Source organism: Schistocerca nitens, chromosome 2, assembly GCF_023898315.1.
Source record: "Schistocerca nitens isolate TAMUIC-IGC-003100 chromosome 2, iqSchNite1.1, whole genome shotgun sequence".
NCBI lineage: Eukaryota > Metazoa > Arthropoda > Insecta > Orthoptera > Acrididae > Schistocerca > Schistocerca nitens.
In genome coordinates, this window is record NC_064615.1 from 1070337689 (window position 1) to 1070409777 (window position 72089).

The following is a 72089-nucleotide window of genomic DNA, read 5'->3' on the forward strand; positions in this document are numbered from 1 at the left end:
CCCCGAAAACGGCAGAGGAGGCTAGGCCACCTAACTTCCGCTCCTCGAATCGTGAAAGTTATAATGCCCCATTCACCATGCGGGAACTCGAAAACGCACTTGCCCGGTCACGGTCCTCCGCTCCAGGGCCTGACTCTATTCATATTCAGATGCTGAAGAACCTTCCCCCTGCGGGTAAAGGTTTTCTTCTTCGTACTTACAATCGCATCTGGACTGAGGCACATGTTCCCGCATGCTGGCGCGAGTCTATTGTTGTCCCGATTCCTAAACCAGGGAAGGACGAGCACTTGCTTACAGTTATCGACCCATCTCGCTTACCAGCTGTGTCTGCAAGGTGATGGAGTGAATGGTTAACTTTCGTTTGGTTTGGCTGCTCGAATCTCGACGCCTTCTTACCAATGTACAATGTGGATTTCGTAGGCGCCGCTCTGCTGTTGACCATCTGGTTACCTTGTCGACCTTCATTATGAATAACTTCTTGCGGAAGCGCCCGACCGCGGCTGTGTTCTTTGATTTCGAGAAGGCTTACGGCACCTGTTGGAGGGCGGGCATTCTCCGCACCATGCATACATGGGGTCTTCGCGGTCGCCTCCCTCTTTTTATTCGTTCCTTTTTAATGGATCGACAGTTCAGGGTACGTGTGGGTTCTGTCCTGTCAGACACCTTTCGCCAGGAGAATGGGGTGCCACAGGGCTCAGTTTTGAGCGTCGCTCTCTTCGCCATAGCGATCAATCCAATAATGGATTGCCTCCCAGCTGATGTATCAGGGTCCCTTTTCGTGGACGATTTTACCATCTATTGCAGCGCGCAGCGTACACGTGTCCTGAAGCGCTGTCTTCAGCGTTCTCTTGATCGTCTTTACTCCTGGAGTGTCGCCAATGGCTTCCGTTTTTCTGCCGAGAAGACGGTCTGTATTAACTTCTGGCGCTACAAAGAGTTTCTACCACCGTCCTTAAGACTCGGTCCCGTTGCTCTCCCATTCGTGGAGACAACAAAATTTTTAGGTCTTACATTTGACAGGAAACTTAGTTGGTCTCCACATGTGTCTTATTTGGCTGCCCATTGTACCCGTTCTCTAGATGTCCTCCGTGTTCTCAGTGGTATGTCGTGGGGAGCGGATCGAACGGTCCTGCTTCGCCTATGTCGGTCGATCGTCCGCTCTAAGCTGGATTATGGGAGCTTCGTATACTCCTATGCACGGCCATCCATCTTACGCCGCCTCAACTCCATACAACATCGGGGTTTACGACTTGCGATCGGAGCGTTTTATACTAGTCCCGTCGAGAGTCTTCATGCTGACGCTGGTGAGTTGCCACTCACCTACCGGCGCGATATACTGCTTTGTCGGTATGCCTGTCGGCTACTGGCAATGCCCGACCACCCGTCTTATCGTTCCTTTTTTGACGACTCTCTGGACCGTCAATACGGGTTGTATGTCTCTGCCCTGCTACCTCCTGGAGTTCGCTTTCGTCGCCTCCTTCAACACCTTAATTTTTCACTCCCTGCAACCTTTCAAGTGGGCGAGAGCCACACGCCACCTTGGCTCCAGGCTCAGGTTCGCGTTCACCTTGACCTCAGCTCGCTCCCAAAAGAGGTTACCCCCGGTTCGGTATACCACTCCCGTTTTGTCGAACTTCGTTCGAAGTTCCTTAATATGACCTTCATTTATACAGATGGCTCAAAGACCAATGGCAGGGTCGGGTGTTCTTTTATTGTCGGGAACAAAGTTTCAAATATCGGCTCCATGGCCATTGTTCGGTCTTCACAGCTGAGCTCTTTGCCGTCTACCAGGCTGTTCTTTACATCTGCCGCCACCGACATTCTGCTTATGTCATCTGCTCCGATTCCCTGAGCGCCATCCAGAGCCTCAGTGATCAGTATCCGGTTCACCCTTTCGTGCACCGGATCCAACGCTCTCTTCAGCAGCTGGTGGACGTCGGTTCTCCGGTTAGCTTTATGTGGGTTCCTGGCCATGTCGGTATCCCTGGGAACGAAGCTCCAGATGCCGCGGCCAAGGCTGCGGTCATCCAGCCTCGGACAGCTTGTTGTTGTGTCCCTTCGTCGGATTGTAGCAGGGTAATTTGTCGGCGCATTTTATCGCTGTGGCATGCCGATTGGGCTGCACTTACGGACAACAAGCTTCGGGCCTTGAAACCTCTTCCCGCGGCTTGGACGTCCTCCTCACGCCATTCTCGGCGGGAGTAGGTCGTTTTGGCCCGGTTACGAATTGGACACTGCCGGTTCAGCCATCGCCATCTGTTGACGGCTGCGCCGGCGCCGTTCTGCCCGTGTGGGCAATTGCTGACGGTCCGCCATATTTTAACGTCCTGTCCGGATTTTAACACACTGCGTCTTGATCTTGGCTTGCCATGTACTCTAGATGCCATTTTAGCGGATGACCCACGAGCAGCTGCTCGCGTTCTTCGTTTTATCAATTTGACCAACCTCTCAAAGGACCTTTGATTATGCTGTTTTTTTAATCCTATGCCTGTCAATCTCTCTTTTATCGTGTTTTCCCTTTTAGTTGTTGTTTTAAACTTGTGCCTCGCGGTGCATTCTTAACGTAGGATGGGCGCTAATGACCATTGAAGTTGTGCGCCCTAAAACCACAAAAAAAAAAAAAAAATTCCCCTGTGCGTTTTGCTTTTCTTTTTAGATATTCTGTGCAGTTTCATTCCTACTGTAAGTCACAAAACACACACACACACACACACACCTCTTTGTTGTGTAAGGCCATTTTAATGTGAACAGTTATGACCCCCCGAATCGTTCGCTTCTCTTACTGTGTGGGGAGTTTTAAGTGTCTCTTTGATAGATCGGGGGGTGCACTACACAAAGGAACCGACTAGATCGCTAGCAGAGGACTTCAGGAGTCCACATAAGGGTTTTGTAGGCTAGGCAGAAGTATGACGTGCTGTGATGAATACTCCCCAGTTGGTATGCAGCAATGGAAGTCCAAAAGTTTTCACAATAGACACTTACACAGATTGCCGATAAAATTGTGACGGCCGGAGAGTTCGTAATGGTTCCAGAATTTGTTGCCCTCCAGGGAAGAACTCGAGCTTACAGTTCTAATTATTCTTGGTGCCGACGGCTGGCCGGAACACGAACTGAGAATCTCTGAACAGCTAGTCGTGGAAGGTATATTGGAAACACAGAACAAGATTTTAAACATGGCTGAAAAAGCAACTGTTGAAATTCTTCACGGTAAATGATATCAACGAACAGTTGCAGGATAAAGATTTTTAAAATTCTTTACCACCGTTTCGGTATATCTAAATATAATTTCATCAGAAGTAAAATTGTTTCATGTACCTCCAGTGCAGAACGTGATTTTAGTGTATTTTACTTCCGATGAAGGTACAGGGTGTTTCAAAAATGACCGGTATATTTGAAACGGCAATAAAAACTAAACGAGCAGCGATAGAAATACACCGTTTGTTGCAATATGCTTGGGATAACAGTACATTTTCAGGCAGACAAACTTTCGAAATTACAGTAGTTACAATTTTCAACAACAGATGGCGCTGCGGTCTGGGAAACTCTATAGTACGATATTTTCCACATATCCACCATGCGTAGCAATAATATGGCGTAGTCTCTGAATGAAATTACCCGAAACCTTTGACAACGTGTCTGGCGGAATGGCTTCACATGCAGATGAGATGTACTGCTTCAGCTGTTCAATTGTTTCTGGATTCTGGAGGTACACCTGGTCTTTCAAGTGTCCCCACAGAAAGAAGTCACAGGGGTTCATGTCTGGCGAATAGGGAGGCCAATCCACGCCGCCTCCTGTATGTTTCGGATAGCCCAAAGCAATCACACGATCATCGAAATATTCATTCAGGAAATTAAAGACGTCGGCCGTGCGATGTGGCCGGGCACCATCTTGCATAAACCACGAGGTGTTCGCAGTATCGTCTAAGGCAGTTTGTACCGCCACAAATTCACGAAGAATGTCCAGACAGCGTGATGCAGTAATCGTTTCGGATCTGAAAAATGTGCCAATGATTCCTTTGGAAGGAATGGTGGCCCAGACCAGTACTTTTTGAGGATGCAGGGACGATGGGACTGCAACATGGGGCTTTTCGGTTCCCCATATGCGCCAGTTCTGTTTATTGACGAAGCCGTCCAGGTAAAAATAAGCTTCGTCAGTAAACCAAATGCTGCCCACATGCATATCGCCGTCATCAATCCTGTGCACTATATCGTTAGCGAATGTCTCTCGTGCAGCAATGGTAGCGGCGCTGAGGGGTTGCCGCGTTTGAATTTTGTATGGATAGAGGTTTAAACTCTGGCGCATGAGACGATACGTGGACGTTGGCGTCATTTGGACCGCAGCTGCAACACGGCGAACGGAAACCCGAGGCCGCTGTTGGATCACCTGCTGCACTAGCTGCGCGTTGCCCTCTGTGGTTGGCGTACGCGGTCGCCCTACCTTTCCAGCACGTTCATCCGTCACGTTCCCAGTCCGTTGAAATTTTTCAAACAGATCCTTTATTGTATCGCTTTTCGGTCCTTTGGTTACATTAAACCTCCGTTGAAAACTTCGTCTTGTTGCAACAACACTGTGTTCTAGGCGGTGGAATTCCAACACCAGAAAAATCCTCTGTTCTAAGGAATAAACCATGTTGTCCACAGCACACTTGCACGTTGTGAACAGCACACGCTTACAGCAGAAAGACGACGTATAGAATGGCGCACCCACAGACTGCGTTGTCGTCTATATCTTTCACATCACTTGCAGCGCCATCTGTTGTTGAAAATTGTAACTACTGTTATTTCGAAAGTTTGTCCGCCTGAAAATGTACTGTTATCCCAAGCATATTGCAACAAACGGTGTATTTCTATCGCTGCTCGTTTAGTTTTTATTGCCGTTTCAAATATACCGGTCATTTTTGAAACACCCTGTATATTTAGATATACCGAAACCGGGGTCAAGAATTTTAATAAATCTTTATCCTGCAACTGTTCGGCTGATATCATTTACCGCGAGGAAACACAGAACAGAGGCCATACGAGGGAGAGTGTTGCTAACAGTTGACACTTGCCGCCCTGATTTTACGACCCATCACCTAATTGCTTGAGGTGGGTAATATGTTCCAATTGCATCGCGCGGCATATTACTGCAAACAATCCCTTTGGAGGAACATCCGCAACTGAGCATTTTAACAGAGGTTGAAAATACCTCTACAGTTGTAAAGTTCTTTTGATTATCACAAGTCTGGTTTCGGGCTCTTATACGCCCATCTTCAGGAGTCGTAATGAAATAGAAAGAGATGGGATATGCTTCTTACACGCAGAAATACACACAACATATCATAAAAATCTTTAAAAAACATTTCAAAACCGCCGGTCGGGCTAGGTGCTGCGAAACCTACGTCAAAGCGAATGTGACACCAGACAGTACCACAGACGACTGCCTGGATAGAGAGATACGCAGAGAATTTCAGAATACTTAACACTTGGTGCTGTGGCCCCCGAGCACCGCGGTGAATGTGTACGAGGGGCGGTGTGCTACCTAAGAGCACAGAGCAGGGAGCAGCGGATGTGAAGGAAGAAGCAAACTGGTAAACCTGAGTGGCAAAAGTGCTGCCATCTCTTGATGGGTACAAGAACGCAAGGCCACTTGCACGGCGGTTTCATGTCAGTTCTGACAAGGGAACCTCCCCATCGCACCCCTCTCAGATTTAGTTATGAGTTGGCACAGTGGATAGGCCTTGATAAACTGAACACAGATCAACTGAGAAAACTGGAAGAAGTTGTGTGGAACTGTGAAAAAATAAGCAAAATATACAATCTGAGTAGTCCATGGGTCACATAAGCAACATATTGGACAAAGTAAGCGTAGGAGCGCCGTGGTCCCGTGGTAGCGTGAGCAGCTGCTGAATGAGGGGTCCTTGGTTCAAGTCTTCCTTTGACTGAAAATTTTACTTTCTTTATTTTTGCATAGTTATTACCTGTCAGTTCGTTCATTGACATCTCTGTTCACTGTAATAAGTTTTGTGTCTGTGTTTTGCGACCGCATCACAAAACCGTGCGATTAGTAGACGTAAGGACGTGCCTCTCCAGTGGGAACAGAAAACATTTGATCGCAATGTCATAGGTCAACCGATTCCTCCACAGGAAAACACATCTGATATATTCTATAAGACACTGGTGACGGCATGTGCGTCACATGCCAGGAATATGTTGTCGACCCACCTAACATGTACACTTGGCGAATGGGTAAAAAGATTCTTCTACCTTGCCCGATTTAGGTTTTCTTGTGGATGTGATAATCACTCCCAAAAAAGTGATGAAAACATAAGAGTTTGTCACATAAACTGAAAATAAAAAATTAAACTTTTCACTGGATGGAAGATTTGAACCAAGGACCTTTTTTTTTTAATCTCATTTTGTTCGTTTTCCTTCGTTGTATCTGCTCTGGGCGGACGTCGAAAGACACCCGTTTCAGTTCTTTGTTGATCCATTAACTCAGTTTTTTTTTTATTACAGAGGGCAGCTAGCCCTCTGACCGAACACGCTGAGCTACCGTGCCGGCTTTCGTCGCGCAGCTGCTCACGTTACCACGAGACCACGGCGCTCCTGCGTTCCCATTGTCATTAATGTTGCCTATCTTCCCTTGAAGTACTCAGTTTGTATATTTTGCTTATTTTTTCACAGGTCCACACAACTTCTTCCATTTTTCTCAATTGATCTGTGTTCAGTTTTTCAAGGCCTATCCACTGTGCCAACTTATAACTAAATCTGAGGGGGGTGCGATGGGGAGGTTCCCTTGTGAGCAAGGGTAGCTGGGGTGCAAACTGATGTACTCTCGTGTAGCTCTATAAGACTCTGAAAAAATCCTGCACTGATTACGGGAGTCTAGCACATGGTTGGGCATCGCCCTCAGAATTACAGATTCTGGACCCAATACATCACTTCGGGGTTTGGCTTGTGCCAGGAGCTTTCTGAAATAGTCCTGTGAACAGCCTCCTTATTTATGGAGGCTATGATCCCTCCAGTGTGGATCAGGCGCCAACAACTGCTTGTTAATTATGCTGCCCATGTATGTAGTTCACCTTCGCATCCAAATTGGTGTTCAACAGACTTTTCTTGTTAATTGCTTTCATGGGGTCATTTAAGTGTTCCGTAAGTCACCGTTTAGTTCCAGGTAGTGGCAGTTGGACTGGATGAACACTGGCGGCACTTGCGGTGATGTAGCTCCCCTTATGGAGCTCAAAATGGTTGGTTCCATCCATAATGTTTAGTCATTACCAATACATCGTTTGTATTGCAGAGTAGCTACGACCTACGGAACTGACAGTTCAAATGGCTCTAAGCACTATGGGACTTATTTTTAACATACGAGGTCATCAGTCCCCTAGACTTAGAACTACTTAAACCTAACTAACCTAAGGACATCACACACATTCATGCCCGAGGCAGGATTCGAACCTGCCACCGTAGCAGCAGCGCGGTTCCGGACTTAAGCGCCTAGAACCGCTCGGCCACAGCGGCCGGCGAACTGCCAGTTTTGTTCAGTGTCGTCCTAGAAGTTTTTTCGATTTAACATTTGTAAGTAGGCTGTTTAGGTTTTTTTATTAGTAACGCCACCTCTGTATGAAAATCACCGGCTGTGCCGTGTGCAGTCTGTGGCTGCTTTGCATTGTTGTAATACTCAACCATTGTAGTGTTAGGCAGCTGGCTGTGAACAGCGCGTAGCGCTGGGCAGTTGGAGGTGAGCCGCCAGCAGTAGTGGATGTGGGGAGAGAGATGGCGCAGTTTTGTAATTTGTCATGATATCAAGGTAAATACATTGTTTGTTCTCTATTAATATCTTTCATTTGCTAACTATCCCTATCAGTAGTTAGTGCCTTCCATAGTTTGAATCTTTTATTTAGCTGGCAGTAGTGGCGCTTGCTGTATTGCAGTAGTGGGAGTAACCAAGATTTTTGTGAGGTAAGTGATTTCTGAAAAGTACAGGTTAATGTTAGTCAGGGCCATTCTCTTGTAGAGAATTTTGAAAGTCAGATTGCGTTGCGTTAACAAAATATTGTGTGTGGAAAGTCAGATTGCGTTACGCTATAAATATTGTATATCAGTCTAAGGACAGTCGTGTAAAATTGTTCAAAAGGGGACGTTACACATTTCTTCCTTCTCCATTTGTTTTGAAGGTTGCTTCATCGTCGAATTCTGTCATTAGTTCTATTGCGTGCCTGCAGTGTCTCAATCGCCTGTGCTGTTGCTCGGCAAGCCTGAATAGGGTCCACTTGAGCATGTGCCTTGTTCCAGGTTCCTACCTTCAGCTAAGTGCTATTCGATGATTTTGAATTACAAATCACTTGTGCTGCTGCTGCTGCTTCAAGGATGCTTTTTAATTTCTTTTGATGCATAATACATTTCGGGACTACCAGCAACATCATCACATGCTCGTTAAAACGAACATTAAATCGCTGATGAGACGTTACTATCTGTATGTGTAATGGAAACGCTTAGTATTTAATCTTTGTTGATCCATTATGGACTATGAGACAACGGCTGGCATATATTTCTTGATGCAATAATTTACCAACAGCCGCATGTATTCTAGAAATTTATTTTATGAACTATTTATGTTCTCTAGTTTCGGCATTACATTGATGCCATCTTCAGGCCCCACACGTCATAGTTGTAAAATCGCTATACATGAAAGTATCCATATAACTGGATCCGTGAATCAAATCGCTATGCAACAGCTCTCGGTGGCCAGGCGACACAGCTTTGTTTTTACGTTCCAATTTACCGGTCTAACATGGAACACGTGCTCATCATCAGCGGTGCTATAGAAGAGACACAAAAATAATATATTTTAAATGCTGTAGGCTTTAGGTTCTGGGAGTTTGAAATTTACCGACGAGGCTAGTCATGCTTAACACATTCCGAGACATGCTTCGGTAAACATACCACTTCTTGAATATATTACGTTGGTTCTGTTTATAGTACGACCATTGGCAAAAAACACAGTTAGCTTGAAAGTGAATGTGTAAATATCAATAGCGATAAGTCGGCTACGATTCGTTTAATATACTGGTTCATGTTAGAACAAAGATATTTTAAGATTGTCGGTGAAAAAATTGTTTTAAGGTCGGTTTCTACATGTGAGAAATTTGATTCTTCCAGAATATTAAGATATTTGCCTAGAGAAACAGTGTGCAGAATCGCCAAGGGCCGAGTAAAACATCACACAAAGTTACTGTACTTACGAATCTGATGGGCGCAGTATTGCACAAATGCTGAACAAGTCACTTAGTACTTCATTTGCGAATGAATGAATGAATGAATGAATGAATGCCTCGAACGAATATTACGCGTTTCAGGCGATTTTACGACTATGACGTGTGGGGCGAGAAGATGGCGTCAATGTATATATAACTGTCAGAGGCGGTGTGTACGACCTCTTGTCGCGTATGATTCCGAATACGGATGCTCATCGATACGGTCAGTCAAATAGAGTGGTTTACGGAAAACTCAGTTCATTGACACCGTATCTTCGTTCTGTTTGAGATAAGTGGTTGGCGGAAATTTGAAAAGAGTGACTGGGTCTTAAACCGCCACTATTTCTACATGTGTAGGAGTTGGCAACCACAAATTAGTAACTGCATTGCGCCCTGTCGAATTCAGTGCACTGACGATTGTGGGACGATGTGCCCGCATACTGTAGACTGCACTGCACATGATACATGTTCTCGGCTGCCCCTCATTTACAACTAAAGCACCAAATCATAAGAGATCTATATACGACGGGATATGTTTCCTCAGTTCTGTTCTTAAAGGGTGGACGCTGTTGCGTCCGTTAAATAATTAAAAATGGTGTCATTGAAAATTCAGATATGGTAATTCATGAACAAATCTTCGCAAATAAAGTCGAAAGGCACTGTTTTGGGAATTCAAAAGGGCTTTTGTGAATGCATACGAATCTCAAATGGAATTGCGTAAGTGATAACACAAGTTATTTCCCGAGTGTTAAGTCAGTCTTCAACCTTTCCATCCGACTAATTGTCAACACGATCACATACGTCGTCACTGATATTTCTAATATACAATGCATTGGAAACGGAAATGCCTCCACCTCATCACTCTCTCCATACCTAACATGTAGCGTGACATACGTCCGCGACTCGGAGGCGGTAGAATCGGTATGTAAACAGGATTTCAAAGGGGGTACCACGTGGCGCTCATCTCCAGATCGAATAACAGTAATAACAGTAATCATAGTAATTCTAGTGACAGCACCCTATGTGCCTAGTATTCCGCCGCAGGTTGCAGGTACAGCTCATGTGGACTCCAGATGCTGCAATCCATCTCGCACTGCAGCAGTGGGCAGCAAATTCCAACCATGGGCCCTGCATCTTGTAAAATTTACGTAATGTTCTGAATTGTGAGTAGCAACATAAAATCTGATACCGTTGTTACATTTCGAAACATCTGAAAACTACGCTGCTTTTCAAATGCGATGAGCTGTAAAACTCAAACGCAAATCACCCCAAGCTGGGTGCCAAGATGACCTTGAAAATAAACACACAGTCCCTGCCGATCTGACTTGGCGTAGACTCAGGTCAGAAATTGGGCATGTGGAGCAGGGTGTAGATATCTTCACATCACTTGACGGAATCTGTGATGCATGAATATATGCCTGGAGGGCTGGTGCCATGTCAGCGTAACGTGTCTACCTCCCTTCGACATGACGTCGCCTGGAAGTCTGTTGACAACCAGCAGCGTTGACCGCCATGTACCCAGTCGTTCTGTTGATATTTTCCTCCCTTTACACTCTATCGTCGGCAGTGATTTTTCTATCAGAGACTCTAGATGCTACATTTTTAAGGTGTAAGATGCGAGAAAAAGTCGGATGTTTAAAGATTAAAGTGTCTGACCATAAAATGACGAGACGCAGAAAGGAAAATGAGGATGTGACAGAATGACAACAGACGCAAAAAAAAGTGCACGGATGGGGCTTGCTGTAAAATGTGCTGTCAGTAGTTGTGACAACACACAGTCACTACAGTCGGAATGCTTCACACGAAAACACGCAGTCACTTAGAATGACTCACGGACGTAGCCTAAAACAGTCTGTGTTTTTATCTGAAACTGTCAGAAAGCATGAATCTGGAATAAAAAATTTAGCTAAGCTGACTGGTAGAGTCGCACAACTCAACGTCAAATGACTGATCCGTGTGACCGATACTCACGTCTCGCTGAGTAATTGCAAGCCAGTGTCTGCTCAGCGGCTCTATTAACTTTCCCCAGTTTGACCTGCAGGCCGCTAAATTTCCCGTCATGTGCCCTTCGTCACTGGTAAACTCGGCTTGCGATGGAACTCAATTGTTGGGTGGTGGGTTAATAATAAGAAATTTGAAATATTAGGAAATGTTGTTTGCTGTCTTTTACAAGTGTATCAAAACCTTACTTGCGATGGAGAATGTGTTCACACACACACACACACACACACACACATACACACACACACACACACACATACACACACACACACACACACACACACACACACACCACAATAATATTCTTGATGATGAGAGTAATGCTGCCTCTATCATAAAGAAAACTATTTGCAGTCCAGAGGCGACCTGTATGGTAATTTCCCAGTTAATGGTCTTTCTCCCTGACTTCTAATAATCTAAATTAGTTGCTCTCCACAAAAGTGGAAAAATATCACCATTTTCCACGCTGTTTTGTTAACATTACAGGGAGCACACGAACAGTTACTTCGAGATATAAACGATCGAGGACGGTGTACAGTCCCCTCGATTTCACTTCATATTTGTACCAAAAACCTGAGTTTTCTTGCAGTCTGGCTGCGACGCCACCAGAGGCAGCGCATACGCCGGCGTTTGACTGACGCGGACTGTACGGTAGCTAGGTGTGAAGTGCTGTGTTGTCTTTCAGGCCGTAATTTACATACGGGCGCAGTGGACGGCCAAGGGAACAACTGTGTGTCATCGGCTGTGTGGCCCCCAGCAGTAGCCTCTAAATGGCCCCTTTTTCGGACACACAATATTTTATAACACTGTCATGAATTAATTTAGAATCTTCGGAAGTTTTGTATGAATGCAGTTAAGTAGTATTTAATCACAGAAAAGGTTTTCGCTCGCCTGCGTTTAAACTTTGCCGTCCACAGTTTTTAGAACGGAACTGACACTACAACAGACCACTGAACTAAAACTTCAAGAGATCTTGTATTGATGGTTATTTTAATGAAACTCGTGAAACTTCTTATAGCTGTATTATTTAATGGGTTTAATCATGTGCTGTAATCATAACTTCGGAGCATTAAAATAATTGATAATTAATCTACTACAAATAAGGCCGTTATTATTGCAAATTTAGTTTTCAGCAAAAATTCTCCAAAACTAGTAAACGTAGCTTAATGAGATCACACACTTCAGGTTTTCATATCAAACTGAGGCTTCATGCCAATTTTTGGCTTTCTAACTTCATTATTTAGTGCAACTTAACTTTCGCAAAAACGTGGATTCTGACTAAACGTCGGTCCAAATCAAGCGGAAACTACTAACAATTGAGTCTGATATACATTTGCACATTATGACCCATTTTTCGCTTCATAGCTTCGTCATATAGCGCCACTTGCTTTTATTCAGTCCGATGTATTTAGGGAAAGATATTCATCTGATCACGCTGAGATCTGACAATTTAAACTTCAATATACTATAGCGTATGTTGACAAAGTTAGGAAAAGGAGCTTTAATTTTTAATTTCGTTCTTAAATTATGATGCAACACTTGCATGCTACGCACAGACGCGTTATGCTGACCTCACCCTAGTGGCAGTGAACTGGGGTAAGTCCCGGCACACTCGCTCTCCTCTGTATCTCTCGAATGATACAGCGCTTGCTTCACCACACAGTGAACAACCGTCTATGGGTAGCAGCCCATGCGAGTCTTGATGATAAGGAATCGAAATAGGTAGTCTTAATGTCTAAAAGTCACTCGATGGTGTCTGGCACGTTTGGTGATTACTCCCGTGCTGTTCCTACGCTACATACTTTTTTGTCGCTTTTCTACGTTGGCTGCTGGTTCCGTAGTGGCTTACATTCATGAATCTACATCTACATGGATACTCTGCAAATCACATTTAAGTGCCTGGCAGAGGGTTCATCGAACCACATTCATAATTCCCTATTATTCCAATCCGGTATAGCGCGCGGGAAGAACGAACACCCATATGTTTCCGTACAAGCTCTGATTACCTTATTTTATCTTGGTGATCGTTACTCCCTATGTAGGTCGAGGTCAAAAAAAAATATTTTTGCATTCGGAGGAGAAAGTTGGTGATCGGAATTTCGTGAGAAGATTCCGTCACAACGAAAAACGCCTTTCTTTTAATGATGTCCAGCGCAAATCCTGTATCATTTCAGTGACTCTCTCTCCCATATTTCGCGATAACACAAAACGTGCTGCCTTTCTTTGAACTTTTTCGATGTACTCAGTCAGTCCTATCTGGTAAGAATCCCACACCACGCAGCAGTATTCTAAAAGAGGACGGAAAGTGTAGCGTAGGCAGTCTCCTTAGTAGATCTGCTACATTTTGTAAGTGTTCTGCCAATGAAACGCAGTCTTTGGTTAGCCTTCCCTACAACATTTTCTATCTGCTCCTTCCAATTTAAATTGGTCGTAAATGTAATACCTAAGTATTTAGTTCAATTTACGGCCTTCTGATTAGACTGACTTATAGTGTAACCGAAGTTTAATGTATTTATTTTAGCGCCCATGTATATGACCTCACACTTCAGTTATTTAGGGTCAACTGCCAATTTTAGCACTATTCAAATATCCGTTCTAAATTGCTTTGCAATTTGTTTTGATGTTCTGATGACCTTATTAGTCATAAAAGACAGCGTTATGTGCAAACAACCTAAGACGGCTGCTCAGATGGTCTCCCGAATTGTTTATATAGATAAAGAACAGAAAATGGCCTATAACACTACCTTGGACAAAGCCACAAGTCACTTCCGTTTTACTCTATGCTTTTCCGTAAATTACTACGAACTGTGACCTCTCTGGATTTGTGATTTCCTGTCAGTCACATAACTGAGACGATATTCCACAAGCGCGGAATTTCACTGCAAGTAGCTTGGTGGTACAGTGTCAAAAGCCGTCTGGAAATCCAGAAGTACGGAATCGATCTGAAATCAATTGCCAATAACACTCAACGCTTCATGTGAATAAAGAACTAGTTCAGTTGCACAAGAACGATGTTTTCTAAACCCATGTTGACTGTGTGTCAATAGACAGCTTTGTTCGAGGTAATTCATAATGTTACAGCACGATACATGCTCCAACATCCTGCTGTATATCGACGTTAACGATATGGGCCTGTAATCAAGGGGATTACTCCTACTATATTGGTTTTCAGTCTTTGGGTACGGATCCTTCGTTGAGCGAACGGTTCTATATGACTGTCAAGTATGGACCTAATGCATAAGCATACTCCTCAAGGAACCTAATTGGTGTCCAGTCTGGACCAGAAGACTTGATTTTATTAAGTGATTTTTTGCTTCACTACTTCAGGATATTTACTTCTACGTTACTCATGTTGGCAGCTGTTCTCGATTCGAATACTGGAATATTTACTTCGTAGTCTTTAGTGATGGCGTTTCGGAAGGTTGTGTTTAGTAACTCTGCTTTGGCAGCACTGTCTTTGGTAGTATGTCCATTGCCATCACGAAGAGAAGGCATTGATTGTTTCTTGCCGCTAACATACTTCACATACGACCAGAATCTCTTCGGATTTTCTGCAAGGTTTCGATACAGTTTCGTTGTGGAAACCATTATAAGCTTCTTGCATTGCTGCCCATACTATTCCTTTGAATTTAAGCCATATCTGGTATACACTTATAGCCGGCCGAAGTGGCCGTGCGGTTAAAGGCGCTGCAGTCTGGAACCGCAAGACCGCTACGGTCGCAGGTTCGAATCCTGCCTCGGGCATGGATGTTTGTGATGTCCTTAGGTTAGTTAGGTTTAACTAGTTCTAAGTTCTAGGGGACTAATGACCTCAGCAGTTGAGTCCCATAGTGCTCAGAGCCATTTGAACCATTTTATACACTTATATCTTTAATTTGGAAGGCGTCAAATGGAATTTTATCTGCATTTTTGAATAGGTATGTTTTTAGTTTATTTTTGGAGGATTTGGGGATTACAATATTCACTCTCGCTACGGCAACCCTGTCTTCACTAATTCCTGTATCGGTTTTGATACTCGTTATTAACTCAGGATTATTTGTTGCTAAGAGGTAAAGTGTTTTTTTCACAACCGTTTACTATTCGCGTGGGGTCATGAACTAATTGCTCGAAATAATTTTCAGAGAATGCGTTTAGCACAATTTTGGATGATATTTTATGCATACCTCCGGAATTAAACATGTAATTTACCCTCGCTATGTTGGCGAAAATAAAGTCTCCACCAACTACAATCCTATGAGTCTGGTACGTGTGCGAAATCACTTAAGTGTTCTTTGAACCTTTCAGCAACTGTACCATCTGAATTGGAAGGTCGGAGAGAGGATCCAATTATTATTTTATTCCGGTTGCCAACAACGACTTCCGTCAATACTAACTCGAAGCAAGTATCTACTTCAGTTTCGCGAAAAGTTAAACTGCTTCTGACAGCAACAAACACTCCACCGCCAACCGTGATTAGCCTGTCCTTCCGGAACACCGTTATGTTCTTCGCAAAAAATTCGACTGAGCTTATATCCGGCTTTAGCCCGCTTTCAGTGCCTGTAGCGATTTGAGCAGCAGTGCTTTGTTTTAGCGCTTGGAGCTCTGGTACTTCCCCAACACAGTTAAAACAGTTGGCAACTGTTACACCAATGGATCCTGCAACTACGTTCTTCCTGTGTTCGGCCTGCACCGTTTATGACTGAAGCCATTCTTATGTTTTCCCGAGACCCTCTAACCTAAGAAACCGCCGACTCCACGCCACACAGTCCCTGCTACCCGTGTAGCCGCCTCCTGCGAATAGCGGACACCTGACCTACTTAGCGGAACCCGAAACCCAACCAGCCTTTGGCGCAAGTCGAGGAGTCTGCAGTCTACACGGTCGCAGAACCGCCTGAGCCTCTGATTCAGACCCTCAACTCGGCTCTGTACCAGTGGTCCGCAATCGGTCCTGTCTACTATGCTGCAAATGGTCAGCTCTGCTTTCATCTTGCAAGCAAGACTGGCAGCCCTTACCACTTCCGTTAGCAGCTCGAAACCAGAGAGAATCTCTCCTGATCCAAAGTGACACATATCATTTGTACCAACGTGAGCAACCACCTGCAGTTGGTTGCACTCAATGCTCTTCGTGGCATCTAGGAGGACCGTTTCCATATCTGGAATGACTCCACCCTGTATACACACTGAGTGCACATTTGTTTTCTTACCCTCCTGGCCAGTCAAGTCCCTAGGGGGCCCCAGAACGCGCCTAACGCTGGAGCTCCCAACTACCAATTGTCCCACCCACTGTGACTGCTCAGATCTTGGCTGTCCTGTTTCAGGGCAAACCACTCAGCCTGCGACAGCATCTGGCTCAGCGAGTGTCAACCACAGACAGGACTTGGAACCTGTTCGTCAGACAGACCAAGGAGGCCTTATGTGCGGCCTCCTGGGAAGTCTTTCGCCACGTGCTTCGCCCCTGCGCGACCTCCCACTCGACTACAGGTGAGGGGTCAACCTCAGTGCAGGCAGTAACTGGGCTTGACGCCTGTGACGACCGACCGGAGGGCTCAGACATGCTGGACGTCCATTGGATCCCCACAGCTGGCCCACAGCAGTGGTGCCCATCCACTGTAGCCTCAAGCTGTGTAATCGAAGCCATCACAGCTTGGAGCTGAGAGCAGAGTGTCACCAACTCGGCTCACATCCATACTCAACAATCGCAGTCGCTGTCGATACTAGAGACCGTGCAAAACTACTCAGATAAACGGATTACCGGCACGTGCTGCGCGACTCTACTGTAGACACTGACGAAAATGCACAAACTGTGTCCAAGCAGGTATTAAAACACCGGACTACCGAAGCACTCAGGTGAAACAAAATAATTCTCTGTTGATTACGAACTTGCAATATGTCACAATATCGGTTTACTTTCCGACTCAAACGAAAATGCGAGAACTGAGTTTCTGTGTGTAAATTTAATATCCAGTAACCTCAAAGAACTAAACTATTGAAGCACACAGATGATATTTACGAGTTCCTAACCAGGGGCGAATTTTATGTCAGAAAAGCGGTTACTTCCCTGTTGCTGCTTATGTCTCGGACGGCTGCTGCTACTGCCTGACTAGAAAATCCGTCAAGGGGGCTTTCTACACTCCTGAGCTGTCAGGAATGCTGTATCACAACACGTCCATTTTTTGTAACGGCAAATCCTTAAAGAGGTCAGATCAGTATGTCTGTTGAGATACTCCACCGGATTCAGAGCGCCTCTTCGCTATTTTTTAAACGGCAGATACTATCAAGGGCGAAGGCAGCACTACAATTTCACAGTACATGTAATTCACTGTGCTCCTCCAGTACGACTGACAATGTCGAGGAGAAACTTAGCTGGTGGTCTTATTTCCCAGAGTCAGGCTGCAAAGGCATTGACTGACAATGTGCAGACATGCGACTAGATCTCAGCCAAGATGGCAGTACCCTCATCTAGCTTACAACGTTACATCCAGATCGCCATGATGCTTCTCTGTAATCCTCCTTGTTTCTGATCCTTCTACAGATTCTAGAGCGTTAAACATTAATATTTTATTGCCTCAAATATGTTGGATCGGAGAGAGAGAGAGAGAGAGAGAGAGAGAGAGAGAGAGAGAGAGAGAGAGAGAGAGAGAGAATTTATTATTGCAGGGCAATGCATTTGGGTCCTTTGTCCAGCACCGTACGGCACTACACACCACACCTGCTCATCACTAGCGTCGTCCTGAGACGCCCTTCAACTGGCATGTGACCGTAAGCATGGCTGACTAAAAATTCTCCCTATAATGTGGCCACCAAGGTGAGAAGAGGTGCTATGGTAGAGGTAGGTGTACGTCTCCTAGTTAATTGGTATAATACTACGTGCAAAAATATTCTGATTACCGAGATAACGATCAGCTATTTAAATTTATTCATTCACATTTTTGTAGTTACTAAACCCTTTTTATAATGACAAACATTTCTCAGTTTAGTTATTACACATACCGCATATCCAATACAAGCTTCGTAGATATTTCATAGCAAGCCTTTAAATGGTCTTGAGCCACAAAACACCACGCAAAATACGAAGGAAAAACAGAGGAAATAATGCGATAGCTTGCAAGTAGACGTAATGTGCCGAAAGTATTTCGGATATTTTATCTCGTTAGTTTGCGTTGATTAGTATTCAGTCCACCGCTGACCACTTACGATGGCCTATTACGAAAATTACCTCAATTCCCCAATTGTACAGCTGTGTACGCTTACACAAATTGACAGCAATATTATACCCATCAGTCTGGTTGGTAAATTGCAGCGTATTAGAATGTAACTCCTACAGCTGCGTGATCAAGATTACGAAAATGTATGCAGTTAATGAATTAAAGCCATATTGTAGTGCCAATGCACACTGTTATGATAATGGGTAAATTTCTTCGTATCTCCTGGATGGAGTGTCTGTATGTGTTCCCGCAGCTTAGGAAACCAGATAGGAAGAGCTGTCTTTCGTAAAGTACGCTGTCTATCACTTGGTGGAGCACACACTTCAGTCACTATCGGCTTCAAAAGTAATGAAGTCCTGTTGGGGGCAATAGCTTTGAATCGTGGGTATACGTTACATGAAAGTGAAAGATATTAGTATCCGATTATCTGACTTAGTCGTATCTTGTCTCGATTAACTTCCACTAATTGTTTGTTCTCAGGGTACCAAAATTCAAGTTTTCACGATCCGACAGCTTTAGTAACAGCCGTTTTAACGTCACATACGCCAGTAGTATTGCAGAATGCTTACGCACTCACAAATATTCGTATTCCCATACCCTGTTTCAAAGCAATAAAGCCAGTTACCAAAGGAACGAAAGCACATACGGATACTTGAACCATTCCGTAATCAACGTAATAATAATAATAATAATAATAATAATAATAATAATAACAATACTAGCAAATACAGAATACCCCAGAAGACATGACAATGTCGCAAAAATAATACATCAACAACTTGCCTTACAACATAAATTTTTAAAACAACAAGTTCCTACATACAAGTATGCACCACAAAATGTACTGGAGAATGATGAATACAAATTATACTGGAACAGAACCATTATAACAGATAAAACAACGCCACATAACAAACCTGACATCATACTCACCAATAAAAAGAAGAAATTAACACAACTAATCGAAATATCCATACCCAATACAACAAATATACAAAAGAAAACAGGAGAAAAAATTGAAAATTACATCCAACTGGCTGAGGAAGTCAAAGACATGTGGCATCAGGATAAAGTTGACATCATACCAATTATACTATCAACTACAGGAGTCATACCACACAATATCCACCAGTACATCAATGCAATACAGCTACATCCAAACATATATATACAACTACAGAAATCCGTAATTATTGATACATGTTCAATAACCCGAAAGTTCCTCAATGCAATATAACACATACCGTACAGTTAATAGGAAGTGACGCTTGATCAAGGTCCGCGTCACTTTCCATTCTCAACCAGACTTAACGTCTGAGAAAGTAAAGAAATAATAATAATAAAAGGCGACGAAAAGAACAAACCACTAATAGGGCTAACCCCCCTTTTAGTGTGATTAGTTGGTTCAGGACAGAACTAAAGAAGCCTCGGACAAGCGCCGTCATGGTCGGGGACGACGCTTGAACCCTATGCCCGCCCACAATGGTAACGACACCGCTAGCCAACTGGAAAATGATTTAAATCCAAATAGAGGTGTTTTGCAGGATATGCTTCCTGCAACCATCCTAGAAGGAAAACAAAGACAGAAGATGAGATGGTCAGATGAAGTTAATCGACACCTCATGTTCTGTTATTACCAAGCAACAAACCTAGGAACCAACACAACTGGATACAGATCACAAGTATACACAACATTTATTACCAGATACCCAGAATTAAAATTTTTAACAGAACAACGACTAGCTGATCAGATCCGTGTAATAATCAAAAATAACAGGATACCCCAGTCAGAATTAGAAAACATCAAACAAAAAGTACAACAAATACTGGAACAAAATAATGTGCAATTAGAAGAAGAAGAAAATACAGTAATGGACTCAAACATCCCAGAGCAAACAAACAAAGAACAACACGCACCAATTAAAAAATCAGAGGAAAACGAAATCTTAAGACAGCCACCAGAACAAGCACAAATAGAACACGAAGTGACACAGATGTTAGATATAGAAGAAAAATTTCAGCTAACATATATAGAATACAAAGACACAAATACAGACATTAGACCATTCTTGCATAGACCACCAAATAACCCATAAGTCGAAACAACAATAAAAACTATCAACACAATCATACACAACAAAATAAACAACTATGGAAGAGTTACAACTACTGGTTTATATAGGAGCACTCACAACACTAAATATACACACTAGGCAGAGATCAGAACCAACCAACACACAGAAGAAACCCACGAAACCAGCATGGCAACACAGGCTACAGATCAGAATAGAAAAACTGAGAAAAGACATCGGACAGCTAACACAGTTTATAAGAAATGAAATCTCGGGAAAAAAACGAAACAGGTTAGGCAAAATCTCACAACAAGAAGCGACAGAGCAATTAGACGAAAAGAAGCAGAAATTACAAGCATTAGCCAAACGACTCAGAAGATACAAAAAAAGTGAAAATAGAAGGAAACAAAACCAAACATTCAACACAAACCAAAAGAAATTTTACCAGACAATAGATAACACACACATTAAAATAAACAATCCACCAAACATAACAGACATGGAACACTTCTGGAGCAACATATGGTCAAACCCGGTAATACATAACAGGCATGCACGGTGGATACAAGCAGAAACAGACACATACAAGATGATACCACAAATGCCTGAAGTGATAATTTTGCAACATGAAGTCACCCAAGCAATTAATTCTACTCACAATTGGAAAGCCCCTGGAAATGATAAAATAGCAAATTTCTGGTTGAAGTAGTTCACCTCAACACATTCACGTCTAACTAAATTATTTAACAGTTACATTGCAGACCCATACACATTCCCTGATACACTTACACATGGAATAACTTATCTGAAACCTAAAGATCAAGCAGACACAGCGAACCCAGCTAAATATCGCCCCATAACATGCCTACCAACAATATACAAAATATTAACTTCAGTCATTAAACAGAAATTAATGACACATAAAACACAGAACTAAATTATAAATGAAGAACAAAAAGGCTGTTGCAAAGGAGCACGAGGATGTAAAGAGCAGCTGATAATAGATGTAGAGGTGACATATCAAGCTAAAACTAAACAAAGGTCACTACACTACACATACATTGATTACCAAAAAGCTTTTGATAGTGTACCCCACTCATGGTTACTACAAATATTGGAAATACACAAAGTAGATCCTAAATTGATACAGTTCCTAAACATAGTAATGAAAAATTGGAAAACCACACTTAATATTCAAACAAATTCAGATAATATCACATCACAGCCAATACAGATTAAGCATGGAATATACCAAGGAGACTCATTAAGTCCTTTCTGGTTCTGCCTTTCTCTGAACCCACTATCCAACATGCTAAATAATACAAATTATGGATACAATATGACTGGAACATACCTACACAAAATCACACATTTGCTATACATGGATGATCTAAAACTACTGGCAGCAACAAATCAACAACTCAACCATTTACTAAAGATAACAGAAGTATTCAGCAATGATATAAGTATGGCTTTTGGAACAGACAAATGTAAGAAAAATAGCATAGTCAAGGGAAAACACACTAAACAAGAAGATTACATATTGGATAACCACAGCGACTGCATAGAAGCGATGGAAAAAACGGATGCCTATAAATATCTAGGATACAGACAAAAAATAGGAATAAATAATACAAATATTAAAGGAGAACTAAAAGAAAAATATAGACAAAGACTAACAAAAATACTGAAAACAGAATTGACAGCAAGAAATAAGATAAAAGCTATAAGTACTTACGCCATACCAATATTGACCTACTCATTTGGAGTAGTGAAATGGAGTAACACAGACCTAGAGGCACTCAATACACTTACACGATCACAATGCCACAAATATAGAATACATCACATACATTCAGCAACAGAAAGATTCACATTAAGCAGAAAGGAAGGAGGAAGGGGATTTATCGACATAAAAAACCTACATTATGGACAGGTAGACAATTTAAGAAAATTCTTTCTAGAATGAGCAGAAACTAGAAAAATACACAAGGCAATCACTCATATAAATACATCAGCTACACCACTGCAATTTCATAACCACTTCTACAACCCTTTAGATCACATAACATCAACAGATACGAAGAAAGTAAATTGGAAAAAGAAAACACTTCATGGCAAGCACCCGTATCATCTAACACAGCCACACATCGATCAAGACGCATCCAACACATGGCTAAGAAAAGGCAATATATACAGTGAGACAGAAGGATTCATGATTGCAATACAGTATCAAACAATAAACACCAGGTATTACAGCAAGCATATTATTAAAGATCCCAATACCACAACAGATAAATGCAGACTTTGTAAACAACAAATAGAAACAGTAGATTACATCACAAGCGGATGTACAATACTAGCAAATACAGAATACCCCAGAAGACATGACAATGTAGCAAAAATAATACATCAACAGCTTGCCTTACAACATAAACTTTTAAAACAACAAGTTCCTACATACAAGTATGCACCACAAAATGTACTGGAGAATGATGAATACAAATTATACTGGAACAGAACCATTATAATAGATAAAACAACGCCACATAACAAATCTGACATCATACTCACCAATAAAAAGAAGAAATTAACACAACTAATCGAAATATCCATACCCAATACAACAAATATACAAAAGAAAACACGAGAAAAAATTGAAAAATACATCCAACTGGCTGAGGAAGTCAAAGACATGTGGCATCAGGATAAAGTTGACATCATACCAATTATACTATCAACTGCAGGAGTCATACCACAAAATATCCACCAGTACATCAATGGAATACAGCTACATCCAAACATATATATACAACAACAGAAATCCGTAATTATTGATACATGTTCAATTACCCGAAAGTTCCTAAATGCAATATAACACATACCGTACAGTTAATAGGAAGTGACGCTTGATCAAGGTCCGCGTCACTTTCCATTCTTAACCAGACTTAACGTCTGAGAAAGTAAAGAAATAATAATAATAATAATAATAAGTCAAAACGTCAAAATTAAGCTTCACCTGTGACAAACAATGCAGTGACCTTTCGGTCTCATATTCGACAGGTTACTTGGTAACCGATTATCTGAGTGGGCAGCTCGTCCGAAGCCAGTCATTTGGAAATAAAGGAAAGTAATGTGGCAACTCAATTTGGGCAGTGATGAATAAGGAACGATAACGGACCTCCCAGACGAAAAATAGGTCTGCTTCTGACGAAACCAGTCCTGTTCTCCATTTTTATGATTTCTTTGTGCGTTATTCAGGGATAACACACTATTTCACCGCTAATAGGCATTAGTGTGACACTTCGATACTTCACGTAACGCCGAAAGCAAGCTACAAACGGAGATTTTGAAGTTCTCTGAAAATGGAGCTGTGATCTCATACGACGACGTAGGCGAAGTATCAGTGGCGATCTCGAAGTAGTACCCAGATGAGAAAACTAGTGAGTGCAGCAAGTAATGGTACTACGTGCAACTCCAGCGCAGCTAGGAACAGCAGGTGCACGTAGTAAATACGTTGCCTCCGATCACGAGGAGCAGAGATGCCGAACAAAGGTTATATGAAGTAGTTATAAGCGAGCACGCACCGCTGCCATATCTTGGACGCCACCGTTATTGTGAGAAAGATATTTGTTAAGACATACAATGTACATGGAGAGACAAAAATAACCACAGACTTAAATCATATACTGAAGGATGTACCACACATTTCATTACTGAAGTTTGCTATACATTTCTTCACCTGTTGTAGTTCATGGTATTCGTTTGCTACTTTGACTGCAGGGGTTTTATGTTAATGTTCTTCAAAGCTCTACGGGATAGTTTCAGGAATAGATTCCTCGTACAGCAAGATAACAAAAGGCCTAGGAAACATGAGGGATAAGACACACACCTTAACTACAGGCACTTCCTCAATAAAAAATCTTTCACAGCAGCAAAGATGAAAGAGTGCTCATAGCTATGAAAGTACGCAATTTAGACCGTGTGTTCACATGATTTACTTTCTGTTTTGAACCTTTCTATGCCCTCCCAAAATAAGAAACTCGTGTATACATAGATGAGATTTGAGATCATAAGGTTAAACACCTCAAAGATCATGTAAAGAATCCATTCCTGAAGTTTCGCATAAGAGATTTAAAACGCGTTGTCTGAATAACATGATATTTTCAAAAGTGTCAAGACTCCTCTCCATATCACCATACATACTGTCCAATAAGGAGCTAACTAGAAAGCTAAATACAAAGTTCAGTACTAAACCTTCAGTCAATTATTCTTTAATGTTCTCCTACAGAGACAGTAGTGACAATGTGTAGGTACTTAGAAGACAGTATAGCATTTTCAGTGGTATCCACATACATGCATACAACCTCTTCACTCACACATCTCATAGCCCGCTACCTCCTCTTATAAGCTCCCTATGCCCCCACTCGTCAATTAATATACCCTACTGTAACAAGCACGTCGGCTCGGATACCCCCCTCGTCGGCTCGGATACCCCCCTCGTCGGCTCGGATACCCCCCTCGTCGGCTCGGATACCCCCCTCGTCGGCTCGGATACCCCCCTCGTCGGCTCGGATACCCCCCTCGTCGGCTCGGATACCCCCCTCGTCGGCTCGGATACCCCCCTCGTCGGCTCGGATACCCCCCTCGTCGGCTCGGATACCCCCCTCGTCGGCTCGGATACCCCCCTCGTCGGCTCGGATACCCCCCTCGTCGGCTCGGATACCCCCCTCGTCGGCTCGGATACCCCCCTCGTCGGCTCGGATACCCCCCTCGTCGGCTCGGATACCCCCCTCGTCGGCTCGGATACCCCCCTCGTCGGCTCGGATACCCCCCTCGTCGGCTCGGATACCCCCCTCGTCGGCTCGGATACCCCCCTCGTCGGCTCGGATACCCCCCTCGTCGGCTCGGATACCCCCCTCGTCGGCTCGGATACCCCCCTCGTCGGCTCGGATACCCCCCTCGTCGGCTCGGATACCCCCCTCGTCGGCTCGGATACCCCCCCTCGTCGGCTCGGATACCCCCCCTCGTCGGCTCGGATACCCCCCCTCGTCGGCTCGGATACCCCCCCTCGTCGGCTCGGATACCCCCCCTCGTCGGCTCGGATACCCCCCCTCGTCGGCTCGGATACCCCCCCTCGTCGGCTCGGATACCCCCCCTCGTCGGCTCGGATACCCCCCCTCGTCGGCTCGGATACCCCCCCTCGTCGGCTCGGATACCCCCCCTCGTCGGCTCGGATACCCCCCCTCGTCGGCTCGGATACCCCCCCTCGTCGGCTCGGATACCCCCCCTCGTCGGCTCGGATACCCCCCCTCGTCGGCTCGGATACCCCCCCTCGTCGGCTCGGATACCCCCACTCGTCGGCTCGGATACCCCCACTCGTCGGCTCGGATACCCCCCCCCTCGTCGGCTCGGATACCCCCCCCCTCGTCGGCTCGGATACCCCCCCTCGTCGGCTCGGATACCCCCCCTCGTCGGCTCGGATACCCCCCCTCGTCGGCTCGGATACCCCCCCTCGTCGGCTCGGATACCCCCCCTCGTCGGCTCGGATACCCCCCCTCGTCGGCTCGGATACCCCCCCCTCGTCGGCTCGGATACCCCCCCCTCGTCGGCTCGGATACCCCCCCTCGTCGGCTCGGATACCCCCCCTCGTCGGCTCGGATACCCCCCCTCGTCGGCTCGGATACCCCCCCTCGTCGGCTCGGATACCCCCCCTCGTCGGCTCGGATACCCCCCCTCGTCGGCTCGGATACCCCCCCTCGTCGGCTCGGATACCCCCCCTCGTCGGCTCGGATACCCCCCCTCGTCGGCTCGGATACCCCCCCTCGTCGGCTCGGATACCCCCCCTCGTCGGCTCGGATACCCCCCCCTCGTCGGCTCGGATACCCCCCCCTCGTCGGCTCGGATACCCCCCCCTCGTCGGCTCGGATACCCCCCCTCGTCGGCTCGGATACCCCCCCTCGTCGGCTCGGATACCCCCCCCTCGTCGGCTCGGATACCCCCCCCTCGTCGGCTCGGATACCCCCCCCTCGTCGGCTCGGATACCCCCCCCCTCGTCGGCTCGGATACCCCCCCCTCGTCGGCTCGGATACCCCCCCCTCGTCGGCTCGGATACCCCCCCCTCGTCGGCTCGGATACCCCCCCCTCGTCGGCTCGGATACCCCCCCCTCGTCGGCTCGGATACCCCCCCCTCGTCGGCTCGGATACCCCCCTCGTCGGCTCGGATACCCCCCCTCGTCGGCTCGGATACCCCCCCTCGTCGGCTCGGATACCCCCCCTCGTCGGCTCGGATGCCCCCCCCCCCTCGTCGGCTCGGATGCCCCCACCCCTCGTCGGCTCGGATGCCCCCCCCCCTCGTCGGCTCGGATGCCCCCCCCCCCTCGTCGGCTCGGATGCCCCCCCCCCCTCGTCGGCTCGGATGCCCCCCCCCCTCGTCGGCTCGGATGCCCCCCCCCCTCGTCGGCTCGGATGCCCCCCCCCTCGTCGGCTCGGATGCCCCCCCCCTCGTCGGCTCGGATGCCCCCCCCCCTCGTCGGCTCGGATGCCCCCCCCCCTCGTCGGCTCGGATGCCCCCCCCCTCGTCGGCTCGGATGCCCCCCCCCCCTCGTCGGCTCGGATGCCCCCCCCCCCTCGTCGGCTCGGATGCCCCCCCCCCTCGTCGGCTCGGATGCCCCCCCCCCCCTCGTCGGCTCGGATGCCCCCCCCCCCTCGTCGGCTCGGATGCCCCCCCCCCCCTCGTCGTCTCGGACGCCCCGCCCACCTCGTCGTCTCGGACGCCCCACCCCCCTCGTCGGCTCGGACGCCCCACCCCCCTCGTCGGCTCGGACGCCCCCCCCGCCCGTCGGCCCGGATGCCGCCCCCGCCCGTCGGCCCGGATGCCGCCCCCGCCCGTCGGCCCGGATGCCGCCCCCGCCCGTCGGCCCGGATGCCGCCCCCGCCCGTCGGCCCGGATGCCGCCCCCGCCCGTCGGCCCGGATGCCGCCCCCGCCCGTCGGCCCGGATGCCGCCCCCGCCCGTCGGCCCGGATGCCGCCCCCGCCCGTCGGCCCGGATGCCCCCCCTCGTCAACCCCGCCCCTGTCGTCGGCTTGTGTAAGTCTGGAAGGTAGGAGACGAGGTACTGGCAGAAGTAAAGCTATGAGGACGGGGCGTGAGTCGTGCTTTGGTACCTCACTTGGTAGAGGACTTGCCCGCGAAAGGCAAAGGTCCCGAGTTCGAGTCTCGGTCTGGCACACAGTTTCCGACAGCGCCACGAAATATTTAAGTCCTCATTCAGACAGCATTCTCAGCCCTAGTCCTGGGTGTTGCTCACCTGCGTTTCCCCCCCCCTTCCCCCTGTCTCTCTCCATAAAAGCCTCAACATGGTCCAGGTGATTATTTTCCATCGCGACCTTCTCTTGCAGTCTGACGACAAACTGTGCTCCAATTTAGAATGATGCGGTGTTAACTTCATCAAGCACATCTATACAGGACCCAAAGACAATAGGGTTCTTTCCAACGCTCTTATCTTGGTCTCTGATGGTGATTAATTGCCCGAAAACGTAAAGGAGATGATATGCTGCTGTGACACAAAGTATCGCATAGAGGGTGGAATGTATGGTTTTACTCCCCTTGGTACAGATGTTGAGGACCTACTAACTCAAATGTCCCGTCTATCCACTGTAGAGCTCACGACGACTTTGGTGACAGTGACCACTTTCCATTCTTCCTGTCTCTCCCCCAACGTCACTCATTTAGGTACTTGCCCACATGGACTATTTCAAAGGCTGAATAGGACCTTTTTCACATCAGCTACGACCACTAAATCTCCATTGTATGGCAACATCGATGAGGTGATCCACACCATTACTGCTACCACTGTTGCTGCAGCTGAACCGGCAATACCTTGTCTTTCAGGTTACGTCCCCCCCTCCCCGCGGCGGAACATCATTAGTGCCGCCCATACTTGGAGCACCTAATTACGTTCAAACTGCGCCATACTGAGGTCCACCAACTCATCAAACGATGTAAGCAGGAACGTCTGGAATGATACGTTTCCTCACTTGGAACACGAACGTCTCCTTCCTGGGTTTGATAGAAGCTCTAACGACTTTACGGCTATCACACATCTGTGTGTGTCCCTGGAATTTCCATACATGGAGCTATATCAGCTGATCCAGATGTAATCACAGATTGTCTTGCCAAGCATTATGCTAGAGCCTCTGGATCAGATAATTACCACGTCAAACAGTGGGTGGAATGACAACACCTATCTTCTGCTCCATGCCACCCTGAGCCATATAATGCTTCTTTCAGCGAGTGGAAATTACTCAGTGCCCTTGCCGACTGTCCTGATATACCACTGGCCCAGACTGCATCCATTATCAAATGATTGAACTTGTGTCAAAAGATTACCACTGCCACCTCTTTGCCGACTTCAAATGCATCTGGAGCGACGGCGAATTCCTCGTCAAAATGCCGGAAAAATAACATCGTTACAGTGCTAAAGCCTGGTAACAAACCACTAGATGTGGATAGCTATCGCCCTATCAGCCTCACCAACATTCTGTGCAAGCTGCTCGAACGTATGGTGAACTGGCTGTTGTGTTAGTTCCTGATTCTTGGATCCTTCTGGCTCTGTCCCAGGGCCGTTTCCGCCACCGACAAGTTGGTCCACCTGAAGTATCCCCTTCGATCGGCCTCTTCCCAGCGCCAACATTCAGTTTCAGTCTTTTTTGACCTGACGAAACCCTACGATGCCACTTGGCACAAGTGGGGTCTCCAGGGATTGTTTCCGATTTTTATGCAGAACTACTTGTTTCTCCGCACTTTCCATGTCTGTGCTTCCTACAGTGCGCCAGATATAAAAGAGAATGGGATACTGCAGGGCTCTCTCCTGTGTGTGCCACTATTTTCATCTGTCGATAATAGCTTCGCACTAGCAATATGATCCTCAGATCTCCCCTCCATCTATTTTTGTATTTCCTTCTGCTCCTCATCTATTGGTGTGGCTGAAAGCTGGTTGCAGGGAGCTATACAGAAGGTGCAGTCCTGGGCCCTCTGTCACAATTTTCAGCTTTCAGCTGTCAAGACTTTACATGCACTTCTGCCGTTGTCACCCATAACTTTGACTCAATGATCAACTACTTCATGTAGTGGAGACTTACCACTTTCTTCGAAATTGTCTTTGACACCTGCTTAACTTGGGTCCCCATCTTCATCAGCTTCAGGGAAAGTACTGGTGGCATCCTAATTTTATTCAATGCCTGATCCACACTGGCTGGGATGCTGATGGCCGTACACGGATGCAGCTGTACAAAAGCCCTCATACAGTCCCATATTGACTTAAAGAGCCTGGTGTATGGTTCACCATTGCACTGCAGCTGCTGGCCCCTATCCACAACTTTGGAGTTCACTTTGCGACAGGAATCTTCTGAAAAAACCGTGAACAGGCTCCTCGTGGAATCAAGCGTTGCTCCATTGCATTTCTGGCGTCAACTACTGCTTAGAAATTATACCACCCACATACATAATTCGCCTCGCCTAGCACGGTGATCCATCCAGAACGGGGAATCCTCTTACCGACCACGTCTGGTCGCTTCTTACTGAACTTGACACTTTCTCTCTACCATCTTTCTGTGGGTCAACTTATGTACATCTCCATGTTACATGCATTCGTCACAGCTTTGTCTGGACCTATCACAAGGCTCAGAAGGCTCAGTTCTACCTGAGGCCCTCTGCCAGCAATTGTTATCTATTCTCGGCTAGTTCCAGGGCTCAGAAATAATCCAAACAGACTGATTAATGATTGAACGTCTTGTTGGCTTTACGTACGATCACGCTGGACATACTGAACAGTGCTCCTTGACAGTAGGGTGCGGTGTTAGGCTCAAGAGCATAATACCAGGTCTGCAGCACAATCTGTTAAGCTCCAGGGAGTCCTTCGTTTGTAGTGACTCCGTGAGCTCCTTCCAAGCTCTCGACCAGTGATAAGCTCGCCATCCTTTGATGAAGTTCATCCAAGAACCCATTTACGTCCTAGAACAATGGGGACTACCAGTTGTCTTCGTATGAACCTTGGGACACATCGGAATCCCAGAAATAGAACTTACCACAAGACTAGCCAAAAGAGGTACTAATAAACGGAGTCTGAAGATCGGTATCCTGGAATCGGGTCTTCCATCTATATTACATCGTAAGGTTTTTGAACTCAGGAATACAGAAATGTGCTCCATGACTTTGCTGAATGTTATGTAAGGTAAAAGAGATGGTTGTATGGAGGTCTCCAATGCAAGGACTCCTTTGTCCTTAGTGAGCTCTGCATTGGCCATACTTGGCTTACTCAAGACCACCTCCTGTGCCCCTAGGATCCACCTCAGTGTTGGTGTGGTTGACACTTCAAAGCGGTCCACAGCTTGTTGGACTGTCGAAATTCCGCCACCCTGAGGCGGACTTCCAACCTTCCTCATAAAGTGGGAATGCCTCAACAGCTGTTTTAGTTTTACGTATTGTACAAGAGGGGTTTTTTATCGCTAGATCTAAGAGTTGGCTCATGGCTTTACATGCACTCTATCTGCATTTTAACTTTTTGTTGTTACTTGACCAGACAGCCAAGCCACTATGAGAGGAGGCCGAAGGGCACGCGTTGAAGCTCACGCAGGCTGGCGTGAGGTCTGGAACAGTTAAAGGAATAGAGACTAGCAAAAAAGGTACGTAGCTTCTGGAATACGTAACTTTAATCCATAATTGGTGAACATCGGTCTGACGGTACATGCATCACAAGATAAATAGCAAATGATAATGGTGCCTTGCTAGGTCGTAGCAAATGACGTAGCTGAAGGCTATGCTAACTATCGTCTCGGCAAATGAGAGCGTAATTTGTCAGTGAACCATCGCTAGCAAAGTCGGCTGTACAACTCGGGCGAGTGCTAGGAAGTCTCTCTAGACCTGCCGTGTGGCGGCGCTCGGTCTGCAATCACTGATAGTGGCGACACGCGGGTCCGACGTATGCTAACGGACCGCGGCCGATTTAAAGGCAACCACCTAGCAAGTGTGGTGTCTGGCGGTGACACCATACTTTTCTTGCTTCTTCTTGTGCTGTCTCTTCGACTTCGGTGTTGATCTTTTCACAATCTGTGTTTCTGTTGCCTTGGGTGTTTAGGCTCGTGATTCTGGTGTGATTCAGAGTGGATGGCTCATCCTTTTTCAGACTTGATTGGCCAGCCCACGCCGTCTGTTATATTGTTGACATAGCTTCTACTGCTTTTTTCCTTGTAGTTAATGTTTTCAATTTGAGCTTGCTACTTTAGTTTTCTTTGCTTCAGTATGGTTGCACATGTAGTTCTAAGCGTTTCGTTTCTTCCCTGGATTTCGGATGAGGGGATCCTTTTGGGGTACAATTTGAATCTGAGACCAGTGTGACTATGGAAAAGGGACTGAACCTTTCAATTCAGTTCTTCAATCTACGAACAAACCAACTAACCCACTGACATTCCTCATTTGCATGTACAACCCCGTCGTCGTTCGCCCACTCGTACCTCATCATGCCCCTCGTCCACTCATATCCATTCATGACCCTCCCCCCCCCCCTCCACGCGAAATTCACAGCTGTTTTGACCTTAGTCGCCTAAACAGAGTTTAACAAAATGCACAACCCCACAACAAACGACTTACAGCGCACTGGGGACCACACATCACTGTATGCGGTGAACCAAACTGACTTCACTAATTTACTGAACTTCCTGAAAGAAAGGAAATGGAGTGTTTCACTAACACAAAAGTATTTGAAAAAACACAGCAATACATTAATAAGGTAGATGCAAAAACGCCAATCGATACAGTACTCCATGAACTAGCTGCCTTCAGCCGGGATTGAATGCGCATAAAACATTTGAGTTCAGCACAGTGAGATCTTTACATAACAACACGGCGAGTTGGCCGATAAGGCCAGATAACCAGACTAGTTGAATATGAAGTTATTTCTTCATATGGTCGTGAATGTGGAGATATACAACACACTATGTACCCCACAACAGTGACGCAACTGCCAGATTTTTGTGCGTTTGGGTATTCGACGCAGCCAGGCTCCATGCTGCCGGAAACGCGCTGGTGGTCATACAACACAACAGTGTAAACATCCCTAACTCCCCCAAACAGCACCCTGCAAATGCTCCATTTGTGGTGTGGCCCATCCAGCCAGCTGCAGGGTGTGCATTCCCTAGAAGCAGGCTCTCTTCAGAAAACGCAAAACCCATCGCTATTACAGCTCCAAGACCCTCGATCATTCCTCCTCCTCCCCCCCCCCCCCCCACACACACACACGAAGAACAAGAACAACAAATCTTCGTTGTATCAGCATCAATTTAAAACAAGGCACAGTGATGACGAGCTGACAGTTTCGTCCGTACGATACCCCAATGATCTCGGTGAAGAAGTCGTAGCATAACTGACTGCAAAGAACGTGGAACGAGAAAGAGCAAGATGACATAACGTTGGACAAAAAGTCGTTGTGTGCTCAAAAAACGACGAACCAACGTTTCGTAAATACGATTTTTGACAAAGGCCATTGCGTAGTGACACAATGCAAAGCAACACTTAAAACTGGGTCGTTAGCTGTTGCTGTGGCTATACGATGAAAGTCAGCAGGAAAACTTACCATATCACCATTTTGCACATCTATGAACATACAAACCTGTTCGGAAGAGTCCATGAGCGTGTCTCCAGCTACTGGCAATCGGGAAAACTCGTCGACGTTACCATGCTGGGCAGTAGGCCGATACAAACATAGCAGCCCTGCAGCCAGGCGACTAGCGAGAGGTTTGGTGTTCTCGTAAAGATATGTCATTTTAGATTATAAAAACATATAGTTTAGTACTGATTACGTGGTAAATAGGTGTATTAGTGTACTTGTCTGGCAGCTCCGTGGTGAACGTGGGAAATAGATTTGACATGTTGCTTCAGTTAGAAGCTGGTGAGCCTCAAGCAGTTGCAGGTGTGGAGAGGGCACAACAAACTTTCAGCTGCAAATTGAAAAGTAAGGATGTAGGGAAATCAGTATAGAGAAAGAAAGTGTTGTTGTTAGGTAGTTGCCATGGAAGAGGTGGTGTCCAACTTTGGCAGAATGTGACCTGGTATCCTTATCCTAGTTCAAATTTTTTTAAACATAATGCAGGTGACAGAGGATTTAGGATCACTTTGTCAATACTATTACCTGCCCCACCCACTATAACTACGATGTCTTCCTTAGTGAAATTTTTGCAGAGATCCTGGGTACAATACAGAGTGTGACCTGGCAAAGATTGCATCAGCATCGAAGCATACTAGTGTTAAGGTTGTATCTGTTCTTGGTCGCCATGACCGACCTCATTTGAACTCTTCTGTCAAGAGAGTTAATTTAGAGTTGGAACAGCTGCTTATGGCGGGTGCAGAGTCACACGTTGGTGTGGTTCTTGTTGATTCTCTCAATAGGTGGGGTTATACTAGGTATGGCCTTCACCTCAACAGGAAAGGGGAGGGTAAACTGTCTGGGAAAATAACAGGAAAGTTAGAGGGGGGGGGGGAGTCATTGTCATGGGTGAAAGAATGCCAGTGGTTATAGGGTTCAGGAAAGACCCTTTTTTAGGGTAGGGAGGACAAAAACAAACCAACTTTTTTAAGAGAGGTTAGGACTGAGACAAACCTTCAGTTTGAGAAAGAAACAAAAAAAATTAATTCTAGCTTATTACATCAGCATAAACAGCTATTGGTTAAGAATTTCAAACAGTCAGCAGATACTTCAACTCTGCCCAATTTTAACTCTGTCAATGTGACATGTCAGCTATCTTTATTGCATCAAAATATTCGAGGACTGAGAAATAAAATTAATTAATTAATAATTTGCTTAGATGAATTAGTCTTCAAACCCAGCTGACATAATCTCCCTCTCAGAAAACCATGTGACCACTGGTATAGAACTTTTAAGCGTCACGGGGTTTAGGTTAGCATCTCACTTTCGTAGAGCAGAAATGGAAAAAGGAGGAGTTGACACATTCATCAGCAACTGTCATAAATTTAAGAACATACACATTCATAAATATTGCCTAGAACATCATACGGTAGCATGTGCAACAGAAGTAGAATTTCACTTAAAGTCCTTCATAATATTAAGTGTACATCGAGCATCTGCAGACAACTTTAATCTGTTCATAAACCACCTTGAAGCTGTACTGGCCCATTTAACAACCAAAAACAAAGAAATAGTGGTTGCTCGTGATTTCAATGTAGATTTCCTTAGACTCTCCCAATAAGAACATATTTGAGTTAGTAACACTCTTATACAAATTAATTCCCATTGTAAAGTTCCCCACTAGGGTGGCCAATTGCTCACATTGATAATATTTTTATAGAAAAGTCCAATGAACAAAATTATATTACAAAACCAATAGCCTCTCAGACCATGACATGCAGTTCATTCTGTTACATGTTAATACTGAATAGGATATAAAAATCTGTTAAACCTGAGCTCAAGAGGGTAATCAATAAGCCAAAAATAGATTATTTTAGGACACTCCTCAGATATTCACTGGAATGATGTTTACAGTTCTCATGGCATGAATGAAAAATATAACACTTTTGCTAATAAAGTGCTTATATTATTTGAACACTGTTTTCCCCCAAAACTAACCAAGGTTAGAGTAAAGTCTACAAAGGAGCCACGGATTACCCAAGGAATAGGTGCATCTTGTAAAACAAAAAGAAAACTATATCTGTCAATCGGAAACAGTTCTGGTGTTGATGCTGTAGCACATTACAAGAAATACTGCAAAATATTAAAGACTGTAATACGGATATCAAAGTAAATACATTACAAGGAAAAGACAGTCATATGAGATAACAAAATAAAGACAATATGGGATATAGTGAAGGTGGAGACTGGTAGAACAAGACATGAAGAGGGACAAATGGCATTAAGAGTAAATGGTACATTGGTGACATATGTGTATAGTGTTGCAGAGCTTTTTAACAAACATTTTATAAATTTTACTGAAAAGATGTCAGGTTCTGTAGATCCTGCTATGGAATAGTTCAGACCAGAATTTCAAGTAACTTCCATAATATGAATTTGACCCTCACTACCCCAGCGGAAATAATTACCATCATAAAATCTTTAAAATCAAAAACATCTAGTGGGTATGATAAAATATCAACCAAATTAATTAAAGTATGTGATTCTGAATTAATTAACATATTAAGCTATCTGTGTAACCAGTAGTTAATAAGTGGAAAATTTCCTGAATGGTTGAAATATGATGAAGTTAAGCCTCTGTTTAAGAAGGGAGATAAAGAAATAGCATCAAATTACCGTCCAATTTCACTTTTGCCAGCATTCTCAAAAATTTTAGAAAATTTAACAATCGGCTGTATAACCATCTTATCAAATAACATACTGTCAAAGTCGCAATTCGGATTTCTATAAGGTTCTGAGATTGAGAGCGATATCTACACTTACAGTGAAAACGTGCTCAATTCTTTAGACAAAAAAATGCAGGGAACTGGTATATTTTGTGATCTGTCAATGGCATTTGACTGCGTAAATCACAATATCCTTTTAAGTAAATTAGAATATTAACGTGTAACAGGAAATGCTGCAAAATGGTTCAAATCTTATATCGCTGGCAGGAAACAAAGGGTGTTATTAGGAAAGAGACATGTATCAAGCTATCAGGCATCATCCAACTGGGAACTAATTACATGTGGGGTCCCACAAAGATCCATTTTAGGGCCCTTACATTTTCTGGTGTATATCAATGACCTTTTATCAGTACCATTATCAGATGACAAGTACGTTTTGTTTGCCGGTGATACAAACATTGTAATAACAAGCATATCAAGTGTAGTCTTAGAAATTAATCACTGGTTCCTAGCCAATTCTTTGTCACTAAAGTTTGAAAAACACACTACATGCAGTTCAGAACTTGTAAGAGGTGTCCCACGAGTATATGCCTAACATACGATGACAAGCAGATAGAAGAAGTCGACAGTGTTAAATTCTTGGGATTACAGCTTCATAATAATTTAACTGGGAGGAGCACATCACAGAACTCCTGAAGCGTCTTAACAAATCTCTATTTGCAAGGCGAATTGTCAGACACAGGGGATATAAAAATGAAAAAGCTGGCAAACTGCTTAAGTGCTAGTCGTTAACTCTGCCTTCTCTTCCATGGAGGAGACAGTCCTGTTGAGTCCTTGTGTATAGTGTCTGTCCCTGGTGAAGTGTCGATCTGAATTTCTCACACCTGGTTATGTGGTAACCAGCTCAAACAGTTTTTGGTTCTGTTCTTAGTACTTTCTGCCTGGAAGCTGCTAGCATGCATATTGTACAACGTGTGCTTTGCGTGCTGCCAGTATATCATGAGATGGCTGTTCATTGAGATAAGCCCCATGACTTCCTGGGGGAGTACCGTTGATTGTTGTGTATGAGAACTGGAATGGCATCAGTCACTGCATCCTCGATTGCAGTAGTAAGTGCATCGACAGCTGTGCTGTGTTTTCAACTGCAGTGTCGTTCTTCTGATACCCTTCATGAGGGCTTTGGCAATTACGTAAGGCCTATGTTAGTTACGGTTCTGCACAAGTGTGGGTACTTTGAAACCATAGTACGATTTAGTTTTGACCTAGTGGAACTTCGTACAGTTTTTGCTTTTCTACTTTCGTATTCGATAGTTCCATTTGGGGTGTTTGCGTTCAAATATCCAATAGCAATAACTCTATGCTGATACCACATTTTATCATGCTATGAGGAGGATTGCGTAGCACCATCCGTGAGGTTTGAACTCCTTCGACCTTGATCCCGAGAGCTGTGGCCTCGAACATTTTTGCTACAGGGAGCTCGATTATTGTTGTTCTATGCCTTTTACCCCACCTGTCCCACTTACAGCCCTATAGTTAGGTTCGCCTGATATGCGAAACTGTTTATGCAGTTTCAACGGTGTCTCATTCACGAGAGCGTTCTGGATGCCTTTCTGCTCCGTGAACAGAACTAATGCAATGCTTTCGAGGCAGATCTCATTCGTCTTCCATAAAAAGATCTGTGTGTGTGTTGTGTTGGTCACATGCGGAGACGGATTTGGTGTGTTAACCATTCACAGTTTGTATATGAGTTCTGAAAAGAGTGATTGTGGCAGCCTATTCCTTGCCTGGTTCGCTCATGAGCAGCTACATTTCGAAGGTAGCTATCCTGAGAAGTGCTCCCAACTTGAGATTGGAGAATAGTGTAGCCACTAATCTCCCGAAAGATAGAGATTTGTGTAAGCTTGCGATTTGTTGGACCATGGTGTCTTACGTGCACAGGCGTGTGTGTTTGGTGCAAGTGTTAAATCTGTTGGTGGCGGCGAGGTAACGTTTGTGTGATCGTGTTTCCTGGAAGTCTCGCTATGCGAACTGTGTCCGTAAGTTCTTTTTCCTAATGTGGTGCTCTAGATCGTCACTGTGGTGGTTGTAGTCCTGGCAGTAATTCATAATGTCCTACTGCATTACAAATTCACACCGACGTTACGTTGAAGGCACGTGATTCCGTCGGCTCACATATTTGTTTCTGTGTTCCTTTCTGCAAATATCCTGTTGGCAGGGTCATTGCAGTATGGTATATTTATGTGCCCAATGTGAAGGGGCTTGGATTATGATTCTCATTATACATATATGTATGCAGTGCAACTGTGTTGGCAGTGTCACTCTCGCCTAATTTGATCCTGTATCTGCAGGTGGGAGAGGTAACGTGGGAACAAGGTTTTTGGGTGGATCACCTGTTACTTCCAACTCTTGCAGCGCCTGCGTTTCGTTGTGCATGGAGTAGGCATTTCTGTTGGGTGATCAGACATCACTCCAGCACTCGGGGCCAGCATTTAGAAATGAAGATAATTTTTCCTTTGTTGAGAGCGAAGGTAAGTGCGTAAATTTACAGAACTTCGTTGGCGCTGGAATTAGCGGTGCCCGGGACCACAGACGGAAGATAGTGTCAGGGGTCTGTCTCGTCAGATAACCCCAGGCACTTACGTCCCCTAGAAAAGAATGGTAAAGCCCCCCTGGAGAGGTTGCAACCGAAGTTGAGAACTGATTTTCCAGTAAGTGCTAGATACTGTCCGCGGAATTTCACCTCTCCTTCCACTGCCCTGCCATTTACTGTTGGCTGCTGCCTGCTTCTTCTGCCACTTCACTTGGCTGCTGTCTGCTGTTCGATGAGTCAACACGTTCGTTCGGGTTGGATGCCTCACTGCATTAAAATTACAGTTCAGATTTTTCAAAAGTCGATAAACGCTTAAAATTATTTCTGATACCAGTTATGTTGTGTCGTTTAGTTCCGTGTACTTATTTCCACAACATAATTTTTTACGTAGTGTAGTGGTAATTATGTTCACGAATTGATGTAGAATGCGTATCTTCGCACATACTATTACCTACAGCAATTTTAAATTAACAGTTTTTGAACTTTGACAATGCAAACGATAACAATAGAAACACAGGGGCTTAATACAGTAATAGCAAATAAGTGTTTTAATGTCACTGCTCAGCTTAAATGATTAACATCTATACGTCAGTACTATATGAAGTATGATATTAATAACAAAAAGTATTGTATGTTACAATCATATTGTCAAATTTTCCGTCTTCAATAAATCATTCGTCTAAGACAACTTTGTAAAGTTGTTTTGCATCACTTGGAATTTCAAAATACTTTATCAACGCAGATGCATCTGTCTTTTGTTAGCAAACCATATTTTATTTTGGTAACATGGCGAATGATAGTTCTGTTCGATGGCGTGGTTTCTTTCGTCTCAGGGTGTCCATTTGTACTGTGTCTCCGGAGTATTTATTATTTACTGACACATTATGAATTTTCTATGCTTTCTTGTTTGAGATGACACGCTGGCCGTTCATTTTGAACGGTAGCTTGGGTTTTAGCACTTTCTTTGCATGACCTTTTAGAAATATAACAATCCAGTCTGTGTTCAGAACTTACAGTATCATGCTCTTCTAAAATACCATAATAGTCTTCAGAGGACAAGATGCTTCATTTTTTCTGTAAGATTTCTCCATTCTACCACCCACTCGGTCTGTAGGCATGTAGCTATGACCACGAACAGGGAAGAAGTGACGAAGATTGTTGAATTTCTTGCTCTTTCCAAAAATACTGTTACCATCGTCGTCATACAACTGTTTTGGCTACTCAAAGAACATGGGAATTGATGTATAGTACTGGTGCTGTCATTTGGATCTTTTTATCTAAATCAGACATAAAATCCAGCAAATCCAAAGCTACTTGATTGCACCTTCTTGAAGATCGTGTCTACAGGCAGGTATAGCAAACGATACACTGTATAACCATACACGTCCAGTATAGAAAACCCACTGACTGATAGATATGAGGAAATGAGATCAGCAATTGACGTCAGGAAAAGGGCTTTTAAACAATAAGGAAACTGGCAATTTGTCAAACATTAACAGATACCTGAAGTCAGACCAACTGCATATTGGAAATGAAAACATTACCATTTACAAAAATTTTCAGTTGTCTTTTAAATGTATCTTACATGATTGCAGCAAATTTGGTAACAATAGTAGTAACATAAGCAATGCGTCACGTCAGACCGTGACGTAATTACAGAACCAGGAGAAGTTACACAGATAAAATTCAGCCCCACGACAGACGGTATGAACTCGCCGCCCATGGGCGTGCTGGTGGATGGGGCAGGTCTCGTAAAACGTGAAATACAACAGACTAAGAACTAACCTTTGTAAAGCAGTGCACCGTTTCTAGTTTTCTAAGTGGGGCGCGTATTTCATTGTATTACCATTTAAGAGCCGAACATAAACAAACATCTACCCAATTAGAGATATGATGATCAGCAACGAAGCGTTTAACTGGGTAGCACTCTGAAATGCAGGAATCAGAAAACCAGTAAGTCTCACGTGCCCCCAAAAATTAATTGCCTAACCGTTACTTGCAATAACTGCGCAGCGGAAACAGTCACTACACACTATTTTCAAATGGAAAAAGCATAACATGGCCATAAGTAACAAATCGGGGAGCTCTTAAACTCCACTATTTTGAATAATTAAGTAACCAAACCTCAGATCTCAAACTTTGACCGGCTGCACGTGATAACTACAGGGAAAAGAACATGCTTATGTTAGCAGAATTTACCATAGAATATCCCGGGACGGGTCAAAAAACAACCCCACAAATGTGTTTTACAAACTATTATTAATTACACTGAAAATACACTCTGATTAAATTAGACTTCACTCTAGTTAAAAAAAAAAAAAAAAAAAAAAAAACACCACACAGTTCAGCCTTCAACATGTTCCATGGTAAGCCACTCCAAATATGACCAATTTAAACAGGTAGTTCTGATTAATGTCCTCCACTAGCTCTGTAACACACAACACGCAACTTCCATACATCTCAAGAGCAGCTCCGAATAACGTCAGTGATGAAACAGAGTTGCTTCCATTAAGGTAAACTTCACTTCCTTTGAAACGAACCCCCCATAAACAGCAGACACAGCAGACCTTCCGAAAAGGAGAGACTGATCGCAGCACTTCAAGGCTCAGAAGAGTCTCGCCAAACTATTTGATGAATGTGTAGCGATGTGGCATCCACAATCTCCACACTGTCGATGCAAGCAAATTACCAGAGTCCCATCGCCACTACAACCAAAAACACAGTCTTCGCGGGATAAGATCTGTGCTCAGCAAAAGCTGTTACCTATTAGCTCCAGACACTGGAGGTAAACCAGCCTCGCGCCCCGCAAGTGCTCCTTCCAATTCGGACCGCAAATTTTGTCAACATTGATGCCGGCCAAAGCTCCTCGCGTGAAAAACCACCGAAGATCGTGCACCGCTACCGCGGTCTAGCAATCGATTGATCGATGAGAGCCGGCACGGCTTACAGGAAAAGTGAAAAGAGTTGCAACACGGATGGACAATACGATGTAATGCTCCAGAGCATAAGGTTTGTTAAAATTCCGTAGGTTGTGTTGATACAATCTATCTAGTTAGAGTATGGTTGAAATAATTTCCCCTACAAATTTCTGTTTATTCTTTTTACCGATCCGGCAGCGAAAGCATCACTCTGTCGGAACTCGTCATCCAGCAAAGAGTTTTCCTAACTATATTGACTCGCAAAAGTTTCTTCAGTGACCAAAACTGCTTCAGCTGTAAAACCCGTTTATTCCTACACACCACTCGTTTCACTAAATTTCAAGGTTGCATGTTAAAGATCAAATCAGAGTAAAATCATGATACACATAGCGTATTACAGGAAGTCCCAGCGTTCATAGTCAGTCCCATACAACAGATTATCTGCATAAAAAAGGCGTATTTCCTGCACCTGAAGATACACCTGTTAGTGTTGTGAAACCGTTAGTGCTTAGCAATAAATTACTTTTACAGCTCAAGAGGTTTTATTTCTCAACACGGCTTCATTATTGCAATATTAGAATAAAGTCAGCTCGTATCGTGTAAACGACTTTCTCATCAGCGACCTGTTTAGCATTTTGCAGACTGCACATATTATCCAACATGGTCGCATTCCCTCAACGTGACCTCACGTCGCAGCTATGTTGAATATATTTTGACTGTCCATGTAAATTAATGAATTTCAACCTTATCAACAGTTCACCAATCAATTGCATTGGCGATGAATTTGCCACCTTGAAGATGTTTCACTTAACGTAGCGGTTTAGGTTCACATAGATTTCTACCTTCGATTCAATTTCTGACTAATTTATGTACGTATTTTACTCACCAGTCTTCACCTCGGTGAAACGGCAGATCAGATCCGCTAACATTACTGACCTTGCTACAAACCAGAAGTGCTAAAGACACGTAATCCATGCGTATTAATAGCCTATCAATGCGATACTTGAAAATTGCTGACGGACACCTTCACGAAAACGGGTACCGACACAAGAAATACTCTATTTTCTATTTTTTTGCAACAGGATAATCGTGGTCTAAAACTTCATACAATTACTGCAAAGGCTATCGTGTTCTCTTAACCTTTAGTGGACAAAATATGGCTGTTTCCGAAGCACTTCCCAATATTAATTTTCTGCTTAGCGTAGTTACCTTATAGAGAGGTTTTAGACATGTTTCAGCTATGTTCTAAGATTCTATAACAAATTGATGTCAAGGATATAGGACAGCACTTCCGTGGTCACCGTTACTGCTCTAACAGACGTGTGTGTCCTGCGCTTTTTCGAAGAACTAGCCACGGTTCTTTGTTAGAAGGCTCTGCGATAGATCATAGTTACAAGTGGAGGTAACTTAGCCGCAAATTCAGTACAGAATCTGATGGTTTCTATCAGGCACTGGACCTTGTTCAGTTATAACAATTTCAGGTGTGAAAGTAATACTTACTTCTTTCACCTGTTAGTGGTACGAGGTTTATACTGAGGCAGTTCAGGGTTTTCCTTCGTGAAGGAATATTTGAAAACGGATTGAAGCATTTCAACCTTTGCTTTCCTACCCTAAGTTTAAGTTTCTCTCACTTTCGCTGGGGTCTAGACCCTAATTTTGGTGGCACTAACAGACTTCACATACGAGCAGAATTTCTTTGTGTCTTGTGAAAGCTCATTTGACAATATTCTGCTACGTTAGTCATTGAAGGCCTCGTGCATTGCTCCATGGACAGCAAAACATATTTCATTCAGTATCTCCCTATTTATAGCCATGTGCTCTGTTTATTTTTTTAGAATATTCTTTACAGTGACTGTATACCGTGGAGTGTCCTTCCTACTACGTACAGTTCTACTGGATACATACCTATCTAGTGCATTGTCACTTACTCTTTTTAACTTAAGCCGTAGTTCCTCAGCATGCACCCGCCCTGTGCTGAAGGTTTAAAGTTCCTCATCGAGATGTGCGTTCAGTAAACTAGACAAAAAAATCAGTTGTCATGCTTTTCTGCTTGTTTTGGTTGTCATTCTTACTCGTATCAGTGACCGTTATGCGGTTGTGGCAGCTATGATTATCATTTTCCTTGTGGACATTTTCAGAGAGGTCAGGTCCCTTCGTTGACGTTACATCCAATATATTTCGATAATGGATGGAGTTCCTAACGATCTGTTCTAGGTAGTTTCCAGGGAAGGCATTTAGTAACGTTTCAGAGGATGTCTTATCACGCTCAGTACTAATTTTCACTACTGATTGTTCGATGACTTCAGTCGCCAACGACGATTACAGTACGTCCAATTGCGGTAAGAAGTTGTTTCTCCTCGGTTGTCGACCTAGATGCAATATCTTTTAGGTAGTAAAAAAATTAATGTAGCTTGCTCCTTACTTTCCAAGAAGTTCGGCAGACACGTTAGTTACGGAAAATCAAAATCCGAGCTGGAAGTTAACTTCAGAGCAGTAAGCGGCCATCACTCCACTGTATTTTATACGGCTCATGATTGAGCTTCATCGGAATGAGAAGAATGTTTTCGTATCATTACAATTTTATTAATATGTTGAAGCCAACATTGTTGCTGTTGAGCATGCTTTTGACATGCTCCAATGTGTGTAAATTTATGCCGACTGGTAATTTCATTTACCCTTTGAACGTTCGTTAAGAAAATGTGTTCAGTGGAATCTATTTATTGTGTGTTGAGTAGTATCTGAGTAGTACAGCCGTTATTGTCTAAAACAAATGCTCAGAAATTGCATATCCTTAACGTGGGTACATGAATATCTGTTCCATGTCACTATTTTACTATTCTAGCGAAGCAGCTGTAGGAGCTCTAATTTTTAATAAATTCGACAGGTTTGCCCGATAGCGAAAGGTGGTTGCTGTGGTATTTGTCTCATAGTCAGTTACTTTTCTCTAACCTACTTCCGATACTCACTGTTCAAATGCTACTGCAGTAAACAAGCTAGTGATGCCGACAGCTAACAACCACTTCGCAAAAAGCAGACTTTACAGAAGACATCTCCTCTTCCTTTCTGCATGTATTTTCATACTTTTGGAAACGAAACACTGCGTTCAGCAGACATGAAGCGTTTTCTGGCTACTTTAAGGCCATTATACGACATGCATTTGAATGTAATGTCACAGCACACTGGGATTTGTCAATAACAATGACAAGGCGTGGCTGTGCCCTAGGACACATAACGTATATTTTTTCTTCACAAAACATCGCAGAAGAAAACAGCATTACAAATGAAGGTGTCTTCGACCATGCAGATTCAGAAGCCGAAATACTTGTTCTAATTTGCTTAACTCGGTAAATACGCCGAGAAGATAACGTCGAGCTGAAACTTAACAACGCAGTATGTGTGTTTTCCTTTATGTTTTGAGATTTCAGTGTAGTCTCCATTATTATCTGTAGAAATAATTTACTGATACTACATGCAAATAACATCCAATACAAGCTATGTAGTTACTTTTCGGAATTTGTCAAAACAGTGTGTATCGTCGCGAGGTGGTTTGGTAACTTCCTCTAAAACACATTACAATAATATGTAAATTGGGGTAGCTGATGTTTAGGTTCGTAACTGTTTCCTTAGGTACTCTTTTGCCACTGAAGGAGAAGACTTACACCGACTTTTAATATCGTACCTTTTCTTGCCTTGGCGCCAAACAGTAGTGGAGGAAAAGTATTGTAATAATTCTTGTAAGTAGAAGTCTTCTATTACATTTAACGTTACATAATAGCATAAAATTGCAATACAGTTTACCGTTTAGTTATTAAACATCTAGGATGCACCTGAAGACGCGGTTGTAAGCCGTGAAACCGGTACTCTGTTCAGTTAATACAAAGTTTCCCAGATGTCAGCGATGTTTCCATTTGCCATTATTGGATAACTCTTCATCAGTCGTGATCAAACGTAAATGGAAGGCAGCCCCAGCCAGACACTGATGAAGAACAGTAAAGATTTGCAGTGTGCAGCAACGTGAATAGGACTGTACGAAGTTCAGAAACCCAGATCTACACTCTGCATGGCTGAAGGCACGTCCCACTGTACCAGTTATTAGTGTTTCTCCCCGCTCTATTCACGCGTGGAGCACAGAAAGAATGAGTGTTTGAATGCCTCTTTGCGTGTGCAGTAAGTATACCTTACACTCTCGCTCATGTAGGGATCGTTACATTGGGGGTTTTAGTATATTCCTAGCGTCATCATTTGATGCCTGTTCTCGAAACTTTGTTAACAGTCTCTTCCGGGGTAGTTTATGTCGATCTTCCAGATTCTGTCAGTTCAGTTTCTTCGCTATCTTTGTGATAATTTCCCACGGATGAAACAAACCTCTGACCATTCGTGCTGCTCTTCTGTGTATGTGTTTAATATTCCCTATTAGTCCTATTTCATAAGAGTCCCACACTTCTAAGCAATGTTATAGGATGCGTCGCACGACTGATTCGTAAGCAATCTCTTTTTTAGACTGATTGCACTTTTCCAATTGTGCTTGCATGAATCGCCTTCTTTTGGATTGAATTAAGTGGGCAGAGTCCCATTCCTCGTTCCACCAGTAAGTTTAGGCGAGATAACTATTGTTTCTCCCTTCTGTACTAGAGACCTTTCTCAACAGTTTTACAGTCATAATCACATATTTACAGAATGGAATAGAACAAATGGGAATCTCACCTTTTACAAAGGGGTTGTTAGCTGTCGGCATCACTAGCCCTTTATTGCAGGAGTAATTGAATAATGGGTATTGGAAGTAGGTTAGAGAAAAGTAATACATTAAGGTGTCGCGTTACTCCACTACCTCTCACTTCGGGTCGATGAGTATTTAGTAAATCGTTTGGCCTCTGGTTACGACAAAGTGTGTTTCCAGGACACGATAGTCGGCATTCAGAGCCAGTTTATTGCGTACACTGACAAGTATTGTGCACTTAGATTTCTGAACGATTTTCTGAGCAACAAAATATACATTAGTCAAGACGGTAAACTTAACCATCACCATAGAAGCTTATTACACCTCTGACCATATAAAAATTCAAATCACTGTTGTAACTATTTTCTTGTTCATAGCCGCATCATGTTTCCTGTCCATTCCCTATAAGTCAGTCTCTAGCCCGCTGATGCGGCTAATCAATAACATGTCGTGAGGGTCAGCTGTTGCAGAGGGAGAGCTGTCGGGATTCGACCACAGGACGTTCGGAGCCGACTGCCCACTCCCGTCCTGTCACTAGTTACCTCTACAGATGCACATTAAACAAACCAGAAGAATTGGGAAAACACGTATCATTACAGTACCACCCGCTACTACGAAATGTAGGACATCCCCCACGCTAGTCGGTTCGCTATCTGCTCGAAGTTTGTTTCGAATGCTAAGAGGTGCCTGGTTTTGTGAAATACGATTTTCCTATGATTAGTATTTGAACATAGAAAGAGGGAATGGTATGACCATTTGACGTCAGATTGCCGCCATAAACGCAGATATACAGGAGGGCTGAAAAGGAAAATTGCTTTTGGAAGGTTACAATTACGCACTTATCCCTCGAGGTCATTGTGTGAAGTCAAGCATCCCCTTTCACAGCAAGTAGAATTGTACATCGTGTCTAGCAGTATGACACGATGCTTCCTTTACTGGTAGGAACGATATTCAACTAGTCCTTCGCTCGTGCAACTGTCGGAACGGGCCTGAAATGTAACGCTCTGGCCACTAGGTTTAATTCAGCAAAAGATTAGCAGAACGACAACGAGAGATCAGTGGCGCCTGTAAGAAGACAAAACGCTGTTTTTATGAGCTTATTTGTCCTGCACAGAACCTGTCACAGGTTCTTCACGGTTTCATGCGTTTCATCTATGGTTTCAATGGGGTTATGTGTCATGGAAAGAAGGTATTTCCTGGTTTATTACAGCGAACCGCAGTATTGGTTGCAAGCGAGGTATGGTTGTGCAGATGTAATCTTGAACTGAGGTAGCCCAAACAAAAGATAAGATATAGAGCGGGGGAAAAGGGAAGAAAGACGGAGCCTGAAAATTACTGCCAGAAAATCACGTTAGTGATTGCAAAGAAACGGAGAGAGGATTAACAGGCGGCCGCCGCTGAAGATAAATAAATTTGCAACAACCCACTATACGGAAGGAAGAATAGCAAACCAGGTTCCTTCCGCATGTTAGGTCAATTACTGAGCATTCATCACACATTCTATAACCTACACCACTGTACGTGTTCTGTTCCTCAGTCACGTGCAACTAAGTTTCTGTCAAGCAGTACTAAAACCAACTTATCGCCACGTTGTCATAAGATCAGGCTTCAATTCACGGCTCCAAATATTCATTTCACTCGCAAAATACTGAACCTTACTAATCGCTGAAGGTGAAACACATACATGGAAAGCAGGTGAATTTAGTTAACGTGGTTTTAAAGTGTCTCCACGTGCATGAGGTCTGACAAATCTCGGATGTTGAATCCAACATGACATTCAAAGAATTTCACGCGCGAAAGGATAAGAAATAAGGACAGTAATAGCTGTGAGAACAAGAAAACCGCTGATGCTTTAATGTTCGCTTGGTTCCTGACTCCATACACACATCGCGACTTACCCTTGGACGACAGGAACACAACTCCACTTCCGAAGTCAGCCTCTATCCCCCGTGCAAAGAGGCGGAAGGTGGCGCTCGCCTTTCCGGCCAATGAGGCCACGCAAAATTGCCGCGTGAACAACGTTCAGTCCAGACAATTAGCCAGAATGCAGCAGGATGGATCGTGACGTGCCAAAATTCAGGGAGAGGGATCTCTTCGCGTAACCAAACCTGCAGGAGGTTTCAAAGGTCCATATTGCTGTTTGTGAGAACAAGTAAAGGCCTTCTGTGGGCCACACTGGATATTCTAACAAACAAGCCATGCTTTCATGCGAAATGGTCTAGTCAGGAAAATGACTCTATTACGGCTACTTTAGAGCGAGACTGCAGTTTAAAGGACACAGATATAGCTTGCTTCCATCCTCTCCGAAGTACGTGTATTCTTAGGTGTAGAAAATGAAGGACCAACAGGGCATGATGTTTAGATAAAAAAATTACAGAAATGACACTGCACGATTAAATGTTACAAAAGATACGAAAGGAGTGCGAAAAACGCACGTTTGAATGTAATTTCTGAAAATACCTTGCAGCAATGCATTTTCGGGATCCAAGTTTTATTGCGTTATTCCCAAATTCTGTGTATCTTAAAATACCGTGATCGGAAAGCTTTCTTCTGATACTGGCTCTTCAACTACACTTCATAACTTGGGGTCAAGAAAATCATCGTATTACCATATTTGATACACCTTTGATGGTTACCTATAACATGGTTACTTCATATTCATTGCACTTACTATGGTACAAAAATAGTTGGAGAGAAAATTTAGATACACTGTATTCACTTGACAGTTGACGAAATCAATCCACGCTGTCTCATCGTAAATCGTGGAACACATCAAGATGATAATTGAGATAGTTTAGGTCAAGGAAATTGGCCAATAGTCAGTAGAGAGCAATTCAAAAAGTAGTAAAATTGAAATCTAGCAAGCAGGCAGGTCATCAAAGTAGGCTATAAGCTAAGTATACACTGCGACACATTCATTTATTTCCATAAATGATACATACAGTCCATCGGTTGTATAAAATTCATTGTAAAAAATGGCTCTGAGCACTATGGGACTCAACTGCTGTGGTTATCAGTCCCCTAGAACTTAGAACTACTTAAACTTAACTAACCTAAGGACATCACACTCATCCATGCCCGAGGCAGGATTCGAACCTGCGACCGTAGCAGTCGCACGGCTCCGGACTGCGCGCCTAGAACCGCGAGACCACCGCGGCGTGCAAAATTCATTGTAATAAGCCTTGATCAGGCCTCAGAATCACTAAGGATATTTTCTTCAAAACTATAAAGCCACCTATAATCTTTTAAACATATTCCAAAATAATCGTCTGAAATATGAAATTAATTACAACAGTGATTTGACGTACATAGAACAAAACATACTACCATAATACCGAATAAGCCAAAAATGTAATCTAAAACGCTTTAGTCAAATAGCAGAAACCATAGATTAAGTCCTCTATGAAAAGCAGATGCAGCTTATAATACGCACAGGCACTGAACTGAACGTGTAGCAACTGGTTACGATGCCAAGCAGACGTAATGCAGAGTGCGCCATTGCTGAATGTTAGTAGCATGACACACGCTCGACCATGTAAAAATTATAGCATTGACGCGTCAGTATAATATAAATTAATTTTAAGTAAAACTTTACATGGTGTAAAAGCAAAAATGACCACGACAGTACGTAGCACAAATTGAATTAAATGGTTGATTATAGAAATATGTGCTGATAAATTACTGCTCTATACATTCTTTAGTAAAGATGATCTTACAATATGCAAAAAAAAAGAAAGAAATCTTCATGTGAAACCTGAATAACCGGAATAGTTCCTTATAGCTGGCTATCGGTAAGGAAATACAGGGTCCGCTAATTAAATAAACAAATAACGTTCTCGAAATTTAAGAGAAAGGAAATATTTGTCACAACGTTACGTAGTCGCGAGCAATGGCTGAAAAGCGTTAAACAGACACTTTTGCTTCTCAACTGTAGTTGGTCATTTAATTAGTGATCGCATGTCCAAGGATCTAGAGTGCTTCCAATACCTCACGTTTCGACCATTTCTTCTATCTATGTAGACTCGCCATTTCGTCTACCTCTTTTGAATTCTGTCCCGATATTAATAAAGACTCGTCGAAAGTAGAATTATAAAAATTGGTGCTCCTACTTTCTAACAGGTGTTCCTTGTACCTTATGTTAAAGGCCCTATCTATATGTCTGTGGCCGTGCGGTTCTAGGCGCTACAGTCTGGAGCCGAGCGACCGCTACGGTCGCAGGTTCGAATCCTGCCTCGGGCATGGATGTGTGTGATGTCGTTAGGATAGTTAGGTTTACGTAGTTCTAAGTTCTAGGGGACTGATGACCTCAGAAATTAAGTCCCATAGGGCTCAGAGCCATTTGAACCATTATCTGTCTGTCTGATGTAAAACACCTGAGACGTAGCGCAAGCGTTTTTGTAAACTCCTGAGCTACGTAACGGTTCATTTGAAATTTTGTTATGAACCAGAAGGTACAATGTGGACGCTGCTTGTTACTTTACAGAAAATCACAGAGAGACCCAAAAAATTTACCTCCCGATTTTCATTTTGCAACTCCCAAGTGCAACTAATTTTCCCATGAAGATTATTACAAAGAGCTGAAATACTTACACCTTAATTCCATTGCATATAATAATACTATCCACTTAGCTCCAGTGAGATTGAATGTCTAATGCTGGTCAAGCATAGCATACAAAAAGTGTTCTAGTACATATATGTAGATATAGAACACCTCAAATTTACACGTTTTGTAGTCTTATTCCTCCTCACTAGAAATTATCACCAGCAGATTTTATTATAAAGCTAACAGCCAGCTACACAATGCCTCCCATACTTCCTCTTTCCAAATTGCGCTCATCCATCTCCACTGGCAACCCCCCCCCCCCCATCCACCTCCACAAGTCGACCGTTTACTTAACATACTCAGTGGAGACTTCCCTGAAAAAACACAGCTAATCCAACACACTTCGCACATTCTCACATCACTTGTGTATCAAAATGTAATGTAAGGATGAACTATAACAAAAATAACGCTTAAATAAAACGATCTCCATGATGCCCAACCTAGACTTCTTGAACGAGAAGTGCCTCGTCGAACGATCACCAAGCGCTGTGACTGTGACACCGCCACATACCTGCGTCCCTGGTCCGCGAAGCTGGGACTCCACTCAAATTCAAAATCTCGCTATACACACATACCACCTCACTCAGTCGCAATCAGGATGAACCCCCTGGAAAAAACTCATTGTGATCGTCGTCGTATCACCGACCAGCTAAACCCGGAACTATTACATTCTTTGTCATCCATCCGTAGAAAAAGCAGGAAAAACACTATTACGTATCGTTCCTTAAAATGCAGATGACGCCAGAGTGGGCGTATGATTAGTGCAACTGAAATGTTCAGATTCCTAGGTGTTGAGCTAAATAGTAAACTGTCATGGATAACCTCACATTCAGGATCTTGTTCAGACTTATCGCTGCCATTTTTACTATTCGAACGGTATCCAAGCAAGTGATAAGTCGACACGGAAAGTAGTCTACTTTGATTAATTTCATTCGCTTATGACTTATGGTGGTGTATTTTGGAGTAACTCTCCCCATTCTAAAAGGACATTTTTGGCTCAGAAACGGCCGGTTCGGTCAATAAGCGGTGTAATTCCTAACCTCTTGTCAACCCCTGTTCTTAACATTGGCCTCTTAGTGTATATATTCTTTATGTAGTTCTTTGTCAACAATATCAGCTTATTTCCAAAAATTAGCACCTTTCACTTAGTTAATATTAGATAGAAATTCAGTAATGCATGCGCTTTCAAATCTAAACCGAAGAGCTTCCTCATGTGTCACTTCTTCTATTTTGTCGAGGAGTTCTTAGTAACACAAGAATTAGCTTAATTTTTCATTGTTGATTACGTTTACATAAACTTAGTGTTTGTCGGTTCATAAACTACTATTGTGTTGTAATTCCATGTACTGACACGTTCCATGGCCTTACATATTTGCTCATCAATTTAGTCCTACGGAACTAGACGTACAAAATTATGTTGTGTTACGTGTTTTTTTTTTACTTTTTAGTCTTCAGGCATGAACATCCACTAAAAGAGCGCGCCACCAAATGCTAAAATGCGCCATCTTAAAACACGACCCGACTCCAAAGACACTACGCCGCATAACTTCACACATCACAAAACAGTTAGGTCACAGGGGAAAGAAAACTGGTAGAATGAAACGTTTACCTCGACCGTAACGCTGCAACTTTATATCCGATTTCCACTTCTGAGATGGTAATCAGTGCACCCTTAGCGGCAATATGCAGGTTTAAAGATGATTCCCTACGCCTTGGATAGTACGTTTATTTTCAATAAAATAATTATCGAGAGTAAGTTTTTCTTTACTTGTCCCTGCACTCTGTTCTTCAAAGCTGCAGGCTGCAGTTAGCATCTATTTAAAACTTAGCACTGCCTTCGACTTTCAGTTTTTGACATAAATGCTTAAGATGCAAGCTTAACGACTGGCGCGACAGGCTACCTATACAGGGTGTTACAAAAAGGTACGGCCAAACTTTCAGGAAACATTCCTCACACACAAAGAAAGAAAATACGTTATGTGGACATGTGTCCGGAAACGCTTACTTTCCATGTTAGAGCTCATTTTATTACTTCTCTCCAAATCACATTAATCATGGAATGGAAACACAGCAACAGAACGTACCAGCGTGACTTCAAACACTTTGTTACAGGAAATGTTGAAAATGTCCTCCGTTAGCAAGGATACATGCATCCACCCTCCGTCGCATGGAATCCCTGATGCGCTGATGCAGCCCTGGAGAACGGCGTATTGTATCACAGCCGTCCACAATACGAGCACGGAGAGTCTCTACATTTGGTACCGGGGTTGCGTAGACAAGAGCTTTCAAATGCCCCCATAAATGAAAGTCGAGAGGGTTGAGGTCAGGAGAGCGTGGAGGCCATGGACTTGGTCCGCCTCTACCAATCCATCGGTCACCGAATCTGTTGTTGAGAAGCGTACGAACAATTCGACTGAAATGTGCAGGAGCTCCTTCGTGCATGAACCACATGTTGTGTCGTACTTGTAAATGCACATGTTCTAGCAGCACAGGTAGAGTATCCCGTATGAAATCATGATAACGTGCTCCATTGAGCGTAGGTGGAAGAACAAAAACTAAAATGAGCTCTAATATGGAAATTAAGCGTTTCCGAACACATGTCCACATAACATCTTTTCTTTATTTGTGTGTGAGGAATGTTTCCTGAAAGTTTGGCCGTACCTTTTTGTAACACCCTGCATATATTAAGGTTGCCCTTAATACCGTAAGTTTCCCATTACAGAGAGAAAATAATAATTTGAGAGACATTTACATAATATTTGGATCGGCAACAGATAAGGTTACATGATAAGCTCTTGTATGCAGTAAAAGTTAAGAACCTCTTGGAATTAATCATCAAAGTAAATATTACACTTCATGGAAATTGTTGTGTTATTATGATATGAGAACTGAAGATGGTCACACAGGTGATGAAAATCGATCTGCAAAATAAAGAAATTCAATATTTACGTCCTATGCTGCCATTTGTCCTAAATAAAATGGCTCTGAGCACTACGGGACTTAACATTTGAGGTCATCAGTCCCCTAGAACTTAGAACTACTTAAACCTAACTAACCTAACATCACACACATCCATGCCCGAGGCAGGATTCGAACCTGCGACCGCAGCGGACACGCGGTTCCAGAATGAAGCGCCTAGAACCACTCGGCCACAACGGCCGGCTATCTATCCAAAATATGGTGACAATAATATGGTCGTGGTACACACAGTCTCAGTGGAATTATACATAAAAAAAATTAACTATGTATCGTGATAACTTCTGACCAGATTGGCCAGAGGTGGTAACTGTCTAAAACCGGTAGCCAGTAGGCAAGACGAAGAATACGTGCGTCTACGGACGACAACAGATAATTGTTTCTGATAATACTGGTGTCTGTTCCAACCGGCAGTCTGTCCGAAATACATAATTCATATGGCACTTTGCGTAATATATATTTTTTTTGAGCTGTCTGCTGTTTGGATCACCTTATTAAATGGATCTAAAATACATACGCCTTTCCGAGGGCAAACTGGCACTAAACCCCTTGTGTGGATATAGCCTGTTGCAGAGACGACTTTCTGAAGCTGCACAAGTGTGTTAATCAAGCAGATTGGTATTCAGCTGTTGGGATTAGACGGATATTTCTCCTCTACTGTTTCTTTTTCTACAGGTTTTGTTAGTTTCCGTATGGTAGGCATCTTAACCAGTGTCCTGGATCGCTCGGTAACCTGGTTCGGATTGGGATAATTCGTGCTTTCATTTGTTTCGAAACTTAGACATGAATATTACTGTATGTGGAACTTTCCTATTTCGTTATGACTAGTCCTCCTCCTCCTCCTCCTCCTACTCTGGCAGACGGTATAGTTATGAAAATATTGGCGTATTAATTGTCTACCGCGTAGCTGAGTAGCATGTGAAGTTGGGTATCGTTTTGATCGTCGTCTTGAAGGAGTTTTCCAAGCAGGTATTCTCATGTCTCCAGTGTAGAGTGACTGGAGTTTAGATCTTCTCTGTCACTGTGTTTTACATCTTAGTGCACACATCGGTCTTAACTGAAAGCTCAGCTATCTTCCCCATTCTCCCTGTTCGTGCTAATCAAGCAGTTGTCGATACTGGGTCTTCAGATGTCTTCATTGGTCCAGTCGTAGTAGGAGACCTTTGGTAGACCCTTCCAGCTCACCTTGTAGGCAGTCTAATGTCCGCCAGCTCAGATGACCACTACATATTCTAATGGCAGTGTTGGGGATACATTCGGGTTGAGTATTTTGTATTATTTGTCATGCTTCAGCCTTTAGACATAGAATGGCTTTTATTTTGTGGACATAGGATACTATTTTGTGCTTCTTGTTCAGTATTCTTTCTTAAAGTTAATAGTTTTGGCGGCAATTAGCTTTCGATCGGCATCGTTGCTATCATACTTCGTGAATATAACTGGACTCAGCAGCAGCGACCACAACATAGAATGGACTGTCCACTCGTGAACTTAACTCACAGCCCTTCTGTTGGGCTGGAGCTAGCCGATGCAGGCACCAACACCCTTGTGAAATAGAATGTCGAATCAAAACATTTCAGTTGTCCAAATTTCAAATTGGCACTTTATTTGAACAACCAGTGCTTCATTATGTAATTTAAACCATCTGGAAGACGTGTGGAATGTTTCCACCTCTGGTGAAGCTAAAATAAGGGCCAGCGTTCAGTGACGAGTATCCATAGATTTTTGACACAGTAAGCCCTTCGATCATCGTTTGCCGACCAAAGTGAGCTGTTGATTTCAGCAATTATAAAGCTTATTGCAGTGACCTGTAACATTTTTAATGCCATTATGGTTAGTTTGTTCAAATGTAACTTTGGGAGATGGAAATCGTGGCTCGAATTCATTTAGTCCATGGGCGCATCAAGGTCCCTACACACGTAACGTAGATACTGAGTTTGACTTTGGCACAGCACATTTACAAGTCTTTTGCAGCAGCCCAGTTGCTGGGCTTCATTTCTCCCTCAATGTCAGTGGCTGGCCCCAACGAAAGGCACGCTGTCGACGCTTACCTGCTGCCAGAAGTCGTTGACAGCATCCCTCCGCCATTCATTCGGCGAATATTCATGTGTTCCTGTCTGTATTGTGATCCCCGTACAGAAGGGTGCTAATTGTTGGTGGGCAATGCAGTTAGTTCTGCTGTCCATCTTGATTTCTGGTGACGACGTGTCCTCAGCTTGCTGCAGAGACGTGTTATGCTGGAATTCCTTGTAGCAAGTACCGTTACCTGTTCCGTATTGGTAGATAGTGTTACTGGTGTTGGAAAAGAGTCCCATTCTATAGGGAACCGGCAGAGAACTGACTCAATATCACTCAGATCCAGATACCAGTTTCATTCGGGAGGACGACGGTTCAATCCCGCGTCCGGCCATCCTGATTAGGTTTTCCGTGATTCCCTAATTCACTCCAGGCAAATGCCGGGATGGTTCCTCTGAAAGGGCACGGCCGACTTCCTTCCCCATCCTTCCCTAATCCGATGAGACCGATGACCACGCTGTCTGGTCTCCTTCCCCAAACAACCAACCAACCAGATACCAGTTCGAGACTTCTAAGGCCAGTGGTGGTTGTCCTCAGGTGGAAGCCACGGATTGTGTGCACACCTGGTTGGCATGTCGTACGAGCGTGGCGCAATTGGAATCGACTGTGTATGATCGTCCACAGTCGGCATCGTTGACTCCACCCATTCTGGGACCCTCCGAAAGACGTGAGCCAGGTGCTCTGTGCCCATAGAGTACCTGTGGCGAAGTTGGGGCTGGTGTGTGGAAGTGCACGTCTCAAAAAGTCACAGAGGGTCCAGTGTTGGCAGCTACGAAGCAATTCCACCATAGTGGTCTTGTAGGAAGACAGATTGTATCAGGTTCTCGGCGTTGGACGCAGAATTCTAAGGATCTGCGTCTTAACGCTAACGACGAACTCCTCGGTTTCGCTATCAGAAGCTGGGAAGAACGTAGTTGTTAGGTGCATCATGGCGTTATGTGAGCAGAAATACTGAAACATACTAAATGAAAATTAGGGAATGCCGTACAAAGGGATTGTTTCTGTGGCCCCTTCAGCTGAAAATACCTTAGAGCCCGCCGCTTAAGGACATCAGGAAACATGGAAATTTGAGTCGATGGTGTTGAGGCACATACCGTTGAGGAAGGGGCCATGTGGGTGCTGTGGCAATGGTCAGCTGTGCAAGTGGAGGTACTGACTGCGCTGTCACGCTGATGTCCCGAGAGCAGGCTCTCCTTTTAGTGTCATGTATGCCACCACGCCAGTAAACAGGCTGCCTAGTGAGTGCCTTCGTGTACGTCATCTCGCAGAGGCCAGGGGGAAGGGGGTTACACAGTGAGGCAGTGCTGATGAGTTGCCACCCTGCAGTGAACGTCCGGTGTCTTCGTCAGTAGTCACTGTAGAATCTGGATTTTGCTTTTAGAAAAAAATGTGTGCCGTGTTTTATAATGGAACAGGATGACAGGTGGTGTGACCAACCTTGGCGAATGTATTTCATTGTGGGAGAGATAGGGAATTGGGACGTGGAGTTAGCTGGTTTTTCTGTTTGTACCTTACATTATTTGAAAACAGTTCCCACTCGCTATTGGTTACAGAAGTAAGTAGAAATTACTAAACGTGCATTTACATCATTATGAAAAAAAAACGATGCCCAGTTCCTCTGACTAACATACCTCAAGGAAAACTGTACTCAGGAAGATAGAGGTTACAGAAGAGGACGACGATACGAAGAGCATTAGGCCTTCATCCTACCTGTTCATCACCAGCACCTTGTCTTCTTCCTTCTCACAGTGCTGAAGGCACTGGGCAACTGAATGGAAATGAAAGGGTTGGTAATGAGGAACGAAGAGCATGCAGAACTATGTGAATAGTGTTGTCAACAGCTGTGTGTGTTTTTATAGCAAATAAAACCCTCTATTAGTTTGCATACCAAGTGGTGGTGCTTCATTTGTTACCTTACATCAGGTCTATAGAGGGATAAAATTTATTGAAACTGAGTTCAAAATACTAATCCGATAACATATGCGACGTAATCCATTAATTAGTCTTATATATAGGATGAGGATCCTCGAAACGGTTAAATACCTCAAAACAAGTATGACAGTTAAACCAACGTGACTGTAAGTGTCTTCTTTAAGTGACAGTTTCCCTATGTTCAGCACCTTAAGATACGTGTGCTTTAACTGAATTATAACGGGGCTGACAGTTTCGTTTGCGACTACATCATGTTTAATTCAGCAGAAGATATTATTGGAGTTCACCTTAAATATACGCGTGTTGCGAAAGTTTGGTTTAAAATAATTTAAGAACGTTCGGTCACAAAAATTAAATAGCAGTGAAAAGTATGTCATTTTAAAAGTTCCTGTTTTTGAAGCAGAATAGTGTTCATCCTACAGACTTTGCCACTTTCATATAGAAGTTCGCACGAGACCATCTACAGAAACATACGCAGTCATCAACAGACCTAGTGGCTGCCCGGGAATATTGGTTGAATTACTGTGCGCGCAAGGCCTCGTCTATACGGTCGCTTATGCCACTCAAATAAGGCAAGCCAGTCACAGGAGATGATTGTTCTGTTCGCTGTTGGTGAAAGTCGGAATCCTGTAAAGTGTGTCCTAGTTTGCTGCTGTATGTTTTGCACTCTTACACGTCGAGAAAAAGAATCGCTTCGAGAGTGCCAAATAAAAGTTTGAATAACTTGAAGAAATTCGGGCAGGTAATGACCCCGACAGCTGCAGATAATTCGACAACCGCTATTTTAAGGCAGAAACGTTAAGACCGCGCACTAACATTTACAACAAAGAACAAACAATTGCGACACAGTAATAAAAAAAGTTCTACTCTTCGCTATTTCTGTAATGGGCAGATACGGACACAACAATTGACACAAATTTAAGTAACTGAGGCGTCATTTACGACAATTATGGTAGCAATTTTCATAACTGGTGCAGTTAATAATAGGGATGCACATTCAGATGATGTCACTGCTTTTGGTTCAACACATGGTTTGAAATACGGTAAAATAATTCCGTATGTAGTACCAAGACACCCCGTAGTATAAATGAAACTTGTGTCAAGGTATTAACTGTCTCAGACTGGGAGATGATCGTCCCTGAGGTTAAGCAAGCCATTACTAACATGACAATGAGGATAAAGGTCTTTTTAATTTTTTGTTGTTCCATTATATCATCCAGGCGTCCCCCTCCAAGGGTTAATTTCTTATTTTTATTCCCACTAAACAAATACTGAAGGTTGCCTGTGGAAACAACCAGGAACCAAAACATGGCAGCCTTTGCCATTCGACATTAACGACTACCTGGGAGGAAAGAATCAGACGGATGGAAAAGGATCACAAGTTGTTGCGGCGTCGGTCGCTGAGGGACTAAAGAACATAAATTCTCACAAGACTTCAGCAACAGGGATGCACAAGTACTCTATAATCAGTGTCCTGGATTTCAGTCACTGTACAGGGTGCAACACGTTAACACTGCCAAATAGCTGATTTAAGGCAACTACAGTAGTACTAAAAGTAATATGTAATAAAGTAAGTCACTGACAAAAAAAATTGCTGCGCCTACTGCCACTACTGGTGCTGCTACAACGTAGCGTTGTAAATCACTGGTGAAATGGCTGCTCCTGCTACTACTACTGGTACTAGTACAATGCAACGTTGTAAATCACTGATGAAATGGCTGCTCCTGCTACTGCTACTGGTACTGGTACAATGCAACGTTGTAAATCATTGGAGAAATGGCTGCTCCTGATACTGCTACTGGTACTGGTACAATGCAACGTTGTAAATCACTGGTGAAATGGCTGCTCCTGCTACTGCTAATGGTACTAATTCAATGCAACGTTGTATATCACTGGTGAAATGGCTGCTCCTGCTAGTGGCACAGGTACAGTGCAACGTTGTAAATCACTGGTGAAATGGCTGCTCCTGCTACTGGTACTGGTACAATGCAACGTTGTAAATCACTGGTTGAAACGGCTGCTCTTGCTACTGCTACTGGTAGTGGTACAATGCAACGTTGTAAATCACTGGTGAAATGGCTGCTCCTGGTACTGCTACTGGTATTGGTACAATGCAACGTTGTAAATCACTAGTGTAATGGCTGCTCCTGCTACTGCTACTGGTACTGGTACAATGCAACGTTGTAAATCACTGGTGAAATGGCTGCTCCTGCTACTGCGACTGGTACTGGTACAATGCAACGTTGTGAATAACTGGTGAAATGGCTGCTCCTGTTACTGCTACTCGTACTGATAAAATGTAACGTCGTAAATCACTGGAGAAATGGCTGCTCCTGCTACTGCTACTGGTACTAGAGCAATGCAACGTTGTATATCACTGGTGAAATGGCTGCTCCTGCTACTGCTATGGTACTGGAGCAATGCAACGTTTTAAATCACTGGTGAAATGGCTCTCCTGCTACTGCTACTGGTACTGGTACAATGCAACATTGTAAATCACTGGTGAAATGGCTGCTCCTGCTCCTGCTACTGCTACTGGTACTGGTACAATGCAACGTCGTAAATCACTGGTGAAATGGCTGCTCCTGCTACTGCTACTGGTACTGGTACAATGCAACGTCGTAAATCACTGGTGAAATGGCTGCTCCTGCTCCTGCTACTGCTACTGGTACTTCTACAATGCAACGTTGTAAATCACTGGTGAAATGGCTGCTCCTGCTACTGGCACAGGTACAGTGCAACGTTGTCAATCACTGGTGAAATGGCTGCTCCTGGGACTGCTACTGGTACTGGTACAATGCAACGTTGTAAATCGCTGTTGAAATGGCTGCTCCTGCTACTGCTACTGGTACTGGTACAATGCAACGCTGTAAATCACTAGTGTAATGGCTGCTCCTGCTACTGCTACTGGTACTGGTACAATGCAACGTTGTAAATCACTGGTGAAATTGCTGCTCCTGCTACTGTTACTAGTACAATGCAACGTTGTAAATCACTGGTGAAATGGCTGCTCCTGCTACTGGTACTGGTACAATGCAACGTTGTAAATCACTGGCGAAATGGCTGCTCCTACTACTGCTACTGGTACTGTGCAACATTGTAAATCACTGGTGAAATGTCTGCTCCTGCTACTGCTACTGGTACAATGCAACGTTGTAAATCACTGGTGAAATGGCTGCTCCTGCTACTGATACTGATACTGGTACAATGCAACGTTGTAAATCACTGGTGAAATGGCTGCTCCTCGTACTGCTACTAATACTGGTACTGTGCAACATTGTAAATCACTGGTGAAATGTCTGCTCCTGCTACAGCTACTGGTATAATGCAACGTTGTAAATCAGTGGTGAAATGGCTGCTCCTGCTACTGCTACTGGTACTGGTACAATCAAACGTTGTAAATCACTGGTGAAATGGCTGCTCCTGCTACTGCTACTAGTACTGGTACAATGCAACGTTGTAAATCACAGGAGAAATTGCTTCTCCTGCTACTGCTACTGGTACTGGTACAATGCAACGTTGTAAATCACTGGTGAAATGGCTGGTCCTGCTACTGGTACTGGGACAGTGGAACGTTGTAAATCATTCGTTAATTGGCTGCTCCTGCTACTGCTACGTGTACTAGTACAATGCAATGTTGTAAATCACTGGTGAAATGGCTGCTCCTGCTACTGCTACTGGTACTGGTACAATCCAACGTTGTAAATCACTGGTGAAATGGCTGCTCCTGCTACTGCTACTAGTACAATGCAACGTTGTATATCACTGGTGAAGTGGCTGCTCCTGCTACTGGTACTGGTACAATGCAACGTTGTAAATCACTGTTGAAATGGCTGCACCTGCTACTGCTACTGGTACAGGTACAGGTACAATGCAACGTTGTAAATCACTGGTGAAATGGCTGCTACTGCTACTGCTACTGGTACTGGTACAATCCAACGTTGTAAATCACTGGTGAAATGGCTGCTACTGCTTCTGCTACTGGTACTGGTACAATGCAACGTTGTAAATCACAGGAGAAATTGCTGCTCCTGCTACTGCTACTAGTACTGGTACAATGCATCGTTGTAAATCAGTGGCGAAATGGCTGCTCCTACTACTGCTACTGGTACTGTGCAACATTGTAAATCACTGGTGAAATGTGTGCTCCTGCTACAGCTACTGGTACAATGCAACGTTGTAAATCAGTGGTGAAATGGCTGCTCCTACTACTGCTACTGGTACTGGTACAATCCAACGTTGTAAATCACTGGTGAAATGGCGGCTCCTGCTACTGCTACTGGTACTGGTACAATGCAACGTTGTAAATCACTGGTGAAATGGCTGCTCCTGCTACTGGTACTGGTACAATGCAACGTTGTAAATCACTGGTGAAATGGCTGCTCCTGCTACTGGTACTGGTACAATGCAACGTTGTAAATCACTGGTGAAATGGCTGCTCCTGCTACTGCTACTGGTAAAAGTACAATGAAACTTTGTAAATCACTGGTGAAATGGCTGCTCCTGGTACTGGTACAATGCAACGTTGTAAATCAATGGTGAAATGGCTGCTCCTGCTACTGGTACTGGTACAATGCAACGTTGTAAATCACTGGTGAAATGGCTGCTCCTGCTACTGCTACTGGTACTGGTACAATGCAACGTTGTAAATCACTGGTGAAATGGCTGATCCTGCTACTGGTACTGGGACTGTGGAACGTTGTAAATCACTCGTGAAATGGCTGCTCCTGCTACTGCTACGTGTACTAGTAAAATGCAACGTTGTAGTTCACTGGTGAAATGGCTGCTCCATCTACTGCTACTGATACTGGTACAATCCAACGTTGTAAATCACTGTTGAAATGGCTGCACCTGCTACTGCTACTGGTACAGGTACAGGTACAATGCAACGTTGTAAATCACTGGTGAAATGGCTGCTACTGCTTCTGCTACTGGTACTGGTACAATGCAACGTTGTAAATCACAGGAGATATTGCTGCTCCTGCTACTGCCACTGGTACTGGTACAATGCATCGTTGTAAATCAGTGGCGAAATGTCTGCTCCTACTACTGCTACTGGTACTGTGCAACATTGTAAATTACTGGTGAAATGTCTGCTCCTGCTACAGCTACTGGTACAATGCAACGTTGTAAATCACTGGTGAAATGGCTGCTCCTGCTACTGGTACTGGTACAATGCAACGTTGTAAATCACTGGTGAAATGGCTGCTCCTGCTACTGCTACTGGTAAAAGTACAATGAAACGTTGTAAATCACTGGTGAAATGGCGGCTCCTGCTACTGCTACTGGTACTAGTACAATGCAACGTTGTAGGTCACTGGTGAAATGGCTGCTCCTGCTACTGCTACTGGTAGTAGAACAATGCAACGTTGTAAATCACTGGGAAATGGCTGCTTTTGCTGCTGCTACTGGTACAATGCAATGTTGTAAATCACTGGCGAAATGGCTTCTCCTACTACTGCTACTGGTACTGTGCAACATTGTAAATCACTGGTGAAATGTCTGCTCCTGCTACAGCTACTGGTACAATGCAACGTTGTAAATCACTGGTGAAATGGCTGCTCCTGCTACTGGTTCTGGTACAATCCAACGTTGTAAATCACTGGTGAAATGGCTGCTCCTGGTACTGCTATTGGTACTAGTACAATGCTACGTTGTAAATCACTGGTGAAATGGCTACTCCTGCTACTGTTACTGGTACTGGTACAATGGAACGTTGTAAATCACAGGAGAAATGGCTGCTCCTGCTACTGCTACTGGTTCCCCCTGCGGGTTCTGGGGTTAGAATAGGCCCGCGGTATTCCTGCCTGTCGTAAGATGCGAGTAAAAGTGTCTCAAATGTTTCGGCCTTATGTGATGGTCCCCTCTCGGGTTTGACCTCCATCTTTCTAAATTATTCCGAAGAGCGAGCCAATTGGGGAATTGCGCCTTACATGGTGCATTGTATCCGTCGTGCTTTGAGACCTTTAGCCGGCTTTTTCGTCGTTGCAATGGTGTCCCGCTCGTTTTCCATCTCTTGGGCGAGGATACGTCCCTGTTTGCGATTCCCACGCTGCACTATGCAGTGTTTCTTTTCACTGTGACGACGACCTTGGACAGTTTTGCACCTAAGATGCAGCACGGTAGCCAGTCCCTTGTGGTGGGGCCGCCATGTACCCTCTTGGTTGTAGCCCCCTGACGACACAGGGATCGCTCTACTGTTGCCTGTGCATCCCCACGTATGCCAAGGAGTAGATGCCCATCTCCTTGGGGCATCAGGACTCCCGGCAATGGCCATCCTGCCAGGTGGCTATTGCTGCGGCTGGGTCGCACCCGTGGGGAGGGCCCTTGGTCGGAGTAGGTGGCATCAGGGCGGATGACCCGCAATGAAGCGTGGTACATCATCTCTCGCTGGTGGGCCTCCACCAGCAGTCTCTAAGCGATCGAGGTCTAACCTCAACGGGAAGAAATTTGATTTGAGATCGTTTCCCTCCCTAGCTACTCCATGGGAGGAACGTCTTGCAGTGGAGAATATTCACCCCGGTACCTTGAGTGTACGCGGGTTGATGGAGACTCGTTTATGTCAACCAAGCCCCAGTTTTTCGTGGAGCATTTATAGGACAAGTTTGGGGAGGTGGAGGGCTTGTCCAAAATGCACTCTGGGTCGGTTCTCATCAAAACAGCATCCTCTGCCGAGTCACGGAGGTTGCTCACTTGTGACAAGTTGGGTGATGTTTCCGTCACCATCACTCCCCATAAAAGTTTAAACATGGTCCAGGGTATTATATTCCACAGGGATCTTCTTCTGCAGTCCGACGATGAACTACGCGCCAACCTAGAACGACGAGGTGTTCACTTCGTCCGGCGCGTCCATCGGGGTCCGAGGGATAATCAGGCAGCCACCGGTGCCTTCATCTTGGCCTTTGAGGGTGATGTCTTACCCGAAAAGGTTAAGGTGATGGTTTACCGTTGTGATGTGAAGCCGTATATCCCTCCTCCGATGCGGTGTTTTAAATGCTGGAAGTTCGGGCACATGTCATCTCGCTGTACTTCCAGCATCACGTGTCGGGATTGTGGACGTCCTTCCCATCCTGATACTCCATGTGCCCCGCCTCCTATCTGTGTTAACTGCGGAGAACACCATTCCCCCTGCTCGCCGGACTGTAGGATCTTCCAGAAAGAACGGAAGATAATGGAATATAAAACCCTGGACCACCTGACGTACTCTGAGGCTAGGCGGAAATATGAGAGGCTCCATCCTGTGCCAATGACGTCAACGTACGCCGCTGCTGCTACGACGGTTCTTCCATCTTCTGTGTCGTCCCATACGGTTGGTTCTATGTATGGTCAGCATCCAAAACCCCCCTTGCTTGTGGGGGGCACTTCACACCCTGTTGCTCCTGCTCCATCTCCTCCAGGAGCAACACCCTCCCAACCATCGGGGACATCAGCTCCCCCTTCCCAGCCGGAGAAGCGTAAGACTTCTTCGGCTACTCTTGCCAGGAAGGGATCCCTTGGGGACCTCCCTTCGCAAGTTCCGACCAGTGGAAAAGCGGACGCCCGCAAGTGGTTGAAACAACCGCCAGTCCCTGGTCGTCGGGCCTCGCGGTCGTCGTCTGTCCCTGAGACTGACCTAGTGACGCCCATGAAGCCTGAACCGCCGAAGGCACAGCGTGACAAGCAGAAAAAGAAGAAAGTCCCCAAGACCAACGATATTGCGGTGGTACCGATCCCACCGCTTCCTACAAGCTCTGCCTCTGAGGACGAGGTGGAGATTCTTGCGTCCGCTGAGGACCTCGCTCTTGCCGGTCCCTCGGACGCAATGGATGGCATTTGCACGGGTGCTCCATCGGAGGCAGCAGGTGACCCAGTGGCGTAATCTGCCTTCCCCGTCCCGTCACGCCTTTCCCAGCCATGGACAACACCATCCTCCAGTGGAACTGCAGCGGTTTCTTCCACCATCTAGCTGATCTCCGCCAACATACCAGCCTTCACCCTTTCTTCTGCATTGCTCTCCAGGAAACTTGGTTTCCAGCAATGCGAACCCCCGCCCTCCGTGGCTATCGGGGTTATTATAAGAACCGAGCAGCTTATGAAAGGGTGTCTGGTGGCGTCTGCATGTATGTCCTTCACACTCTGCACAGCGATCCTGTCCCTCTCCAAACGCCTTTAGAGGCTGTCGCTGTACGCGTGTGGACGCCACAGGCTGTTACTGTCTGCAGTCTTTACATTCCACCGGATGGTGATGTTTCGCAGCATGTCCTGGCTGCACTGGTCGCCCAATCGCCGCCACCTTTCTTGCTATTGGGCGACTTCAGTGCCCATAACCCTCTGTGGGGTGGGTCAGTGGCAACAGGTTGAGGCGCCATCGTTGAGCATTTTTTGTCGCAGCTCGATCTCTCGCTGTTAAATGATGGTGCCTTCACACACTTCAGTGTGGCACATGGCACCTACTCCGCCATTGACCTTTCAATCTGTAGCCATAGCCTCTTACCGTCTGTCCAATGGAGTGTGCATGACGACCTGTGTGGTAGTGACCACTTTCCGCTCTTTTTGTCACTACCACAGCGTCACTCTTCTGGGCGCCCTAGCAGATGGGCTATGAATAAGGCTGACTGGGACTTGTTCTCCTCCACTGCCGCTTTTGAGCCTCTCTCTACTGATGACATTGATGCGGTGGTTGAATCGGTCACAACCGGCATCGTTACTGCCGCCGAAACTGCCATTCCCCGTTCTTCTGGGTCCCCTCGGCGGAAGGCTGTGCCTTCGTGGTCGCCTGAGATCGCTGAAGCGATTAAAGATCGCCGGCGGGCGCTGCAGCGTCACAAGCGACATCCCTCCATAGACCACCTTATCGCCCTCAAACGTCTGCGTGCGCGGGCCCGCCTCCTTATCCGCCAAGACAAGAAGGAGTGCTGGGAACGGTATGTGTCCACCATTGGCCTCCATGTCACTCCATCGCAGGTCTGGGCCAAGATTCGACGCGTCTACGGCTATCGGCCACCTGTCAGTGTCCCTGCGCTCTCACTGAATGGAGCAGTTTGTACTGACTCCGACGTCATTGCAAATCGCTTAGCAGAGCATTTTGCTATGAGTTCCGCTTCTGGGGCCTTCCGCTCCATTAAAGAGCGGATGGAACGTCGGAGCCTTTCGTTTCGCACCAACCACCCAGAATCTTGCAATGCTCCATTTAGTGAGTGGGAATTTCGCAGTGCCCTAGCTGCTTGCCCTGATACCGCTCCTGGACCAGATGGCATCCACTGTCAGATGCTGAAACACCTTTCAGTGGACTGCCAGCGGCGCCTTCTCGATCTTTACAACCGTCTTTGGGTCGAGGGGGAGTTTCCGTCGCAATGGCGGGAAGGCATTGTCATCCCCGTTTTGAAACCTGGACAGAACCCTCTGGAGGTGGACAGCTACCGTCCCATTAGCCTCACCAACGTTCTTTGCAAGTTGCTTGAACGGATGGTGAGCCGGCGCTTGAATTGGGTACTGGAGTCTCGGGGCCTTCTGGCTCCGTCTCAGGGTGGGTTCCGTAAAGGCCGCTCCGCCACCGACAATCTGGTGAGCCTGGAGTCGGCCATCCGTACTGCCTTTGCCCTCCGTCAGCACCTGGTCGCTGTCTTTTTCGACATGCGGAAGGCGTACGATACGACATGGCGTCATCACATCCTTTCTACGCTTCATGGATGGGGTCTTCGGGGTCCTCTGCCGATTTTTATCCGCAATTTTCTGTCGTGTCGTACCTTCCGCGTGCAAGTCGCGGCCTCGTATAGTTCCTCCCACGTCCAGGAGAACGGTGTGCCACAGGGTTCTGTTTTAAGTGTCTGTCTGTTTTTAATAGCCATTAACGGGCTTACTGCGGCCGTGGGACAATCTGTCTCCGCTTCCCTGTATGCTGACGACTTTTGCTTTTACTACAGCTCTACTGGTATTGCAGCTGTTGAACGTCATCTACAGGGCGCTATCCGTAAGGCGCAGTCTTGGGCTGTATCGCATGGGTTTCAGTTTTCGGCAGCCAAGACCTGCGTTATGCATTTCTACCGGCGACGTACTGTCCACCCGGAGCCGCAGCTTTCTCTTAACGGCGAACTTCTTTCGGTGGTGGAATCACACAGGTTTTTTGGGGGTGGTTTTCGATGCCCGGTTGACTTGGCTGCCTCATATTCGGCAGGTCAAACGGGCGTGTTAGCGGCATCTCAATGCACTGCGATGTTTGAGCCACACCCGCTGGGGCGCCGACCGCTCTACCCTGTTACGTCTCTACCAGGCGTTAATCCAGTCCCGTCTGGATTATGGGTGCCTGGCATATGGCTCAGCATCCCCGTCTGCGTTGCGGGTGCTGGACCCAATTCTCCACAGCGGGTTACGCCTTGCCACTGGTGCTTTCCGCACCAGCCCTGTGGACAGCTTACTAGTGGAGGCAGGTGTCCCTCCACTGCGGTTCCGACGCCAACAATTACTGGCTGCTTATGCTGCCCATGTTTTTAGCTTGCCCGGGCATCCAAATTACCGTGTGCTGTTCCCGCAGTCGGTCGTCCATCTGCGTGAGCGTCGGCCCCGGTCGGGTTGTCCGATCGCCGTGCGCGTTAAGGAGCTTCTCTCCGGGCTTGGATATTTCCCTGTTCCACCTCCTTTCCGGGCCACTTTGCGTACACCCCCATGGTGTGTACCTCGCCCTTACCTTCGGCTCGACTTGGCACAGGGCCCGAAGGACTCAGTCCCTCCAGCGGCCTTCCGCCGCCGCTATTCTTCCATCCTGGCCACGTATCAGGGCTCTGGAATTGTTTACACTGACGGTTCGATGGTTGCTGGTCGTGTCGGATATGCGCTAACTCTAGGGGACCAGTCCGAAGACCGACCCTTGGCGGCTGGCTGCAGCGTTTACACTGCTGAGCTGGTCGCCATCTTTCGAGCACTAGAGTATATCCGCTCCTGCTCAGGTGAGTCCTTTGTTATCTGTAGCGACTCCCTGAGCAGTTTACGAGCTCTCGACCAGTGTTTCCCTCGTTCCCGTCTAGTGATGGCTATCCAGGAGTCCCTGTCTACTCTTGACCGTTGCGGCCGCTCTGTGGTCTTTGTTTGGACCCCAGGCCATGTTGGGATCCCCGGGAATGAGAATGTTGACCGCCTGGCGAAAGAGGCCACCAGTCAACCACCTCTGGAGATTTGCCTCCCGGCGACTGATTTGCGGGCACTATTACGCCGCAAAATTTTCGCTCTATCGGACGCTGAATGGCGCAACCTGCCCGTACCAAACAAACTCCGTTGTATCAAGGCGTCGACGACTGTATGGCGGTCGTCCATTCGGGTCTCCCGCCAGGAGTCTGTTGCCCTCTGCCGGCTGCGCATTGGGCACACTAGGCTGACACACGGCCACTTATTGCGCCGTGAGGACCCACCTCTGTGTCGCTGCGGCTCCGTTTTATCTGTGGTGCACATTTTATTGGAGTGTCCGCTTTTAGCTGTGCTCAGGCAGACGTTCGCACTGCCTGACACGCTCCCTGCCATTTTACTAGATGACTCTGCCATGGTGGACTTAGTTTTGCGTTTTATTCGGCAGGGGTTTTTTATAGTTTAATCTGAGTGTTTGTTTTATAGCGTTGATTCTGGCTTTTAGCCTCTGATTTTAAACTGAGTTTTTACTGTGTTCTTGGTGGTTGGCTTTTCCTCTTTTTTCCTCTATGATCGGCCAACCACCGTCACACTCTGTGTGTTTTACTTTGTTTTGTCTGATCTCTGTCGGAGTCTTTTTCGTCCTGTGTCGTCTGACGTCTTTCCTGCTGTTTGTTTTTTATTCTCTGTGGGCGGTTTTAATTTTTTTTGGAAAAAGGGACCGATGACCATCGCAGTCTGGTCCCTTTAATCCCACAAACCAACCAACCAACCAACTGCTACTGGTACTGGTACAATGCAACGTTGTAAATCACTGGTGAAATGGCTGCTCTTGCTACTGGTACTAGTACAATGCAACGTTGTAAATCACTGGTGAAATGGCTGCTCCTGCTACTGCTACTGGTACTGGTACAATGCAACATTGTAAATCACTGGTGAAATGGCTGCTCCTGCTACTGGTACTGGTACAATGCAACGTTGTAAATCACTGGTGAAATGGCTGCTCCTGCTACTGCTACTGGTACTAGTACAATGCAACATTGTAAATCAATGGAAAAATAGCAGCTGCTGCTACTACTACTGGTACTGGTACAATGCAACTTTGAAAATTACTGGTGAAATGGCTGCTCCTGCTACTTCCATTGGTGCTATGGAACGATCTATGTAACTGGTCACACGACTGCTAATAGTACTGGTACTCCCCCTGCGTGTTCGGGGGTAAGAATAGGCCCGTGGTATTGCTGCCTGTCGTAAGAGGCGACTAAAAGGAGTCTCAACTGTTTCGGCCTTTAATGTGATGGTCCCCATTAGGGTTTGACCTCCATTTTTCCAAATTCAACAGAAGTACGAGCCTTTTGGGGAAGGACACCTTACGTGGTGCACCATCAGTCCTCTGTGCCCTAAGACCTTGGCACTCTTTATCGTCTGGGCGTCGTAACTGTACCCCCCATCCCTCATTTTGGGCGTATACACGTGATGGATTGTGTAAGTTACGCCCTTAGTGCGTCACCATCTGCACCCACGATCGCTATGGACTACCCATGGCACCCAAAATCCAGCACTGTAGCCAGCCCGTTGTGGTGGGGTCGTCATGTACCCTCTAGGTTGTAGCCCCCTGACAACACAGGGATCGTACTGCCGATGCCTGAGCTGACACCTCCCCACGTAAGCCAAGGAGTAGATGCCCATCTCTCTGGGGCATCGGGACTCCCGGCAACGGCCATCCTGCCAGGTGGCCTTTGCTGTGGCTGGGTGGCGCCCGTGGGGAGAGCCCCTGGTCGGAGTGGGTGGCATCGGGGCGGATGCCCCGCAATGAAGCGGGTGAAATCTCAATCTGGTGGTCGTCCGACCGCCAATGTCTCTAAGCGTGGTAAGGTGGAATTTAACGCTGTGACATATAACCCGAAATCGTTCCCTTCCCTCGCCACACCATGGGAGGAACGTAGGGCTGCAGACAGACAGGAGCCGTATTCGCCACGATACCTTGTATGCAGCAGAACTGATGGGGATTCGTTTTTGGGGACTAAGCCTCTTTTCTTTGGGCACAATCTCGAAGATAAGTTCGGGGAAGTGGCGTCTCTTTCCAAAATGAGGAGAGGGCCATTCTGATACAAGCAGCTTCATCGGCAGTCCCAGGCATTACTCGCCTGTGAGAAGCTCGGTGACATCCCCGTTACTGTCACTCCCCATAAGTCCTTAAATTTGGTCCAGGGGATTATTTTTCATAAAGATCTTCTGCTACAGTCTGATGACGAGCTACGTGAGAACCTGGCACGACGAGGTGTACACTTTGTCCGTCGTGTCTTTAGGGGGCCGAAGGATAATAGGGTCGCTACCGGTGCTTTCATCCTGGCCTTTGAGGGCGACTGCTTGCCTGAGAAAGTCAAGGTCATGATTTACTGGTGCTATGTCAAGCCCTATGTCCCGCCCCCTATGCGATGCTTCCAGTACTGGAAATTCGGACACATGTCCTCCAGGTGCACTGCCAGCCCCACGTGTCGTGATTGTGGATGACCTCCACATCCTAATGCTCCATGTGCTCCGCCTCCCACCTGCATTGTGGGGAGCATCATTCTCCCTGCTCATCAGACTGTGCAGTCTATCAACGAGAGCGGAAGAAACAAGAAATTAAGACCTTGGACCGTTTAACTTACCAAGAGGCAAAGAAGAAGCTCGAACGACTCAACCCCACACCTATGTTGAGGTGTTATGCTACCGTCACACTGCCGCCACCAGCTCCTGCACAGACTCCCTTCTCCGTTGGCCCACAGAGAAATCAAGTAACGTCTGCCCCACCGCTGGGACAGGCCACTCTCTTCCACTACTCCCAGAACACCCAGTTTCGGAGCAGTGCGCCCCAAGCAACCGGGGACGTCAGTCCCCACCTCTCAGCCGGAGCGGCGACAGCCCTCTCCGGCTCCTCAGCCGGGGAAGCGACAGCTCTCTCCGGCTGCTCAGCCGGAGGCGCAACAGCCCCCTCCGGCCTCACTTGTTCGGAAGGGATCCCTTGGGGGAGTCCCTTCCAAGGACTTCCCCAGTGTCTCACAAGACACTAGCCAGTGGCTGAAGAAGCCACCAGCTGCTGGTCGAAGGGCTTCACCGCTCTTCCTCTGTTCCTGATACTGCGTCAGGAAAGCCCTCCCAGCATGCCAACCCTCCTCCCAAAGACAAGAGAGAGAAGAGGAAGCTCTCCAAGAAGGATAAGGACCCAGTGGTTCCCGCACCAACGCTTCCTGTCAGCTCAGCCTCTGAGGATGAGGTCGAGCTCTTTGCCTCCCCTGATGACCTGGATCTCGCCGTCTCCTCAGAAACGATGGCCGTCG

General features: G+C 45.2%; 1 protein-coding gene across 1 annotated transcript; it reads left to right on the top strand.

The window, feature by feature from the left end:
- Positions 1–27346: 27346 nt before the first annotated feature.
- LOC126235553 (proline-rich protein HaeIII subfamily 1-like) lies at positions 27347–40237 on the top strand. Its single transcript, XM_049944269.1, has 2 exons — positions 27347–27599; positions 40113–40237. The coding sequence occupies exons 1-2, from the start codon at positions 27347–27349 to the stop codon at positions 40235–40237; spliced, it is 378 nt and encodes a 125-aa protein (XP_049800226.1).
- Positions 40238–72089: the final 31852 nt, after the last annotated feature.

What these genes read in the sequence shown, in the direction of transcription:
- LOC126235553 (XM_049944269.1), top strand. Translation starts at nt 27,347, where the DNA reads ATGCCGCCCCCGCCCGTCGGCCCGGATGCCGCCCCCGCCCGTCGGCCC. An exon ending in GGCTTGTGTAAGTCTGGAAG is followed by an intron (nt 27,600 to 40,112) that starts GTAGGAGACGAG and finishes ACGTAATTACAG; the next exon opens with AACCAGGAGAAGTTACACAG.